The sequence below is a fragment of the Prinia subflava genome, chromosome 7 (assembly GCF_021018805.1).
Source record: "Prinia subflava isolate CZ2003 ecotype Zambia chromosome 7, Cam_Psub_1.2, whole genome shotgun sequence".
NCBI lineage: Eukaryota > Metazoa > Chordata > Aves > Passeriformes > Cisticolidae > Prinia > Prinia subflava.
Window position 1 is genome coordinate 26,637,309 of NC_086253.1, and position 68,522 is coordinate 26,705,830.

General features: G+C 38.3%; 1 protein-coding gene, 1 long non-coding RNA gene and 2 other non-coding genes across 6 annotated transcripts; 3 read left to right on the forward strand and 1 right to left on the reverse strand.

Annotated features, from left to right (window-relative positions):
* Positions 1 to 14,323: 14,323 nt before the first annotated feature.
* Positions 14,324 to 49,515, reverse strand: USP46 (ubiquitin specific peptidase 46). Of its 2 annotated transcripts, XM_063401926.1 has the most exons (10): positions 49,377 to 49,510; positions 48,259 to 48,380; positions 34,981 to 35,061; positions 34,007 to 34,220; positions 31,544 to 31,773; positions 28,076 to 28,152; positions 22,848 to 22,931; positions 22,357 to 22,554; positions 21,631 to 21,709; positions 14,324 to 20,685 (listed from the first exon to the last, which is right to left on the reverse strand). In XM_063401926.1, exons 2-10 carry the CDS (start codon positions 48,337 to 48,339, stop codon positions 20,584 to 20,586), a joined length of 1,146 nt encoding a protein of 381 aa, XP_063257996.1. In that variant the 5' UTR covers positions 48,340 to 48,380; positions 49,377 to 49,510; the 3' UTR covers positions 14,324 to 20,583. The 2 variants fall into 2 exon arrangements, with proteins under 2 accessions (XP_063257996.1, XP_063257997.1); XM_063401927.1 differs by lacking the exon at positions 48,259 to 48,380 and having other exon boundaries at positions 49,377 to 49,515.
* A 7,591-nt stretch (positions 49,516 to 57,106) lies between these two features.
* LOC134552859 (uncharacterized) lies at positions 57,107 to 59,672 on the forward strand. 2 transcript variants are annotated; one of them, XR_010080962.1, is made up of 4 exons: positions 57,107 to 57,142; positions 57,436 to 57,600; positions 58,385 to 58,496; positions 59,394 to 59,672. It is a non-coding gene; the product is annotated as an uncharacterized LOC134552859 (long non-coding RNA). The 2 variants fall into 2 exon arrangements; XR_010080961.1 differs by lacking the exon at positions 57,107 to 57,142 and having other exon boundaries at positions 57,149 to 57,600.
* Positions 57,248 to 57,370, forward strand: LOC134552973 (small nucleolar RNA SNORA26). Its single transcript, XR_010080991.1, has one exon. It is a non-coding gene; the product is annotated as a small nucleolar RNA SNORA26 (small nucleolar RNA).
* LOC134552978 (small nucleolar RNA SNORA26) lies at positions 58,665 to 58,783 on the forward strand. The gene has a single exon (XR_010080996.1). It is a non-coding gene; the product is annotated as a small nucleolar RNA SNORA26 (small nucleolar RNA).
* Positions 59,673 to 68,522: the final 8,850 nt, after the last annotated feature.

Below are 68,522 nucleotides of genomic sequence, written 5' to 3' on the forward strand. Positions count from 1 at the left end.
ACTGCTATGGCTGAGAAAGTCCAAGGAGATGAGCACTATGTTAGTATGGACACTAGTGGTAAGTTAGGTTATTAGTCTACCCAAAAACACATTTTGTGCTTTTCTGACTGCACTACAATCTAGAAAATCTTCAAAAGTTACTTGTCAAGGAATAGGACAATGCCTCCAATTTAAGTTTTCATGGGCTGGAGAAAGCCATTTTGAAGGCAATTCTAATTAGGTGGATGTCACTGTGGCCTTTCCATCATCTCCATCCTGCCATGCCGTGCTGCAGATCCTAGAGAAGGATGAGTCCATTATGCAAGATAATGCATAATCCTGTGTGGGCAAGCACTGTTACTCATGTAACCTGTTTTTCTTGGGACAAGGTCTAAGGCCATGAAGTAGTTGCTTAGTGATGTTATAATGCCAGCTGCCTGAACAACTGTGTGGCACTTTGGAGGGCCACTGCCTTGTGCCCGTGCTTCTCTAAGAGCTTTTTCCTTTTTGATAACCTTCAATCTCATCCTGCACTTTTCTTGCATATTTTATGCCAAACTGTCCTCAGGTCAAATTAATCTCAAAAATTAAATTAGGTTTTAAGAGTGTTCATCTATTCTTCTCTGTTCCTTAATCACTAATAAGATGCAAATCTTGCAGAAGAGAGACAAAACCTACTGTTTTATAGAATAATATGTGTATATTTCTGTGCTTACTAATTTAAAAGGACTGCTCTATCTACCATGAGGAAAGACTTCATTGTGATAAAAGTTTAATATACATGCCCTTTAGAAATCCCAGTTTGAACATCTGACTTCAGAACTACAGTGAATCAGATTCTGTGCCTATTTTATGAGATGATCCTTCAGCTTTGACTTGATTAGACAAGAAACTGCTGGAAGTGCCTTTTAACATATAGGAAAGGCAGTGGAAATGATCTTCTTCTTCAAATGCATCAGCTTCCCCCCTTCTCCCTGAAAAAAAGGGGGGTTGGATAGAGTATTTATCAGTATGAGTAAGACTGAACTGGCTTAAGGCAGGTGTATTTGCTCCTGTGGGCAGCATAGCATTTGAAGTCATTAGCATCACATTAGTTTTACTATTTACTATTTTTAATTCTTTTAAAGTATATTTAAACATAACTGACTTTTTTACAACTTAGTGTATTGTTAATGATATTATAAAATGTAGCCTCAAATTTTAAATAGAGAATAGTCTCTGCTTGAGATGAAAACTAAGTGGAAACCAAGGAAATAAGATGTAATTAGGTGCTAAGAAAAGGAGGAGAATGATTTGTGACATGCATGTTGAGTAGAATTGGTGGTCTAGGGCAGAAATGACAGTGGCATGTGTGAGAAGTTTATTCCCTAGTGGGGGCAGAACAGCAAAGAAATTAAAATCCAAGACTAGTGCAACTCTGGCCCTCCCACAGAGAACCACAGTCCTGCTTTTGATGAATGAGCAGAAATAAAATCCTGTGAAGCACTATGGCAACCATCACCAGGGAGACCATCACAGATCTCAAACATGTTTATCCAGAAGAATTACAAGTCACAGAGTGAGATGATATACTTGGAAATGGTATTTTAAAAGTAAAAACACTGTTACCTGGTAATTGCAGTGGTATGGAAATGTGACTTTATTAAGAACTTTGAGTTCTTATTAAAACAAATCTGGTTTTAAGAGATACTGCAGTGAATATTTCCTAGAAACAGCTTAAGGGTTGTACTTGCAAAATATCCATACAAGAGAGAACTGGTCATTCTGCAAGAATGGAAAGCAGACCAACAATGTCACTACAGTAGATCGGTAAATATCTTTAAACAAAACAGAAGGTAAAAAATAAATGAAACAAATAATAATAATAAAAAAATATGGTCCTATATAAGACAAATGCATACTGATATCCAGAGGTGATCATGTTTGTGGGTGAAACAAATGCCACTGAGTGCAATGTGGTCCTCATGGATAGGGTTCAGATGGACTTAGTTCAAATTTGGCAAAGATGGAAAGCCCAACCAATTGTGTGTTCTGTTTGGTTTTAAAGAGGGAAATGGGAATTGTTGCATTCTGGTCCTGGTTATACCTGGTTATACTGGGCAATTCATTATGAAGATGAGCCAGTTACCATTTATGCAGAGGTTTATGTGTGAAGTATTGGTTTATAAAATACTGTATAACTCAATTTGTTGACATTCTTCACAATTGACCTTTTTTTTTCGTGTCTTGAAAGCTTTTCACCTAGCTGTCCATGAGTCACCTTGTTTCTCCAGGAGATTTTCAATTTCGCATAGTTCTTGTTGTCTCTGTCCACTAACATCTTCTGCAGAGGTATAGAAAAAGACAGTGTTGCCCATCTAATCATGTAAGAACAATATCTAATAGTAGCAGTCTGTGTAAACGTGTTTCTGAACCAGTTTCTTGCTGACAGGCATGGTTTGAATGTGAAGTTGAATTTGCTGATAGTTAGATGGTTCCAGTCTCCTGTCCCATCTCTCTGGGTGTATAAATATCCATAAATCTTTGCAGATGATTCCATTAATAGAAGATAATGTTAAAAAAAACCACATTATCACACAAGCCCCTCAGTCTATACCAGTAATGCCAGCTGGTGCTGCTTAATTACCCCATGGAGGAGGCTGGTGTCCAGGAGCAAGGCTGGGTCACCCTGATATGGCATCTCCATGTCTACTTTCACCCTTTGCCACTTGAGTGAGAAAATAATCAAGAATGAAATCATCATCACTGATTATCCAAGGTGTAAAGCACCCTAAATCAGAAAAGTATTTCTAATGTTTCAGATTTGAAAGAAACAAGTAATGTTTTTGTAGCAGGAGCCTGATTCTGATTTTGAATAACAAAAAACTGTTTCTGAGTGACATGAAGGACAAAAGGAAAAGACAAAGAGAGATTATCAGAAGCATATGCCTTCTTAGTCTCAAAAATACTCTCATCTCTGTATTTCATTGTGCACTTTTTTGATGGTGATATTGTCACTGCAGCATTTACTTCCCAATATGGCATCAAACCATTTCTCAATGCTTACGTCTTGGCTTATGTCTTAAGAAAGGAGCACTTTGTTCTTCTGCATTCTTTAATATTATTCTTCAATATTATTGGTAGAAATATATTACTGTCAGTCGCACCCTGACACAAATTTATTCTTTCAGTGAACGTCTTGCCCCAATTAAATTGATGGGTATGCATTTTATAAAAACATTTCAAGATAAAATGGATGAAGTCAGTCAAATAACCAAGAAGTCCAATGATTCATTACAGCTGATATCTTTAGTTATATTAGTACTGCATCTTTAACTTCTTTTAAAGTCAATTTATTTTTTTGTAGCCCTGATTTTCTTACTGCTAAACACACAGGACTTTATGACTGAATTTTCTTGGAGTGGGGAGCTGTATGACTTTTTTTGCCATCTAACCTTTTGTCCTGTTTTCAAGGGTGGAAGAATAGCTGCTTGGTCTGATGCAGGCTGCAGCCACTGTTTCGGTGACAGAAGCAATCTGGGTGGCACCCACATGCTTCCCACTGGGGAAATTGTTTCCTTTCCACTTGTGTCAGCATTTTGTCTGCATTTGCAAACCAAAGGCCACATCCTTACGGATCATTTTATTCTGAGTGATAACCATTCAGGTGTTTTTTTCCTTTTCATATGAAGACTGAGAAAGATAGCATAGAGTCTCCTAATGATTCAGTATAATATTTTAAAAAGTCAGGGGTTATTTCTAGATGGATGTGGTGATAGTTTTCCCTTGATAGGTGCATATGCTAATTACAACTCGACTGTAGTGCCATATGAATCAGAAGTGTCTATGGAGAAACCTGCTGTTGTGGGAGCTTCAGGCATGCTTTAGTGAAGAGAAGCTGTGACTCTACCCCAAGTGCACTTTGGAAGACGATCTCATGCTCTATTACAAATAGAAAAAACAACTACCTGCACTGGGTACATAGCACAGATACTCCTTGCATTATCTAACCATGAATAAAGGTAAGACAGAATGTTGTTTCACTTGGTAGGAGTTCCTGTGAGGAAATCACAGAGCTATAGTTATAGGCTTGGTTGCAAAAGTGTAGTTTAGATACTTGGATGCTATCTCTTCTTGGCAATTATATAATCCATTTTTATTGCAAAATATATAGGGAGAGGATTGATGAATTTGCCATGATATTATGTATCAAAACTCCTAGGGTTAAGAGTTTCATACAGCAGCTTCCCCACGCCCCCAAGGCTACACGTATGAAATCAGAACCCTTTGGTTGAGAAAAGACAGCAACAGCTAAGGATGGAGGGTGCTTTCCATGTGGTGAGAATCAGTAAGTTTTCACAGCTCTCAGTAGACCTACACTGCAGAGAACTTGTCTCCTTAGATTCCTACATGCCTTTTGTCAAAGATGACTGCTCTTGGAGATGCATGCCAGAGTCAGCAAGCTGCTGGGAAGCCCGAGAGCAGAAGACACAAGACTGAAAAAATCTGGACTCAACACATATTAATACTGGGCAAAAATCTCAGGTTAAGTGCCTTCTTCCTTACTCTAAGACCTGGATAGCACTGATGAAATGCCTATTTTCAAATAGGAATTTCTGAGTGTATTCAGTGTGAGACACTGAATTTAGAGGTTTATAATGGAACATAAGGGACATAAATTGTCCTACCTTTCTGAAATAGGCTTCAAACAGTGCAGTCTACATACAATCTCATAGTGTCTGATTATTTCATCTCATTATTTGGTTTGACATATTTCCTTTATGGTGAGTCTGCCAGCTAAAGTACAATGGGACCCGACTGTTTAAATTAATGGCTTCCACTAGATTATAAGGTCCCACTTGAATGAATGGGGAATTATGAGCTGTTTAATTCATGAAGAGCAGCAGTGAGCAAAGACTGAATTTGAACTACAGAGGGGCCATGAGAACCAAGAAATATTTTTATTAACTTTAAACTGCTGTTAAACTCCTCATGAGATCTATGGTCAGTAAAGAAGTCCAGAATCTGAACATTTTGATTTTCTTTTAACTAAATGCTTATTAATCAGTCTTAACATTCTCAGATTTAGATAAACAGCTATACTGAAACATTGTGTTTGAGTAGAGCAACTTTTGCCTAGCACCTGAAATTCAGCATCATTTTCATTGAAATAAATGGATGTGTAAGACCAAATGAGCATTTTTTTCTGTTTCCCCACCTCCAGCACTGACCAGGTCCATATCTTCAGCTTTATTAATGCAGCCTTAATTCAAAATCTATTGTATTCAAAGGAAATATGTCCCTTTGGATTTCAGAAGAAGCAGAAGCAAGTAATATAAGTGGCAATTATATAATCTGCCTATTTTCAAGCCAAAAATGGGAACAGAATATTTTGAATATCCACAGAATAGTTGGAGTATGCTACATTATTCTAAGTTAAAACCAAAATATCCAAAAGTTGAAAGAATTATAGAAGGGATATTCTCTTTTTGGCCTGTAAAATCATTTTTACTTATTACCATAATATTTGTCTTCCTACTGCTGTGCTTCCCAGGAGTCACTTTGGTGCTGTTAGTGTTGTTAATTAGTGGAACTCCAGCCCTTTTCAGAACCAGGTGGTTTCCTGCTCTTTACTGGAACAAAGGCAGATAGTTTACTGGTGAAACAATCGACCTGGGTAAATATCTCAGGGTCCTACAGACCAGTGGGCATGGGCAAAAGGACAAATTGGGGTGTGGATGGATGCCAAGGGCACCATGAGAAGCCTAGGAAAATGTAGGAATTAAGAGTTCTGGGCTTTATTGCCCACATGTCACTGGCACGTTGTGCTGCTCCAGTCAAGGACTTAATCTGCATGAGCACACATAAAAGGCTTTAGAGACCTGCTCCCTTTCCTGTTCCAAAAGGTATAGCAGCCTTTTTGAAGGGAGAAAAACATAGAGTTAATTAAGCAAATAATGACTGCATATTATGTCAGAATCTGTAAAATGTGTGTTTATAACTTAGGTACACAGTAAAAATTTTTCTTCTTGGTGTGTTGCTATAGCAAATCATAAAAAAATCTTTGTAGGAGAGATTTGAGGCAGCTTAAATGCAAGTGTTTTATGTGAAAAGAATCATAAAATAATTAAAGAGTAGATGTAATTTTCAATTAAACTTGTTTTCTCTGATATCAGAGACTGGAAATTTACTTCCACAGAGGCAAAATACATACTGATCAGTGACTCAGGCAGCAAAGAATCAAAAGAAATGTAGCATGAGACTATTTTTGAACATTTTTTTAAGGTTTTGCATTTGCCTTTTTTGAATTATCTTTGTTACCAACACCAGAGGGAACCCTCTGTCAAAGAGGCTCCTGATCAAACAGCCTAGAAGATGTTTTTATTCAAGCTCCTTGTTTACAAGTTGTTCTTACACAAGTCATCACTTTACCATCAGGGACTAAAGGAGAGGAAAAAATACTGGCCTCCAAACCCTGCTGTTCCATGATGAACCACTCTCCTGGAGCTGATGACTTGTCCAGAAACCCAGCTCTTTTTTGTTTTTTCTGACTCAGTTTTTTTGGGAATTGTCCTAGAAAGCACAGGCAAAACTATCAGAGAGCTTATAACAGCAGGAAATTTGTCATGGGCTGCCGAGGTCCAAGATCCTCACACAGTGTTTGCAAGAAGAGTAACATGCACTTGGTTGAGAGAATTATTATGCACTTTCAATTAACAGACACCTGATTACTGGCTGTCCTAGACAGCTTTCCCACACAACACAATAAAAACTGCTCCAATTGACTTTAGTGAATGCCCCAAAGCACACTGAGTTGTGGCATACAAAAGGCAGGATTTTTTTCCCATCTGCTCTTGGATATCAAATATTGAACAAATGTAATGATGATGATTCATGCCAGTTGGGGTTTATTTGGATAAAGTGCTTTCTTTTGAACTCATCTTTCATCAGACCATGTTCATCAGTGCTAGGGTCCTCTTTGTCCACTGGAAACTGGAGTTTTTCTTGAGATACAGTGGGTTTGCTTTGTTTAGCTTTTTATTAAATTCCAGTCATGGAAGGATGGCAGGTAGGATTTGGGAGGAAGAAAAGCAGTGCTTTTTCACAGGAGGAAAATACAGTTCCAGTGTGAATGATTTTAGTGTCAGAATTCATCTGCTGCTAAGGAAATAAATTTTATTTGAGAAATAAAATCATAGTTTTCTCCTACTGCAACTTCAATATTTGAATTAATATCTGTGCTACTGTCCAGAGGAAACAGTAAAGGGAAGAGAAGTTTCTGTTGCAAAACCATAGTGTTAAGAATAATATTTTTTACCAAGTAACAGTGGGATGATATTTGGTGTTCTCATCAGAATTGCAGGACACCAGGGAGGATAAGGATGCCTATGCCCTGAAGCTCATGCCTGAGGCACTCACCCATCACTTCTCCCATCACTGTCTCAAACAGATTTTCAACATGAGCACACAATGTTCCTTGTGTGTGAAATTGTCTTTGACCAAGAAGCAAGTAAAACGGGGTGATTTGCAAGCTCCTGTGTTACACACTATTATTAGTTATCTAATATATTGTAGTTATTATTTGTTATTTAATCCGCTGTATCACCCAGTAGGAAAGTGGGCACAAGGTATCCAGCCTTCACCCCATGTACATAGATTTGAACCACACAGCTTGTAAAACCAGAACATTCCTACGAGTGAGGCTAGTTGGGTGTGCTGCTTCTAGAACCAAGTATTGCTTATGTTTTCACATCAAATAAAACTTGGAACTGGTTTCAGGTCTGGATTTGACAGATCTTTGGATTTCCCAAAATTTGGGAATGCTGAGGTGATTAGTAGATGGTTAAGTAGAAAGCAAAGAGTAAAGGCAACACTTGGTAAATGCCCCCAAATGAAAGAACTAAGTGGAACAAAACGTTTTTGTTTCATGTAGCTGATATGGCTGAAACCAATGGACAGTGACCTTGTGGTGTAAAGTCCTTGACTTTACTTATTTGTTGTGTGAAGTGTCTCTCAGTTAAGCAGAAAAGCCACCTGTAGGAGGATAGCTTGTATCATAAGGTAGAGCTATCCACACCTGGGCCTCAAACTAGGCCTCAGACCAGGCCTCAGGCCTGGTCTAGCAGGCCTCAGTACGTTCAGCATACGTACTGACAGATAAACTTATCTACTACTAAAGATGTCTTAAGGTAGTAGTGTCACTAACATAGAATAGTTACTGGGATAACACGGTGGCGACCTTAAACTGCAATAGCTTACATACTTCTGTATGTTCACCGCCTATCACAATGCACCTGCTACTGTAAACTATTCGCTCTGTACTTAACCAGCCATCTCACAGAATAAAGCGGATTACGTGCTTAGAACCATATTGGTGTGGACGCACGTTATTCTAGTCCCCGATCTTTAACTGTTCCCAGCTTTCAGCCACCCAGAGACACAGCTTTGTTTACTTGTTAAAGAAGCTGAGAAAGTTTTGTAGAGTCCCTTCCTGGCCATGTGCTGGGTGTGGGGAGAAAGCAAAAGCAAATTATTCTGCTATAGCTGGACAGCATTACTAAATTAACATTCAGCTAAGTGAAAATTTTCCTCTAGAAAAGATCTTATAACTTTTGCCTTTTCTCTGTTAGGTGACCAGTTAAAAAGGGTCTGATAAAAATAGGCATTGGAAATGAGCAACATCTTTTAAACAAGCAGCCCATCCTAGTGACAGCTGAGGATGGTTCATTCTGCATATTGCATATTGTTTGTTCCAGACTCAAAGACTCAAAACGTGGGCTATTTGGAAACCTGATCCATATGAGCTCCAAATGCCCATGTGGGTGGGGAATTGCCCTTTATAAACGGAACACAGCATTTTTTACTCCTCTTCGTGGACATTAACCACTTCCTTCGCAGAATATTGTCATGACTTAGCTGACTTCTCTGCTTTGCAGATACGAAAAATGAGATTAAAATGAAGAGTACAAAACCCAAGAGTAAAATAATTCAAGGACAAAGTTTTGGAAAACAATGTTTCCATAAAAATCCTCACCTTTTTGATATTTAACTTTATAAAGCGATGCTTTTTTTTTTTTTTTTTTTTTTTTTTTTTTTTTTTTTTTTTTTAGTTGTTGTTGTTGTTGCCTTTTTCGGTTGTTTGGTTCTTTGGTTTTTTTGGTATTATCTTATGCTTCTTAGATCAGTTTTGTTGATATTCATGTATCCATGTAATCATTTCTAGGGCCCAAGATAAGTAACAATAAGTAATGCTGAAATAACATGACAGCATCTCATTATCTAAGGCATACATGGAAAACTACTATGGATAACAAAATATTTTAGGGGAAAATTAGCTAAGCAAATACATGAAGAATGAGGCAATACACAGTGCATAACTCATTAACTTAATTCCTGTCTGTAAAAAAAGCAACCATAAACTGAGTAAGCTTGGATAGAAAGTCTTTTCCCTTGTAAACTTTCATTACTTTCTAAGGAAATGAACTTTAATGGGCCATTTATTTCATAAGCTGTCTGCAGTAGAGTTTTCTCCCCTTCCTTTGAAATCACTAGATATAGTCATGGTGAGAGACAGTGAGCTGGACCTGGTTTTTTGCACTGACTGGTTGGGCTTATGAGGGTATATGTTGCTTGGAAATAAAATTCAATAGTACTGACCTTTTAAGACAAACTTGGAGCACATTTGTATCACTGAATTAATTCCTGCCACCTCTGGACATCTGTTTGATGTTTTTGTAAAGATCTTCTGTCAAATAGCAGTTAACTACTCTTTATGTCTATAAATCTCCCTCCTTGCAAGGAGTGGTGCAATTATTAACTGATGACTGCCTGAAAAGGGAAAAAAATAAGTGATAACCAGTTATTGTGCATGTAAGAGTAATTTAGGTCACAACCTTTAGTTTTCTGATCTAAGCTCCATAATTCACTGATATATATAAATATTGGTTTACTCATTTTCTAATTGAGAAAGAGAGAGGTTGCATTATTTGTCCCATGTAATACAATGAGTTCTTAACAGGGATAAGAATGGAAAGCTCAGACTTGCCTATCCAATGTACAGCCCCTGCTGCTTCCCTGAACATACTCTCCTGAAGGAGGAGTCCCATGAACATACCCAATAATACGGGCTAATAAATGGTTCCAAAATTCACTAAAATTGGTGGACTGACATTGCAATCATTTGGAGAAAGAGAAGATAAGTACTCTTCCATTCAAGGAGAGCTAGAATAGTAGTTGATACTGTCAAAATCACAGGAGTGATAGAAAAAATAAAGAAGCCCATACATAATGGTTAATAGGAAAAAACTGCCAACACCCCTATTAAAGGGTACAAAATGTCAGTAGTAGACTGCCACTGGAGGAGGACCTGCATCTTGATTTTTTTTTCATTAAGAAATGGTATAATGATTTAAAATTTAGCACATTTTATGAAAAAAGATTTACCTGAGAGGTATGACTCTAACATATTACAGGGATTTTGAGTAAAATACCTTTGAATAAATAAAGTTCGACTGTATTTAGAGCATGATGAGTGGTTTGTTTTCAGCTCAGTATCTGGAGGTGGGGATTGGTTGCACAAGAGTGAGAGCAAGACATTCTATATTAAGGAAACACATTCTCCAGGTACATTACTTTTACAAGTGTCATGACAACTAAACAGAGACACTAAACAGTGAGCCTTTATTCACAGCTGTTACCACACCAAACACTGGCTGGGCACAGTCTGTGCTCTGCAGCACCACTTATTCTGAGGTAAATTGATTGTCTTTCCTCATCCTCTGTAACTGCATTTGGGAATAAATAAGTATGAATGTGTAACACTGCCATAAAATAAAGCTTTTAGTTAACATGAACCATGTTCTTTAAGTCATGGTAAAAATACAATTTAATATAAATATTGAACACTACTCTGAAGCACGTTAATACAAAAGTTTGGTTGATTCAATGTTGGTTGAAACAACATGACAGGATAGTAATGCAGTACGCCCAGAAATATCCCATAAATGTCAACAGTAGAATTAGTAACCTGTGCTTGAGTATTTAAAAATATCATAGTTGTAAAGGTTAGGGGGAAGAATTCTGTTTACCTTTTGGGCTTTAAGTTGGCATGAAGGCCATATTCTGATGGAAAAGAGAGTGTCATGCTGCTGTCTTAGTCATCACTGATCTCTGCCTGAACCACTTACCTTGCAGAATTAAAACAGTCTCTGATTTCACCTCAGAATACTTTTGTTATCTAAAAATATATATCCAGATTGCAGAAAGAGAAATAAACCATAAACAAATTACATCATCCTTACTTTACCTAATATTTTCTGCAAGTGCGTAATAATTAACCATTACTAAGGGGCAAAAGAAAACCAATCCATTCCTTTGAAAGTGAAATGCTGTAATGACAAACTTCCTGGTAACCTGCCCCAGTGCATTCCAGGCAAGATGAGCTGTATCAGAGAGCAAGGCATCAGATTATACTGAAATGATGTGCTACAAGGTCTGCACTTTGAACTACATCCAGTGATGCCTTAAGTTTTGGCTTTTCCATTCTTCAGATCAGTACTGCTTTGGTGTATAACACTCCATAGCCTGTCAGCTACTTTTCTCCCATTTTATTCAGACAAAACAAGTCCTCTCTAAGCCTGAAACTCAAGGACATCTTACTGTCTCTGGCCCTGAAAAATGTAAACAAAAAGTGAACTGGGGGGAGCAAACTGGGGGAATATGGTTACATTACCTGAAGCTGTAATCGGACAATTAACCTCTGACATGCAAACAGACCAAACTTACATCTGTCTGAAAAACTCGCCATTGCTGTCCATCTTGGGTGCAGTCTCTGTGGGATTCCTGCACTGCCCAAGGTGTACCTTTTAGTAAATCCCTACCTTTGTCTTTTAACTCTGTCTAGCCTCTGTTCTAGGTAGCCTCTCCAGGCATCACCAGGAGTGAAGAGGTCATCAAGATAGCTACTGAGGAGCTGGTGAAAATGTTCCTACAGTTCAACTGTTCTAGCTGAGTGGTGGCCAGATTCAGCTCAAGTGGAAGTTATCTAAAATATATGCAGATTTTGGTACACATTACCCAATTTCCACCAAATTAAGAGTTGGAAAGTTATTTGGTTATCAGGTGAACAACCTTGAGGATGAAAAATGCTTCATAAATGAGTGAGAATTACATGACCAGTGAAAAAATAAAAATTAAAATTTCTGCTCCTGAAACTTGTTTTCAAAGATCAGAGATAATCACATCTTCAGTAGTAGTAGTTCTCCAGTGTTCCACACATTACCATGGCTTTTAGCTGCACAGAAAACACAGCTCTGCACACCAGAATTTTTATGAGGCTGCTATAAAAAACTTTACTTCAGATTCTGTTATTACTAATCCCACTGTAAAGCTGCAAACCTACCTGGAGCTGCTTTACAGCTACAGTGAGGTGACTGATGGTAAAATTTGCTCTCTAAGCATTTGTGATGCCTAGTTTGCAATATTGGGTTACATTTGTATCTTCTGTTTTGACATCTTTGATTCTGCTCCGTACATGACTTGAATGTTTTTTTTCTCATATGTGTGTCAAATGAAATCCAAAGGATGTTTCACTCTTTCTTATTCCAAATTTCATTCAGCATTGCCCTCTTTATTTTACCCTTACAGTGATTTGGAAAAAAGTCTCTATCAGCCTCTACCTCTTGACTTTTCTTTGATCATGGTAGGTCTCTCCATGCATCCTGGGACAACCTGAGAACTCCAGGGTGTTGACTCCTCTACTGTTTCTGTATTCACGGTGAGATGAAATGCACTATTAGCATCAGATGAAATGTTTGTGACTGGTTAAATAAACTCTGCATTGTGCAGTGAGGGTGAGTGAAATTGAACAAGGTGATGCATTGATCTCAAAGTATTTGTGAAAAAATTAATAAGAGGAACTTTTTTTCAGAACAGATAATTAAATATTGTGTTGCCGTATATATATATATATGTGCGTGTGTGCATGTATTGTTCTATTTTTCTTCTTTACTAGAATTTTACTAGATTTTTAAGTTGCACACAAGCATTCAGGGAAATAGATACTTTTGAAATGTGGAACATGGTTTTCCATGTCATGTATTTAGTCATGTCTAACAAACATTGTTTGAAGTCTGGTGAGTACATTTAAATGAGTAACCTTGCAATTTTCTCCTACCATATCTGACTTTTCAATTCAGATTAAATTATATTTTTAGAATTTCTCTGGTTATCTGGTGCACAGAACATAAGCCAGTGTAATGTAAAATGGTCAATCTAATTCATACAAAAGAATAAAGAACAGAGATACAGGCAAACATCATATAGCTTCTAGGAAAGTGCATTTCTGAAGTGAGAGGAATTCTAGTGGAGCCCACGTACAGTGATCATGAATCCTGCCACTGGAAACTTCTTCTTGGTTCCTTTATTTGTACACCATAAATTCTATTTCTTCAAAATGTTTTAAAAGAATGGATTAATCATAAGATTATTTATTTCAGCCATCTTCTGTGTTTTAAATTTCTGTCTCCATCCTGCAGTCAAATGCTTATGTCCTAATAACCCAGAAATAAATTTGAAGGTACTTCAATTATTTTTAATTTGAGAGGAAATATGTTCTGTAAGATATGAAGTGTTCTTTAACCCAGTCCTTTGATGGTCTGACGTGCCATAAATCTTACAGTGTGTTAGCTATAAATATAACATGCAGTTTGACAGCTATGTTTGATTTCAGTTCCCCAAATGATTCTGAAGGAATAAAGAGAATCCATTTAGACAGGAGCAAGAAACTCCAGCCTTTTATCTACCTCACTTTTGGGAATGTAAATTGTATTTGTTAATGAACAACTAAAGGAAAATCAGCAGACAACAGGAACCTTTCAACTCTCTGACAAAATTTTAGAACTCATTAGCAAAATCCTTTCCCAATCCATTAGTCACAGGTAAAATCCTAAAGGCTAAAAGGGTTCATTGTTTCCTGATGTAAAAGGTAGTTCTATTCTGGCTGATTTTTATTCTTGTCAGTTTTAGCTCAAACACTGAAGCTCAGAAACATTGACAAGGTCAGTAGTGTGCTTTAACTGAGTACAGCTCAGTCATGCAAGTGTATGTATATTCTACCAAGACAACTCAAAGTAGTTGCAAAACTTGTTCTCCAAAGACACTTCAGAGGTAGGCAGCACACGTGGTGGAATATACTCTGAAGTCACTTAAAATGTGAGGATCACGTTAAATGAAATAAAAAGCAAACACCAACAGTCTTGTCATCTGTAAGAACTCAGGCGTCTGACATTCAGATGTTGTGTAACAACCAACATCAATACTCAGCCTTAGTATGGCTGCAGATGAAGTCAAAGCAAATAGAATGGAAGCGAGATCAGCTAGGGAGTTTATTTTATGTAAAATATAAACATGTTAACAGGAGAAAATACTGTTTTCTTATGTTACAACCTTAATAACCAACATGATTTTTATCTTACAGTTCTGCAGGTGGCGCAGGGTTCAATTACAAGTACATGATGATTAAAAAGAGCAGATATTCATCTGTACACACACACTGAGTATTGTATGCTGTACTAGAAATCCAGTTGTGTCCCCAGTTGTGTGCCTCATAATTTTGCTACCTCTTAATCCATTTAAAAAACTAGCACAAAATTTAAGTAGTTTTATTATGATTGCATTGACAAGGTAGAGAGAGACTATATATTTACAAACAGATACATGTATTCAAAACCTCTGAGAAAAACCAACCCTTTTCATATTTCATCCTCTTCTCTTTCTTCTTCCTCCTACCCTACATTCATATTCATACAGGACGTGGTGGCTTTACTTCTAAAGCATCATGATAAGTTATGGAGCATGTGTTAGGTCTTTTATCATGAAAGCCACTGAGACTAGAAAATTGTCCCCAGGAAAAGCACTGGCACCTGTAACGTGGCTGCCCTGATGTTGCTCTTGCTGTTAGAGTGAGAGTTGAGAGAGGAGTAGGAAACAATTTACTATATGGCCAGAGTCTGTTGTGGGACATTTCAAACATGAACACCATTGCAAATGCAAAGCTGAGGTTTAAGCTCAGCCTCTTCAAGGAATGTATACCTATTAATGAGATTTTGGGGAGTGGGGACAGAGGGTTGCAAATACTCATTAATTATCTACTGCAGCAAGCAACATGTTTTGGTGAACTGCAAGATGTCTTCACGAAGGACTTAGTCCTGCCACTTTGGAACCCTATAAGAAGGGTCAGGATTATCTGCATGTCAGTCCAGCTTCTCCTACAAACCTACTGTGCTATCACAGAAAAGTTACTTACTCTTTCATATTCTTACATACAGTGAAGTTGCCACCTGCAACAGCCTTCATCAGAAGCATTAGGCTGTTAAATTGACTGCTGTGAATGGTACACACAAGTTAATTTGTTTTACATAGTACAATAGTCCCAGTCTTGATAACCAAATGAAACAGAATTTATTAAAGAATTATAGCAACTCTGAGACCATGAATAAAGGGAGTTATTTGCAGTTTTATATTAAATCAGTCAGGCAAAGCCAGCAAGCAAACCTCCTAGAGGGTTAAGAATCATTAGTATGTAAAATGGTGTGGGTTTAGCCAGATGGTCCCATCAGGTGGGCACATACCTCCTGATAGGTGTTATTTGACCCTGTATGCAAAAGAACTGTGTTATCTGAATAAATCTTGTAGACCAGTTCAAGCAATCTCTTTGAAGTAATGCATATTAACTGGAAAGAAATTGAATAGGTGTCTATTGAGGCTTGCCAAGGGCTATTTACATAGTAAGGACCATGTTAAATTGAGAAGAAACACCTATCTATCAGAACAGATGCAACAGGAAAATGTTCTGGTCTTTTCATTGATCAAAGAAAATACAATATCTAAAGCACTAAGAATAACCCTTGCATTAAGAACACAGAAAGTCAGTGACTTTCTGATAGGGACACCACAGATGCTGTCCTCTAAAAAACATCATTTTACACAAGCACTTATCTTACTTTATTATCTCTTTGCTTTATATCAGCCCAAGCAAAGAGAATAAAGATGCAAAAATTTTCTCTCCTTGTCAGCACACACACAGCAGCCAAGAATGGTTGTGGCTCAACAGATTATTCACAGTTGAGACTGAACAGAGCACTGATAAAATGACAAAGAGAGCAATACCTGTATTATCAGCTGATTGGCAGCTGACTCTGTCTGGTGAAAGAGGATTCTCCTGTAAGAATTGGAACTTTTCTAAATTCTAGTCATTGCTAACTGTGTCCCAGATTGAAGTGTTGCAGCCATCCTCAGATGGGTCAGCTGGCGGAGAACACAAGAGGCTGTGAAATGTGCAAAGTGCAGCTCATCAGGTGCACACTGGTGTGTGCAGCAGACACAAGTAAGTGCTCTGTCCTTTTTATACATGGACAAGCCTGTATGAAAATGCTTGGGTCTTCCAATTTTACAACCCAGCTAGAACTACAAGCCTAAAAATGGAAATTGGGTTGTAACTACAGATATTGGATCACAAGGAAACAGCTGCAAAAGCAGTAAGACAAAAAATATTAAGCTGATTGGAATTTCACAAGATTGACATTGTTGCTTAAAGTGCTTGGGTTGATTACATTAAAAAAACCCACGAAAATACATAAAAATTAAAGCAAAACAAATAGTATTAACCACATAAGTTATTATACAAATAGAGTAACAGACCAACAAAAGAAAAATAAATTAAAACAAACCCTTCTAAAAGACACTAGCAAAGAACAGATACACAGCAAAAACTTATTAAAATGTCTAGTATTCATTCCGCTGTAAGACACTGCTCACAACTATCAGACACATGCAGCAAAAAAGAGATAAAACAAGAAGGGTCTGCTTTGAGAGGCATCAAATCACTGGCAGCTGCAAGCTGTCAGCGTAGGGTGCCAACTACATGATGTTGGAACAGATGAGTGACTGAAATGTAAAGTCTGAAGATAAAAGACAGGTTGTGGTAGCACTTTAGGACCCATGGTGTAAGGTGAATTTCAGTTTAATTTTGCTAGGTCTTTAATATTTTAATTAAACTTGATATGAAGGAAACTCCTACTGCTTTGTTTTCTTTACTCCAACTGCTAAAGGAACAAGACTTTACATACATAATCTAGTACTCTGGGGTAAATAAATTGTTAAAATAAAATTGACAGGAGTAACTTTGGACCTAATTTCCAAAAAGTGTTCTGTTTCATTGGTATGGCTTTTTCATCACTCCACTCTTCTGCCTCCCTCTTCTATGTCCCTAAATTAGAAATTCCATAAAATCCCGACAGCCTGTTCTTGGAAATATCAAAGTTGAGTTCAGAGCTCATCCTCTAAGGTAACTGATTCATCAGCACTGTAGTGGTGTGGAAACACGGCACAAGACATTTTTTTTTTCTAAGTAGAGAACATAGTAATAGTATTTATAAATGGACAATGCATCTCAGCAACAGCATGGGAAATAATTGAAAAACTTTAATTGTTGTTAGGCCTAATATACCTAGAACCTGACACCATAAAATACAGTCATTTTAGGGAAGCACAGAGTAGTATTAGAGATCTGTGCTAGCATTTTGCTTTCTAGCTGCAATCTGAAAAGCTTTTATGTCTTAGGCATTTTTCCATTCCTTCATAAGGGACTGGAAATCTATGCATAAGCATAAAAGAAATGGGATTATGCTTTATTTAATCAACTAAAATACTTTACACCATATGATTGTTCCTGAGGGGATCCCAATCCTGCAAAACTTGAGTGAATGTGCTTAATTTGACAAAGAAGAGCTCCTCTGCCTAGACTGGCAATATTCATACAGCTGTGACAGCTTTTGGACTGAAGTCAAGATGTTCAACACACTGGAGACTGGATCCAATTTATAGAATTGTGACCACAACTTTGTTAATCAAAAGAAAATGCTCCCTAGTTCAGCTAGTGTTAATATGAAGTGTGTATTCCACAGTATTTCAAAGCTGATGTCAGGCTCCTGATGCTGGACTGGCTTGATACTAGTGCTGTGATCTTTTCATGGGCTTTCTCATACTTTATGAAACAGTTTGTTCTAGTAATTTTTCTCTCAATAACTTACTGCAATGATCTGTATGTTTTACAATCTAAAGCTGTCTTGCAGTGGAGAAAAGCAGAGAGTATTACCCTGTTTAGCATTTAAATATTAATTCAAACTATTAACATTTTAAAAGCCTATTTTCACATAAGTCTATTGAAATAAGGAAAATGTTTCCTAAAATTGAACTGATCTAAAAATTATTTTTATGAAAAATTACTTTTCATATAAACATGAGCCCCGAAGATCCAAATTATACCTTAAGAATATCTGTTTTGCTGAATATTTTAAAAGTAAAGGATGCTGTAAGAATGTTCAGTAGTAAACTGCGAAATACAGACCTTTGGACCAGCACTGATTAATGCTGATTTAGAAAGTGATTTTGTTCACAGTGAAGAAATCTTATTCATTTTAAAAGGCCAGTCATTTTTTATACAGAAATTCTGAATGTTTATCAATAAATCAATTAAAGAAAGATTTGCAGGTTTAGCTTTTCAGTGGAAAAGCTTCAGGGTCTTAGTGGGACTTCAAGTCTGCTGCAAGATGTCTGTCTTCTATATTAGAGACAGAACACTTCATTCTAACATCAATAAAAGAATAAGAGCTGCATCCTAATTATGCTTGTCTTGAGCCTGCATACCAGCCTTCATTCATGTGAGTGATCTCTGTAGACACTACTATCATTCACTTAAGTCCTTTAAGGTTACATTCTATGTCTGTTTTCTTGCATCAGTATAATAACATGATAAATCACAAATAATCTTAGCTGAAAAGTCCACTTCTGTTTCTCATTCAGTGTAGAGTGCTACATTGCTTTAGTTTACAAAATGGCCATTGATAAATCCAACTGAACTTTGGATGATATTACAGTAGAAGCTACTTCATTTTCACCAATATTTCACAAAAGATATTTCATGTTCACAGTAGAGTACAAAGAAAAACATTATTATCTTTTCTACAGAAGACTCAAATATGAGATGTAGCTGCACTTTAAAAGCCATTTCTTGAAATGGAGTGTTGGCCATAAAGTGTCAGGCAGGCTTCTTAAAGAAAAGGACAAAAAGCAACATTGTCTGATAAATACATAATGAGTAAATAAAATGTAACAGTAGAAGTATATTTTGTGAGATGAGAATATTTCCTAATAAATACTAGAACCAACTGTCAGTGTCCATGTAGACAAGAAGAGTGTTTTTGCTGTTGATGTCATTGGAATAGGACTTTGGCTACAGAAGTTCAGGAATTGTGTAATGGAGTGAAAGTGTCAAACTGAACAAGGTAGTTACCCAGCATTACCACTGACTCAAGCCACTATCAATCCCTTCTCAAACCCTATTGATACTTTCTTCGACATTTATTGTTTGCCAAATTCAGGTATTCAGGTGAATTCTGAAACTTTATTAGCCAGTGCATGACAAGTGCCAGCCAAATTCACCCAGGAAAATCACAATCTAATCCTTTTGCACTAATTTTGAAATTAAGCACTCCAGATCTCTATCTGTTTCTGTGGTGACAAAACTCTGTCAAATATGACCAAAACATTAAGGATGATATATACATGATAGCATGTACACTAGTGGTTGCTATGTATTCTGTTTCTCAGAAATGGACTCCATCTTGAGAAATTAAAATTAAAACAGATACTTAGAAAATTGCAGGATCAAGATGTGTCTTATGTACAAACAATGCTTATTTAAATGGACTGGATTATTTCAGTCCTGATGGATATGTTACATATAAGCAGTGTTGCAATCTTTGCAAACTCCAAGTAAACCATCTATGGTTTTAACAAAAAGATCAATCTTTACAAAAGCAATTTATCTCTGTACCATATGTGTGATCTTACTCTCTTTATTCCAGTGCTCTCTGAGTACTGAAATCTCACCTCATCTGTACTATCTCATCACAAAGTGACTGAACATATAGAATTACTTAGTTCCAGTGTAATTTAAATCCCTCTATGTGAATTTTAGATCTGTGGTTACACACTGAAAGTTTTGAACAACCAAAATTGAAATTATTTCGGAAGAATATCTTTTCTGCAGCACAGCAATATGTAAAAAAAAAAAAATCCCTATACAACCACAACCCAAATCATCATGAAATTGATTTTTTTTCCTTAGACTTAAAAGGGGTAAGTATATGTCAAGATGTATTTAAAGGAATGCTTTGTAAATCAACACACTCCAAAACCATCTAGAAAGTTTTCAGTAATTTTGCCCTAAATGTAATGAACACTTTCATATAAAATACTACTCTAGCTGGATAGGGTTTAACAGTTGACATCCAAATCTGCAAATGTTAGTCCATATAAATTCCACTAAAATCTGACTTCAATTAGCTCTTCAATCAGGCTTAAAAACTACAAACCACCCCCCACCCCCAAACGAAAGTTCTGCAAGTCAAAAATGGACGGTTATAGCCAGCATCACATAGACCATTGAACAGGAGACAGTTGTTCAACCATCCAAGATGTGGTCTGTGTAAAAGTCACTTCAGGGGAGCCATCACCTTCTTTTGCATGCAGCATCCTTGTGTGTAATTATCACAGTTTGCCAAGTCACTCTCTTGACTGATAGAATAAAATATATCCAGACTCTGAATTTTTTGATATATCAGAGGTCAGACCATAGAATTCTTCAATAGCTTGAGCATCTATTTTCTGCAAAATAAATATTTTTTTTCAATATGCTATTAGACAAAAAAAATAGCAGACACAAATTCAATGACTGTATGAACAGAAAAGACATATTCAGTTATTTGTTTAGAGGTAGCGATTAGCAAATTCTGTTTGCAATTTAAGCAGTGAAAGGGTAAAGATTAGGGGCTGAGCCTTGCTGATCTCACTCATGAAAGTCATAGGCATGTTTCTGTCACTGACCCTAACTGAATTAGGCTTTTTCCAATAACAGAGAGACTCCTTGGAATGCAGTGATGAACACTGTTAAAAACATAAATGTGACCATGTGATCCCATCTTTCTCAAGTTTTCAGAAAACTTCTTCAAGACTTGCCCCATCCAGCATCCCAGGGCTTAATTTCCTTACCTCTTGGGAAATCAGACTTGAAACCTCAGTTTTGCCAGTGTGCCACAATGACATGAAGGGTTTGCATAACAATGAATTTCAGAATGCTTAGACAGAATCTGCAATAGCTGTGGGACAGATTCTACTCTAATCTATATTCAGGAAATCCCAGATCAACAACACAATTCAGACTTTCTTGTAACTTCCCTATTCAAAACTGAAAATTCTACAGCAATGCCAGCTTTACCTAGTTCAATTTTACCAAGTGATAAGGTTTTAGTGAATTAAATTGATTTTATTAGATCTAGAAAACATTCAAAATTAAACTCTTAAAGTCTGGTATTAAAAATATTTGATGTTGCTATGAAATAAAAAACCCTCTGATATTGACATAGCATAGACTATAGGTTTAATAATTTTGTTTACAACCTTTCTTCCTAACAGAGTTGAAATAAACATTACGAACAAACTGTGGCTTTGCAGACTAGTAATCTCTATCCTGTACTGGATCAGAATTTTAACCCCAAGTAGAGAAGCAAAAATTAATACAAAAGTTGTGCTCATGACCTTCAGCCTACTCACCTCTACAATGTCATCATCAAACAAGAGCCAAAATCCATGACTTTTCACAATGGTAATGTAATGCCCCCGGTTCGGTCCACTAGAAAGCAAAACAAAATCCCAAAATATTAGAATAAACTACTGAATCCCTTTTGATAAGTCACATTCCTTTATGAACGCAGAATTATAACTAAATATTATGAAAAACTTGGTAAATCCACCTGTGGTGGTACACTACACATTTAGTCCTTTCACCTTTTTAACTTTTTGCAAAGCTAATCAACTGAAAGCTAAAGGTGTTGTTTTCATCTGTGCCAGGACCATTTAGCAAATTATCCTATAGAACACTTAACACATTGCTCATGGTAAGCATCAAAGACTTTTAAAAACTAAGTATAGGGGGGAAAGTTGACTAAGGTGATCTGTGGTGGGGCCTACATGATGACAGCTTTTGGCCCTCACAGAGTCATGGCTCCCAATGTTTTTAAGGGGTCTTGTGAGGAAGGAGGTAGTTTCATCAATTTAAACCAAACTTGTGACTTTTGGACACCTGAGACATTATTTCTTAAACAAGTATTGATTTACAGTGAAGGAGGTTGACTAAATGGTTCAGCCCAAGACACATGCAAGTCCGTGCAGCATCAGGCTTTAAGCCCTGCTTCCCATTCTCTCCACGTTTTGTCAGGGATAGCTCTGCCCTTGGCAAACAGCTGGCAATAGCTTGTGATACACATGAAAGTGCAGTACCTTCCACAGTGAACAACAACAGCTACCAAGTCGTACATCCGATCTAGGTTGACGGCATCGCCAGAGGTGTTGAAGAGACGCAGCTCCAGAGGAAACACTACCCTGTAAGACAGCTTCGTGTACCTGTGCAGCTGCTCCATGTACTTGAATCTCTTGAGGTGTAAGGCAAGAATCATTGGCAGTTTTTTTACTCTCATCCTGTGAAACCATTAACAAGGCATATGATAAACACCTGACCAGTTCAAAGCCGTTCTCTTCCCTCAATAAGCAAATGTCTGCATTACAAAAGCGCTTTGGAAGTAACAACAGTCAACTAGAAGTAGCTTCTAGACTAAGACACATGCCTTTAAATCTGTCTGCAGGTTCTCTGGTCTACACAGAGAATGCATTTGGGACATAAGGTTTCTAGGTATTTAAACAAAATAAATATTAAGGAGTAAGTTTGCCAGAGCCCAGGGTGGGCATGGTGAAACAGCCGACTCTTAGCTTACCTCTTCTGTGCCTCTTGTTTGCTGCAGCAAGTTTCACAGTAGTATTTCTGTTCACTACATAGCGTCTCTGTGTTACTGAAGTCTCTGTAAACAATCATCAGTTCTGTAAGAATTTGAATACACTTGCCCCACCTAGGCTGATGAACCGGAACCCTAAAGACACACAGGATGAAATCTTCACCCATTCCTGTTTTCCAAAGCATCTGAAGCAGCTGTACTAGGGTTTGCAAATGGAATTAGGGTATCTGGCTGCTATGACAAGTTATATTAGGAGCTGAGGCTCTCTACATGATACCAATGAAAGGTCGGGTGTCTCAAAATGGGACCCATATCTGGTCTCTCATATAAAGGGGCTGCCCAGACTTGGGTATAATCACTCAATCCATTCTGTTTCTTTTTAAATTATTTGCAGAATGAAGCAACTTTAGGCACACTTCTGCCATCCCCAAATATCTCACATTTTATGGTGTTCTTCCATAAGAGAGGTTTGAATCCTCTTACAAAGAAGAAATAAAGTGAACTTAGTTTCCTGCATCCTCTACCTTTAGAACAGTCATCCAGAAGTTTTTAGATAATACTTTTTCATTTTCTAAAAAAGGAAAGAGGCAGCTGGTGTAGAAAATTTTGTAAATCCTGATCAAGTAAATACACTTGAAGACATTTCTGGAGCTGGAGCTTTTGAAGTGACAAAGGCAGTGGAAGGCTGGTTTGATAGCACCTCTCAATTCACAGAAAAGGTTTGCTGGAAGTCACTGTGCTGATACACTTTGGAGCAGAATTTTAGGTACCTAACACCACTTAACTATAAAAAAAAAAAAAAAAAAAGTAATAATTTTGTCACCTCTCATGCTACATTGCAGCTTGAGCAGGTGTTTTGAGAACTGTGAATGCAGATATAAGCACCTATCTTCCATTTTAAACACAGATTTTCCTGTGAATTTGGGTCTTAAATATATATACATATCAGAATTTTAGAAGTGTCTTACTGAGTACCCCAACCTTGTACCCGACAGGCTTCTGAACGCCAGGGAAATTCAGACCCATTCAGAACCAAATAAATTCCCTTCTACCACTGCAATTCACATTCATGAAGGCTGAATTCACACTGTCTGCAGCTTCAGCCTGCTCTCTCATTAGGCAGCACCAGAATTGTCTTAGAAGGCAGAGGGAGGATTCTGGATGATTATTTCTTCCAGACATCATCACTACAGGGGTAGGTGGGAGAGCTGAAGACTATATAGTTTGCTAGGGGATAGATTTTAGAAGTTAATGACTTAACTTCATAAAAGTTTAAGGTTGACAGAGCATGACAAAGAAGCACTTCATATAACCGCATAATATTTTTAATAAGTGAGAATCCTTTTACTGATCTATTTTCTTTATAAGGTCTTAACACTAAGGAGAAAGTGCTGAAAATTAGGAAAAAATATATCTTCTGAAAGATAAGTTACAGGTAAACTTTGATCATAAGTATTATTTTTTATCTAAAAGAAAATAAAGCATTATCACTGGGAAGGATTTGCTTCAGTGGTAAACACTTATGTCAATACCTGATTTCACATTTGAACTTCAATACAAAATTAACCAAATTCAGACAATTCCTCTGTAAAACATGGTAGCCTTTCAGGGAATTGTAAGTGAAGAGTTGAAACTTTAGAAAAAAATTAAAGATGAGTTATATGTGCAGGGAACATAAAACTCAGTAGAATGTGCCTTTGAAAGTTTTAGGCTGGCTGTTAGAGAAAGAACCTGATGTTTATTTTCAAAGCCTACAGTCTCAATTTAAAAAAAAGCAAACAAATTTGAGGAATTTATTAGTTTTCATCCTGTCTCAAAGTGAAGCAAGGAAATAATGTTTATATAACATGAAAAAAACATGTGCAGATGGTAGAAATTTGATAGATATTGGTTTGTTCTATGCCAAGTCTCCCATAAAAGTTAATTAAACTCAAGGAGTTTCTGAATTCCTTTTAAAATGTCCTAGTTATTCTGATGCTATTAATATCTATTATTAGTATTATTTATTATTAGTAGTAATATTTGTTTGTTTATTAGCAGTATTATGGTATCTAATATTAGTAGTACTAGAAAAAAATGTTTCACTGAAAAAATGGTTAGGCACTGAAAAAATTGCAGCTTCAGTAACTCTTTCAGAAACCGAGAATTTTCAGCATGGCACTTCTAACAGATGTTGAACAGTTAAAAACAACAGATCACTGACTGCAGTTCACAAACTCTGCATGTGCAAGAGCCACAGCCTTGCAGAACTCTTCCCTAGACCTGCAAAACTAGTTTCAAGAAAAGTCTTGAACTAGTTTCAAAATGTATTCAAGATTTACTAACTTATCATTGACCTTGTGCTTCTACAGCCTTTCTGCTACAGTGTGAAAGATGCTTTCTCTTGTTTGTATGCATAAATAATATTAATTTTGTGTTTTAAGAGATGGGAGAATAATTAATGTAATATAAATTATTACACAAGTCAGGATCGAACTGGTTGGTAAACTTTGTAACTCCAAATGGAAATAAAAACAATGGATATATACTATATATGTTATTGGACTTTTATTGCTTCAGGCCCAGCTGTCTATCCTGTGGGTTTAGACTATGCCAGAGGCTTGTATTCTTTCTGTTCTTTGGACATCTTATGCACACAAGGACCATCTGCAGTGGTAAAGAGATTCATTATACTTTAATGTTATCTTGCACAGCTTTTCTGTATTTTACCTTTTAAATGCAGCAGCCCTTAAAGCTATTAAGACACAGCAAGACAGTTTTTAAAAAGGAAACAGCAAAGATTGCAAATAGAGGAATAACTTGGATGTTCCTATCAAAAGAAACCACAAAAGCACTTACATTTTGCTTAATAATACATAATACCAGACAGTAATAAGAGGAAATTGATATTCTAACTGAATATGTTGTCTAAACAGAGGTAGAAATGTTGCTAACATAAAACACAATCAGAATAGATGAGAGGTGATAACCCTCCTCCTGTTCAATCTGTAAATAGTGGCCTGTACCTCCTACCCCAAGAAAAGAAAAATTGGGATTTTGCTTTCCTTTATTTCCAAAAGGAGCAGTGGCTAAACTTCAAAATGCATGTCATGCTGTTGGAGTAAAGGCACTACACTGGAATAAAGAGACTTAGGGCATCCACTCTTCTCAGGATTGTATAGATCTCTGTTGGAATATTGTGCCCTGTTCTAGAGAGCAGCACTTGAAGAAAGACAGAGTTCAAGAGAGAGGTCCAATTGGAGAGAAGGCTGAAGAGTAATGAACATATGTAGAGATTCAGAGAAGATAGCCTGAGAAGGAGAAGTTGAATGACCTTAGGCTGTTTAAATGGAACAAAAAGTGATTACATTCTTCTTGTATGTAAAAGGCTACTGTTAAGGGGAATGGGGGACAACCCCTCATTTATGTCTAAAGTACACACGGCAAGTAGAAATAGGCTTGAACTGAAGCCTGAAAGATTCATATTACACAGCAGGAAAAACTTAGTAGTAGTAAAGAACGGGAAGGACTGGGGTAGACAGTCAAGATAATACTGCTAAAAAGATCTTCTGGAACAGCTTGGATAAGCATCCTCTCTGACGTGAAGGTAGGGGCTAACCTCTCTGGAGTCACTTTCCACTCCACCATTCACTTGTTGGTTGCAGTTGTGCAGATGCAGTCCTTCCACATCTTAAGCTACAGCTTAAGATTGTACTGTCTGTTCAGTAGAAGAAGGGCGACTGGTATTTCTTACTGAAGTACTTACTCTGCCTTTGCATAAAATGGCCGTTCCCAACAAAACATTTCCAAGAAGATGAAAGGTCAAGAATGTAAATAAAAAACTGGAGAAAGCTGAAGAACAGATGGTAACTTCTATACAGCAGCAGTTTCTAACACGTTCACCAGACTCAGCTGTAAGATGTCAGAGCTCAGTCTCCAGTACCACAGAACCAAATACCAACCCAGATTAGAAAGGACCTCAAAAGGCACTGCAGCATCCTTGCAGCTCAGTGGGATTTCAAATTGACTTTGAACAACCTAGGGAAAGGCAAGTAATACTGGCAAGTTCAGGGTAGTGGCTACAGTGAAGGACTCAAAAGTGTGCAAACAAAAGCCTGTAGTACCAATAATGATTCAACTACTTGTTACTATGAAGAGGCAAAGACACTACAGGAGAAAAAGAGAATGCACTGCTTTCCAAAGCCGCTCTTCGGTTTGCTCACTTATCACAGGGAGGCTAATTAATGCAGTGTGGACTACTTGAGGGCTAAGAATTGCTACAGTATCCTATGGGAGACTGAGCAGAAGCTGAGAAGGAAAAAACCCCTTAATTTATAACAGAAGTTACTTAGTATAGTTGTCGTATTCACAGAGAAGTCACTGCTTTCTGATTCAGGAAAGAGTTAGTACCTCACATTCTTTCTCTTTCTGTAACTCTCACCTTGGAATGACACACCAGGAAATCCCTCCTAGGAATTCCAGAATAACTGATAAATGCAATTTCAACCTTGATAGCAATTTTGGAGTTTGAAGGAGTTTGACCAATTGATAATCATCACCTTAGAACAGCAACATATTGGTCTTAAATATAAGTAGTGGTTTATTTGACATTGTATTAATGTCAAAACTCTGGATGTTTTAAATCTCTCAGAATAATCACCCATGTAAGACTGAAAATTTTTTTGATGTCTACAATTTTTAAGTTAACAATATACTAGGAGCAGAACAGAAATTTAGAATAAAACACTTCACATAATTTTAGGATGAGACACAGAATAAGAAATTTCTGATAATAAAATAGACTTTTGAAGTATTTTGCCCTTCATGGATTCTAGCACACATTCTGCAAAACACACACTTAACTTTTAATAGGCATATAAATCCTAATCAACAAAGCACTTGTGTAGAAGCTTAAAGATAAGCACATTTAAATCTCTTTGAAGCCAATTATTATTCTGCAGGAATTCTTCCAGACAACGATGCAATCAATTATTTTCCCTGAAAGTTCATTTATTTTCCTCTTTCAAATAAATACATTGAAAGAGAAAGTGAGTAAAGCAAAGTACATTAATGTATATTTTGTCATTAGAGGAAATATCCAGTTTAAAGTCTTTTTCTCGTGCTTAGGGTAAGTTCAAATCCAAATGTTATTCTACTTCTCTTTTCTATACCTACTAGACCTGAAAAATCTAGCAGCTAGATATATCTGCCAAAAAGATGCATTCATTTACCTTAGACAGTGTGTAATCGATGTGTTCTGCTCCACATCAACAGAAAGGTCAAGAAAATCTTCATCTTTGCTACTAACCTGTTGCAAAAAACATACATGTAAAACAGAGATGTCATACATCTAAATGCTATTTATATCTTTAGCAAATGCTAAAGATATTTATTACTGTAGAAATTGCTCTTACATAAAAATATTAATTTCAATGCTTTAATTTTTCTTTTAGTTCAGTGTGACTAATGTTCAATGTGATATTTATTATTAACTCTACAAATTTCATATAATTTAACTTCTGCCTATTCCACTTATGCAACCCCACCAACCATTGGCCATTAATGACAGCCTACTGTTCAGTAGAGGTGAACCATCCTCCCCTATATTATCTGAGATTGGTCCATTACCAATGTTTCCTTGTTATGTAACACAATCTACTTTCTTTTTTAATCAGAAACTTGTTTACCCTTTGTAAACATATTACAATAGACATTTACATTTTATTCTTACAAAATTATTTCCATTATTAAGGATGCAATGAAGATAATTCCCAAATACATTTCTGACACAAAAGTCATACTTAACCATGTTATCCTTTCTCTCTAGTGAGTATTGAAAAGGGTGGGTTTACACTTCTGGTTGACACAGCCACATTTCCCCATTGGATATTGTTCCTGGTCAATATTTTGATTAAAAAAATTAAAAGATTAAAGGTAAAAATGGCTCAGTGATAATATTTTGCAAAATCATTTTGGTATTGCCAGTCTTTTTTTTAGATGGAACAAGAGGAGAAAAAATTATAATGAAGAGTTTTTATTTTAAAAAATTAAGTCCAAATATCTTCAGAATGACAGACCCTGATTTTTGCATTCAAAATTATTTTTCACTAAGTGTTTAATCTCAGTGGTGAAGTAATATTAACAAAAAAATCAACCAAATGGCTAATTCTTGTAATACTTCAGCTGAGTCAAAAGACTGCAGAATTATCTACTGCATATGAATTCAGTCATATTCATAACAATTGTTTTATAAAATGTTGCATGAACATCCCACATTTTGCCTCCTATGACTGCATTTCCTTAGAATAACTAAATCAGATGGGAGAATAGTGAAATCCAAGTCGAGAACTTCTGTGAGGGGATGAATTCATTGTTCTCATAGAAGTCCCTCATGCTCAGATTTTTGCAGTTCTGTGGATGTGATAGTTATGTACCACCTTGAGATCATATTTGTGTTATGTCAGGGATCCTATAAGCTTGGTGAATGCAGCCTATATCAGACCTGAATGCAGAGAAACATCTTTGGCTGGATTAATTTTGATATTATCGAAGATGTACAGAGGCATAATGCACACTCAACTGAAATGAACAGCAGCTCTTCAAACAAAAATCCTGTTTGAGACATGATTTGACTCACAGAGGACAGGAAACCACAAAACTGGCAGTAATTGACTGCAGTATAAATATACAGCTAAAATTTGAAAGATAAAGCAACAAAGCTTCAGAGAACATTGTGTCTCTACAGCTGGAACCAGAGCTCTGTCAGACACACTGAGTATCATGAGAACTTGAACACTTGAAAAAGTACTTGGCAAGTACAGTGCTTCTTCTGGATGCCTCAAAGAAGCTAGGAATTCTGTTATTGATTTCTGCACATCAAATATTTACTGGAAGGGAAGATGAGCTACTTAGAGCAAGAATAACTAAAGGTAGCTGGAAAACCAGATTCAAACTGTAGTCTCTGCAAAAATAAGAACTGCTGAAATCTGAATGATTCTTCATGCACTACTTATGAATATTTTAGCAAAGGAATAACTTCTAATCTGTTTCACTGTTTTCCTAAGATTTCAAGTTACACTAATCCAAGGAAAACAAACTGGAAAAATATCCTGAGTAGGACACCGTATTTCTGTATTCAAAAGAAGCTACAGACAAGTTACATTTTCCATAAAGCTTCATCACTTTGAATTACAAGTAGGAAATTGTGCAGTTATGCTGTTACCCAAGGACACATCCTCACTTCACCACGGTTTCTCTGAGTAAACACTAGATATTGATCAAGAATTAGGCCACAACTTCTTAGAGAAGCTTGTCAGTTAAAAAATAATTCTAACCTTTCACTTATTTTAACTTGCTATTACCCAAGGTTTTATAACTGAAATAGATTAAATAATTAATTTACAGTATCTCTCTCATGTGTTCACTTATACAAGCCTGTTCCAAACTTGCTCCAACATCTTTTTTCATGTTGACTATCATGGTACCTCTTCTCTTCACCATCCTCCTCTGACCAAGTCCCTGGAAAAGCCATATATATTCTCTTGGAATACAGAGCTATTCTTTATTTAGATTAGAAAATACCAGACCATGTCCTTTTATACAGCTGGTAGGACCTGGGTAGAGTTTATCTCACCAAACTTCAGTTGTCTAAACCTCAGCTTGCTGTCTGAAGATACCTTCTCTGGGCACTTTCTCCCATCTTAATGCAGCTAATCTAAAGTTGTGTTTTCTCTGTGGAAGCCCATAGTAGCAGCACTGATCTGAGTAAAAGTACATCGTTCTTAGACCAGATCAGTTTGTTAGGCCAGTTCTCAGCATTGCTGCACCAACAATTGCAACAGCTTAGTAACCACATGGAGCCAGGATGAGCTGTATGGAACAAAACACTGGATACTGCTAAAAACTTTATTTTATGAAACAGCCTAGAGACAGATGGAGAGAGTTTCCTGCACAATCTCCATCACCTGCAGTTGAGAAAACTAGTTCATCCTTGACGCCTATCAACTTTGCTTTAGCAAGCAAAGGTTAGGTGACGTTAATTCCAGTCTTTGTGGAAGGTCAGTGTCACTGTTGTCCCCAAGGGAGATTTTTTTCCTGGCTGTATTACTCTTTCATACAACCTCACAGGAACCATTTTAAAAAATTATTTCTTTTCTCTTTCAATAGGAGCATGTGTTTGAAAAAGACAGTAATCAATAGGAGACTTGCAATCAGGTTTCCCAATTAAAATTAGTTTTTACTTATAGGTCAAACATAACAGATTTCAAACTGACATCAGCCTCTAGAAAATACTAGAGAGATAAAGGAAAACAGTTTGTTAATAATGTTCGAACCCTCTGTACACCTGTCAGACTCTTAAGATGGAATTAACATAAATTCATCTTAACATTTCACTTATTATATGAATATGATATGAATACCTTCTCTCACAATTTCAGTGATAAGGAAAGGTATTGATTCACTAGCAAGGATTTTAACTATAGAGATATGTATCAGGACAGCAAAACCTGGCAGAGATTAGCCAAGTAATGCTTAGAAAAATAAATTTTTAGAAAAGAATATACTCACTTCAAGAAGTAAATTCTACAGGAATATCCACAATTCTCAGATGTCTGAAAAGATTCATATATTTATATATACAAAAGGTATCTACCTATTAATGGGCAACAACAACAACAACAATCTACTCCAATGCTTACGGTTTCACAGTTCAAACATCTAGTTTCATTAGTCAGTGTTCCCTGAAAAATCTCATGCACCCAGGTGAGTTCTTGTTTATTGTTCTCTTCAGCTTCATTCATGTTGCCATTTTTCAGTTTCCCATTTTGTTTTTCCTGTTTCTTCTCCTCCTGCAAAATGTCTGCAATGGTGTTCAGCAGGTAATTTAAAAACTCATGTGCGTCCTGCTGCATGTAGTTGTCAAAGAGATCTGTGAAGAAGAGAGTCAAGATTTGTACAACTGAATCTCCTTTCCTGCAAGAAAGAAAATTATTTTTTTCCAAATACTTGCACTGGCCCTTGCTCAGCAAAGTATTTGGAATCATCCCAAAGAACAGTTTTGCAGCCAGTCCCCTTAGCTTCAGTGAAGCCATTTTGGGAGAAAGCTTCATCTCAAGTAACTTTAGCTGTCCAGAAAGTTACACTCACTGGAGTTGGTTGTGTAGGCTCCCATTACAGTCAATGAAGAAAGCAAGAGTGTGACTCACCCTAAATTATTTCCTTATACTAGACACTGCCTAACTTTAGTCAGCACTGACTTCCACCCACATATTTCAAGTCCACTCAAACACTTAGGAACATCACAGAGTTTTGACAGTAATCCACATGGCTGGGAAAACTGAAGCCATTGGATGCTGACACATACTTGCGTACTGTGTCTGGGATGGAGCTACCTTCCCTCACCGTTGCCCACAGGGGGCTGTGCTTTGTAGGTGTGACTAAAATGGTGGTGATGATGTACCAGTGTTTCAGGTGATGCTGAGCGGCACTCACACAGCACCAAGGCTGTCCCTCCAACCCTCATCCTGCCCAAAGGCTGGTAGGATGGGTGTGAAAGAGGCTGGGAAGGGGACATAGGTGAGGCAGCTGACCCAAACTGGCCAAGTCATATTTTATGCCATGTGACTTCATGTTCATCACTAAAATCTAAGAGAAAGATGGACAGGTTTTCATTATCAAGACATATCTCTTCCAAACAAACTCCTATGCATGCCAAACCCTATGTCCCAGGTAGTAGCTGAAAATCATGTGTTGATGGGTAGTAGATAATAAATCTCCTTTGGTTTTCCTTTGTTTTTGCATATAAATTTTGGCTTTTTTTTTTTTAAATTAAACTACTTTGATATCAACTCATGAGGTTTTTTCCTCCTATCTTCTCCCCCTGCCCTGGTGAGACGAGGAATGAGACAGACTTGGTGCGCACCTGGCAGCCAGTCAAGGTTAACTCACTTCAGGCAGTAATAACAACATCACCTATCAAAGCTAATTTTTTGCACATAAGTCTGATGAGAAAATACTTGTCCTGTTCAATACTAAATGCTTGCAGGAAGAGGGAAAAATATCTCAATGAAGATTTAGTACAGACTTCACCAGTAAAGGCTTAACTTGCCCACCACATCAAAGAAAAAAAGGATGTGTGTTCTGAAAATGTGTATTTTTATCCCCCTGCCCCTGAAAATGTTCAAGTGGATTTCCTCAGAAAATATTGTACAGAAGCCTTGGTTTTGTAGTGTCTAGCCTGGACATATAAGGAGGGCAATACACACTGACTCTGGCCCTAATTTAAAAAAAGCTGAAAACATAAGATCCAGTCTTTACAAGTGATCCCCAACAGTGTAGGGGCATTTATCACTAGATGACTCAGAGTTAACTTCTTCATGATTTCAAATCTCTGCTCTGAAATGAAGAGTCTGCCCATTTATATGCTGTCACCAGGAAGCAATTTCTTCCAGGTGTTTGACTCATACTTTGTCTCTTCATTCAAAGCCTCTTTGTTTCTAAGCATACCATCCACATCAATATGAATCCAGGCCAGAATGGAGCTGTGACAGGCTTCTCTATCTCAAGGTGTTCCTCATATCCCTTAGACAGAACTACTACAAGATTAGGTACATGCTTTTGGCAACCCAATGCTCAAAAGAGGTCTGATGCTTCACGAAGTAAAACTGAGACCACCACTTCCAAGAACCAGAGCAGCAGCTGATGTGTAGTCGACTGACCACCCCACATGTACCCAGTTCCTTACCCTCCAGGGCGTTCTGGAGTTGGTGGTGCCTGCAGCCTTCCTAGGTCACACGGTTTCTATACTGCCAGCTGCCCTCAATGTTTCTCTCTGCCATACTCCCCAAAAAAGCAATTCAAAAATTACAGCAGTGTCACCCTATTCCCAGCCCTAGCTCACTCTACAGTAAGGTCTGCCCCACAATGGTGTGAAAACATCACTAATTCACACACCTCTGGGAGCCTACAAAATCTGGTATGGTTATATCAAGCATAATATTGTATACACAGATACTAAAAAAATAATACAGCCCACAAAGTACTAAAAGCAATTTACAAATCTAACCTGTATTTCTGATTAATATGATCACATTGCTCAATATTTATTTATACTTTTTTGATCGATGCATGAATACCTTAGAGGACTTCAGTTTTACACTTACCATTCTCTTTTCGTAACCGTGATATGAACTTCTTCGGTGGAATAACTCCAACTTTTTTCTTCTGAGTAGCAATACTGTGGAAAAGATCTGCCAGGCAAGTCAAGAGGTTTTCCTTCTTTTTCTGTTGGGCCTTGTATGATAATACATTTTCCCGAAATGGCCGGCAAAAGTACAATGCCTGCAGCACGGAGTTACAGTAGCAGGTGTTCCCAAACTGCCATGCAAAATTAAAAACAAGCTTAATCCCTGTGCATCACAACAAAACTAGCTGTTCATTCAAATTCTGACTCCTGTCACTGTCACAAACCAGCCATTTTGCCATGTAGTTGCAGTTGAAATATATTTCCACACCCACCATGACACTTCATGGAAAAAGAACTGTGGTGTTCTAAATTAACTAGAGTGCAAAGGAAAGGTTTCCACTTGTAAGGAAAATATTTATTGTAGGGGATTTCATTAAGTTTATTTCCATATCTGGGCTCTATCTTACTGCTCAGTAACAGAATGACTAATGTTTTCAATGGAAAAAATTACTATATCTATATCATTTCTATGGGAACAAACAAGTGATTAAATACCCTTCTCACTCATTTTCTCCTTGGTCAAATAAAAAAGCTCCTCCTAAGAGTCACCAATGCAGAATGCTGTATCTAAACTTGTACATAATTTCTTCACTTTCTCCCTCCTATTTCATAGCTAAAATAGACTTAATTTTATTTAAGTGTATGTTCTAATCTCTGGAAATATTCATAGAACTGTTCTCTCTGGGGGCGTATGAAGGCATCTTCAAACATCTGATACAGTTCTGCAACCCCCTTTGCCTAAAATTGCAACATGAGCAGCACTTAAAAAGAAGACAATCCTACATTAGAATAAGATTGATAAGAGTAGGAGAGAGTAAAAAAAAACAAAAAAACAACAAAACCAAACCAAGGAACAAAGCAGATTTCAAGTAACATCAAAATGGTACTTACATTGACCAATCCAAAGTAGTGTTCATTGATTGGAAACTGCTCTGGGCCAATGTCTTTTTCCAGAGCAGAGGCATTGGTGCCCTATACAAAAAAAAAAAAAAAAAGGAAAAAAACCATCAAAACCTAAACCAAACAAAAAAAAATTAAGAAGGAAGAAATCATTTAGAATATTAAGATTCTTAGGTAAAATTATGGACAGTATCAAGATAGAAAATAATGCTTTCCTTTTAGCTATGATTAGCCAAGCTAACTGTCTCACTGATAGGCAAGCACAACAGTCTCAGAGACACTAAAAATATTTGCAAATATGGATAGTGGAGCTGGCCTGGCATGGACCCTCTAGTAACGAATGACTAGAAGTGAACAGGTCACAACAGTGGTTCTTCCCACGCCCACCTCCCCCTTATTCTTACTGTGTACATGGTCATCTGGATCCCATTACTCTCGTCTCATAAAGACAGTAGTTGATCTTAAGCACAAGCCTAAAAACCAGTTCCTAGATGGAAGGCAGGTTTTCTAAGCACTACTGAAATTCTACTGAATCCCTCTTAATTAATCATCAGCCTGTAACAATACTTGGGCTTCAGATTGCACACAGTTCTAATCACATCACAGATGCTGAAAGCAAGTGTAATATACCTGTCTAACATTAAAGAGCACATAAATCCAAGCACTGTCAGGTCTCTTAGTCACTGCTCTAGTGTGGCAGGTCATGTTCAGCTATATCTTCACTCCAACACCGAAGTTGTTTAGGTAACTGCTGGTCTGTAAGTACAACCACTTATTTGGTATATTACCTGTCATTTGCTATAATAAAATGCCCATTTTTGAACAAGCTTAAATTACTAAGCAAGTAAAGTAGATTGCTGCCAAAGCAAATGTCATCACTCCTATACACATTATAAGCTTGGCTTCATCCTCTGACACCCTCACTTCAGATACTTATAGACATTGATGAGTTCCCTCTCAGTCATCTCTTCTCCAGGCTGAACAGGCCCAGCTCCCTCAGCCTTTCCCCACAACAGAGATGCTCCAATCCCTTACTCATCTTCGTTGCCCTCCACTGGACCTGCTCTAGGAGCTCCCTGTCTCTCTTGTCCTGAGGAGCCCAGAGCTGACACAGCACTGCTGATGTGCCTCACCAGGGCTGAGCAGAGGGGCAGGATCACTCCCTCAGCCTGCTGGCAATGCTCTTCCTGGTGCAGCCCAGGACACCATTGCCCTTCTCATCCACACGGGCACACTGCTGGCCATGGACAGCTTGTTGTCCACCAGGACCCCGAGGTCCTTCCCTGTGCAGCTGCTTTCCAGCAGCTCAATCCCCAGCCTGTGCTGGTTACTCACGCGGTTACTCCTCCCCAGGTGCAGGACCCTGCACTTGCCTTCATTGAATTTCCTTTCTGCTCATCTCTCCAGCCTGTCAAGGCCCTTTTGCAGGGCTGCACAGCACTCTGGGGTATTGGCTGCTCCTCCCAGCTTTGTGTCATCAGCAAACTTGCTGAGGATGTCTCTGCCCCTTCATCCAAGTCATTGATGAATAAATTAAGCAATTCCCAATATTGAATTGTGGGGGGCACCACCAGTGTCAGGCCTCCAAACAGATCCCATGTCACTGATAGTGACTCTCTGGGGTCAGCCAGTTCTCAATCCATCCCACTGGTCACTCATCCAGTCCACACTTCTTGAATTTGCCTATGAGGACATTGTGAGAGACAGTGTCAAAACCCTTGGTAAAGTCAAGGTAAATATTTGCTCAGACTTCATCAATTCTCAAAGTAACTGGTATTCAGATTTAGAATTCTCATGTCCCTTTCCCATCTTCTCCCACAGCCTGATTTCTGTTTTCTCACTGCACCTATCATCACCACTGCTTGCCAAATTAGATTATTATTTCATGCCAATTCAATAAAAGAAGATTTAGTCAACAGAATTAGCAGTGTGAAACTCAGGACAGGTGCTCTTTGAGAATTTGCAAGCCTTGAAAGTAAGAGATTTTCTTTAAGTTGGCAGGTTCCAGAAAAGCTCCAAAGATTTCATATTTCACATCCCCTTGTCAGATCTTTTTCTATTTTCACACTGTCTCTCCCATACACAGAGTTCATTGTTCAGACCAAGTGTATGTTACTTCCCAGAAAATCCCTTTGAGACTGAAGTACTTTAAAAGCACAAGTTTTCATGAGAAGCATAAGGGATACATGTTCTCACCAGACTCTGCTATGCTTTGGTGAGAAATTTAGAAAAAAAGATTGATTGATACAAAGCAATTATTGGCTATCATTCAACAGAGATGACAGTGTGATGATTATGTAGGTCTCATACAAAGATTAGTTTCCTTGCTTGGAAAGTCAGCCTTGCCAAAGATGCATGTATTCAGCAAAGCATTCCAAGAGGGAAGAAACTGATAAATATTTGCCCATCTGATATTAGCAGTGAAGCAAACAGCCACTGGTGTCTTCAAAACCTTGTCTGATACAAGAGAAATATGACTACAGAAGATTAATGTAGCTTCTGAGGAAAAACATCTTCATATTAATACATATCACTGTATAGCATTTGGATCAAGGCAAAGGTTTTCTTTAAATACACTTTTAACATTACAATCAAGTTCCCTAAAATAAAAATGAAATGGGTGTGTTTCCAGTTTTGTAGGAAACACTGAAATCCACACTGAAATAAATTCTCCCCCTACAGTTTGTGAAAAATTCTATCTCTAAAAAGTAACCTCCTACTCTTTCATAAACAACAGGTTAGTGTATTCTGTTAGACAAGCACAATGCAAGTGCTCTGCTAACTAGTTGCTCCTACATTACTCATTTGCATTTCCTCCAGGGCCGGGGTTTCTTACTTCAGAGGATACCAGATGGTTAGACAAGCCCTTTCTCGTCCTTAAATTTTCTTGTAAATGTTGTGAGAAAGAGCAAAAATCAGGATTTACCAAATAAAATTATCACAGGAAAATCAAACAAATTCATTATGTATACTAGCCAATATTCACATAAAAACTCTACATTGCATGGAAATTTCCAAAATACCTGCTGTTGAAAAAAACGTGCTTAGTAACATCTCATTATGAAGCTTTTTTACCTCTACAAAACCAGGCCTTGACTGTTGCAATATAAAATAAAGTAGAGTGTGCCAGTGATGCAACAAAACTGAGGCTAAATTCAATCTTTGAGTAAACAGACATAACCCACTTGGACTTCATTGGGAGTAGGGCCTTCTTGTATCAAAGGCAATTTCAGTCTGATTTATTCTGAGGTCCCCAAAAAGATACTGTTAAATCCATTGAAAAACAAGTCTAGGAACATGGGTAAGAAGCACAGAGACCTGATGCTTCAAAGAAGGATATATTCCTTATATGTAGAAAAAAAATGTAGACAGGCTACTTATTAAAACTTAAACCATATCACATTGCATATAAATTACTTGTTTTGCATAAGAAGTCTCCTCAATAAGCAGTTGACATGAGGACAGAAGAAGGAAAGTTTTCCAAGAAAGTATACCAGAAGCTGTACACCAATCCAGGTTTAAACTGGAAAAAATACATTATTGGGGATGTGTTAAAGATGGTTCAGAATACAGTTTCAATCAACCATATCAAATGGAAAACATATTAGTTAGTCTACTGCTGTTAATCTACAGCAAATGTCATCCATGACTATTTAATATGGTTTTCAGCATGTTTGTGTTTGTTCTTATTCCCAGCAAATCATTTTGATTACTTCTACAGTGAAAACCTGGTCAGACACTTTAATGCAACCACTCTCTATGGTTTTATAAATTCTTCAACTAGAAGAAATATCCTATCACAGCTGAATCTACTGTAGCTTCATAAAAATAAGCAGGAGCAGCAGTGTAGCTACAGAGCCTGAAATGAACAGAGACTGCATAAGTCCAGGAAGTGGGATTTGGGAGTATTAAATAAAGTCAGTAAAGGGAACTGGCTCCTTCTTAAAAGAATACACTAGTGAGGGAAATGCAGTGAAGGGACTGTGGTATCCAGACCTTATGAGAGTGAGAACTAGGTCAATGTGGAAACTCCTGCTATGTATTCTGTGGTGTTGGAACCTTGATTTCTCAGTTTTACCACTTAATTCAACAATCAGTATTCAGCCCTCGAAAAATGGCAAAGACATACAGCTGGAGACACAGCCAAGCACAGGTCAGCTCCGGCCAAGATCTTTGCCACAGCATGGCTCCAAAAACATTTGGGCCATATGACCTGTATTTTTCCTCTTGTTATTTTGCCCTAGACCTTCCAAAGAATAAGACTGATGGTTTCCTTTTCAGTTGAAGTTCCTGATAATTTTGCTAAGAATTTAATTTGTATTTTGCATCACATGAAACAGATTAGGTAAATTAAAAAAAAACCCCTGCTCTTCCTTTACACTTTAGCATACATTAAAAAAAAAGTTTCATGAGAAAAAAGAAGTCATCATATTAGTTCATTAAATCACATGTAGCAATCTAAATACAATTCTACGGAGAATAAGAAATGGACAAGAGCTAATATGAAAGATAGTGTCAACAGAAGACAGCGAATCAGACTAAACTTTGTACTGCGACAGAGCTATAAAAATGGCACTTACTTTCTAGAAATATGCACGTGTTTAATTTAAAGTAAATGAATACAGTAAAGAAATTAGGGCTTTTCATTAGCCACCTTTTAAGTGGTCATCACTAAATAAACAGAAACACGGTATGAAAAACATAAAATTAATTAATTTTTTCTTTGTACAGAAAAATACATCTGTACAAAGACAAAAAAAGAAATAAGAAATATGTTGTTCATAAGAAAATCTCAAAAATATAAGGGAAAAACACATAAAAACTGAGTAATTAAAACAGAAATTTAACAAATACACAAAGAGCAAGAGATCAATGAAGGAAGATGGCTGGTCCATGGATCATACACATCTATAGACTAGATTTCTTTTTTTCTTAGTATTCAGGGAAAGTGAGAGTGACACTATAGTTTCCTGAAGGGAGAAACTGAAGACCTAAGACAAACTAACATTGCTGTTTGGTCTGGTAGAGGAGAAATTAGAGTAAAAATAGAAATGGCTTCAGGGCTAGGCAGCCTGAGTTTAAGGATTTTGGAAGGCACAGCACATGGAAGGGAAGGAAAAAAGAAGATAAAGAAAGATGGAGGAGGCCTCCTGGCCAACAAATGGCAGTGATGGATAACTCAAGAGAGGAGGCAACTGTAAATAAAACCTGAAATTAGCTCCCAGAAGCAACACAAAGAATCAAGAGTGAAAGGAGTGTTAGCAATAGCACAGCATGCAGCATTCATGCAGCTGCTTTCAACAGATGCATCACCTGTCCCCAGTGCTGGACTTTGGCTATCCTCAGGAACAATCTCAACTTCCAGAGAGATATTGTGAGTAACTGAACTAGCCAAACCAGCCTTCTTAGAAACTCATAGATATTAAATACTAAACCTGGAACATTTCTGTAATTTTTTAATGTGTAAGTTCCAGAAGATGGCTGAATTTAACCAGATTATCTCTCTCTTCATTCTGTGAAGAAATGCTTTTTATTCCTACAGCAAAGCTATTTTGGGTTTTTTTTTCACCACAGGAAGAAGAAAGAGACGATTCTATGCAAACACAGAGGGGATCATAGTAAACAGCAAAAGAACCTTGACTGACTGAAAAAACACTGTGTATTCCAATTTTTTAAAGAAAGATGATTTATCAAAATGTATCTAAATAAATTATTTTTGTGAGTTTTTTTCCAAGGAACCTTCTGATCATTAAGGCAAATTATAAGAGCTTGAAAGGAGAGGCCTAACCTTTTTTCTAACTGGCTACACTAAACTATCTCTATTTACAGATCTAAGTATAGCATATACCACTAATAACTCCAGCCCTTGACTGTGTGGTTTCCAAGAAACAGATAAAAATTGCAAGACCTGAAATCCTGAACCACTTAAAACCCTGGACAAAGTTTTTAAGGTACTCAGTCTTACATAGCTGATAAACTTGGTTTTCTCAAAGCACAAAGCAATCAAGTACTGCAAGTGAGGTTCTAGTGAAGTGCTGCAAGTCCAGTGTCTATATCCATAAGTGATTTTAAAAAAAAATGACCTTTAAACTTTCTAGGATTAGACAGCATTTACCAAACTGGATCTCAATATTCTCTTATGAGTCTCTATTCCCAAGTTAACTGTTCTTGGATTAGTGGCACCCAGACTTTTGCTGGAAGAAGTACAAGCCCATTGGTTTTGGCCAGTTTCCTTCTTCAGAACATATAGCATCAAGATGGTCTCATGAACAAAAATGAAACTAAGATTTGCTTACAAAATATTTACTTTTTCAGTAGCATTTTTGTCTAGACCACCTAGACTGCATATGTGGTGCCTCAGAGCATTTTAAAAGCAAGGCACCTTCTAAACTTCAGCACAGTTGCACCAGCTGGAACGCTCTGATAACCTGGAGCCAGAAGTAGGCCAGAATATGTTCCTTAAATCTCCATACCAGGTGGGTAATGAGGGCTGCAGCTATGTTGCAGGACAGGTTTAGAATTAAAAATCTTTTTGGCAGTATTTTTCTTATAGAAAAATCCTCTAAGGAGCTGAGACATGTTCAAGATTCTGCACATGAAGAGAAGAATCACTGTGTACAAAATGGGAAACAGTGTTTTAGAAAAAAAAGTAAAGAGAGAAGTCTCTGTGTAGTAAGATGAGCAAGCCACAGGTATGCAGTGTTATTTAAAAAAATCCCCAGAACCACAACAACAAATGTTGACAACATAATGAATTCTTGCAGGTGGTAGTCTATAAAGATCTTAAAATAACTTTCCTGTTTAACTTGTCAGTAGTAACACATCCTACATCCAGGTTTGGGTGCCTGGTTTCAAGGAAGATAAATGTAACTGGAAAGAATCCAAAAGAAGCCAGTCAAAATGGAAGACTCAACTCTAGAGAAAAGTGACCTATAAAAAAGGGTTGAATGGGGTTGTGTTGCATAAGAAAGAAAAGGCTGCATAATGCAGGAAAGGGCATGACAATATTTTCAGCGCTACAGTTTCTTACAGAAAGGAACTAGTTTGTTCTTGATCTCAGCGATGGACAAGATGAGAAGTACCAAGCTCAAATCACTGTAATGTAGATTCCAGTAAGACATTAGGAAATGTGATGTAGTTCCTATCATTGGAAATCTCCAACTTTGGCTGACCTACATCAGAAATAACACAGGTTTATCACATTTAGTAGACAGTTAGAGACCTTATTGTCCTAGGATACTTTATATACAGCTGTTACAAGGCCTTTAATTGTGAAATCAAAAAATCAAATTAAAAACTGAAACATGCAATATCCAGTAACAGCTGGTTTGAAACCCTCAGCACAAACAGCTTTTTCTGCAAGGGCTGAGCATACCCAAGAACACACTTACAGTGGGGTCCTGACAGTGGGGATGCTTCTTCCCCAGAAGCACCGATATCCTGGGGTGTTAAGTACGTAATGTACGTAATTGTATGTAAGTGTATCTATAAAACAGCCAACCAAGAACTGTTTCCGAGGCTAAGGGAAGATCAGCAGAAGAGAATTGGCTGACTGCTTCTCTGACTGGCCAGGACTTAGACTCCAGAGACTGGCTCTTCAAATCCATCAGAACCTTGCCTCCTGTGTGGCACTTACCCACCACACACAGTTAATCAGGGTCCAGAGTCTGCTTTTAATGTCACCTCTTCTACAATTCAGATTTACTCAGCCTTGCTGAGCTATAACTAAGAAGTCCCTTTATTGAGGTGTTTAGTATAACCACTGGTTTCCTCTTAATTCAGCAACATGAAGCCAAAGACTACATCTAAAAGAAACACACTGTACACTACACATTGTGTTCATGAATTGTCCTTTTGTGCTTGCTTTCTAAACAGCTAGTAAGTACATAACCACTTTAGCCATTAAAACGTGTTCATGCAAGACAAGCCTCAGCCATTACTTGAGATTATACTTTGAGAATGATACATTAGGATGTTTCTCATTTTTTATATGCTCCTCTATCCAATAAAAAATATCTTTTGTGGACTTCCATTCATCTTTTGATGACATGCACAGTTTCTATCTGTTAGTCCAGTACCCATTTGTGAGCTGTACTCTCAAGTTTCTCATTACTTCAGAAAGTTATTCCAATGATTAGACTTCATATTCTTGATACTTTTCATGTTTTTGTTTCTATATTTTATATGTAATACTGAAGTTTTGCAGTCTTGAGACTTCTAAAACTGCATTGCTTGAACTCTCTAATCTTATCAGATGTAAAAATTATTTTCCTTTATCAATCTAAATATGCCTTCAGATAACTGTTTTTATTGTCTGGCATGTATTATTTTGCCTTTATCTGTGTTTATGGAAAGATATATAAGATATGCAGAAATATACACTGCAGGTTGTCCAAATGAATAAATCCAGTTGAAAATCATAGTGATCAGTTCTGTAACTGAATAATATTCTTATTATTCCTGTATGAAACAGGATTTTAGTATTTTCATAGCATTAAAATTGTAGGGTTTTCTTTGTATAAAGATATACAATATCAAAAATATCTTTGTATATTTTCCAAATCTGTTTGTAGTTTGAGTCTTCATTCTGCTAATGCCGCATTGTCATGGGTTGGCACTGGCCAGATGTTAATGCACCCATGAATATATGTTTTTTCTCTAACAACTACTGTGGGATGTGATCAGGAACAGAGCAGAGCAGGCTTAAATCTTGAAAACAAAAAAAACCACCAAAACTTTATTACATTACATAAGAACAGAGACAGAAAAACCCTTAAACACACACAGAGACAGAAATAAAAACCTCTCAGAACATTTCTTCTCCCAGTTTCCACTCCCCACACATTACTCTTCACAGACTAAACCTTTGGGTTTTAGATCAAACAACCACCACTCAAAAACAAACCAATCTTCAATTCAGCAAGGGAGAGAGGAGTCTCTCTCGCACTACAGACTGTTCTTCAGAAAACATGGGTCCACCCCTTATGTGTTTCTATGTCACTTGTGGCACCGCCTAGAGAAGTCTGCCAGGGTGACACTCTCTTTTTCTTATGTCTAGCGCTCTCACTGCTGTCCATAGGCTGAAAGCTGCATACAGGGCTCTTTTAAGGATACTTGCATGCCGAGCTCTCCCCCTTTTTACCCAGGGGCCGGAGTTCTAGGAGCAGGTCTCCCCTGAGGGCAGAGGGCGCCACCTCACTCTCCCCCTCTCTTCTCTGCTCGCTCTACTCTTCAAGTGCCAGTCACTGTAGCAAAAGCAGGGGCAGCTGTATCCACCCAAAATGCAGTTTATGTTCAAAAGAGACTTAAGTTCAGTCTATGGCTGACATTATGCAAGAAAAGTCCAGCTCAGAAGGCTACTCTTCTCATTCTTTGCCCATCGGGTTCTTTCTAATCGTGCTTTATCATCTCGGTCTCAGGCCGTTTCCCTCTCTCCTCTGAAACCACCAGTCATGAGAATCAATGTCTAAGAAAAGTTTCTTTCTGCTAAGCAAGGGTTAACAGTTTCTATCTCTCGGCAGGTGGCTGGGCACCTTCTCCCGGAGTTTGGGGGGAAGAGGGGGTGAGCACACACAGAAGGCACTTCCACAGTTTTCCACCCCTCCATCCTAGACGGGGCAGCTCAGTTCCAGTCCTGTCTACTCTCTTCTCCCCCCCCGGGGCTCCGGCTTACCTGAGCCCGACCACGTGTTTCCCCTCCCCCACCCAGCCTCGTGGCTGGGCAGGAGAAGGAGGCCTAAGACGTCTCTCCGCTTGAACCAGAATCTAAAAAGAGGCCGAACCCCCCTGGACTCCTGCTTTTAACTCTTTGTGTCCTCAGAGGCGTGTCTAAACTTCTGAGTGACTAATCCAGGTGCCAGCAGAAAAGCTGATCACTGATTGGCCTGCTCACCTCCCCCTAGAAAAATTGACTTCCCCCCGCAACCACGACACGCATATACAAACAAATCCTGCAATGAGTCTCTAAAATCATGCTATTAAATAAACAAAAAAATTTCCAACATTTATTCTTATCTGTTTCCTGAATGTAGAGACTCCTAGACTTGTATGGCTTTTCTCTACAACCAGTTTCTAGGATGGTTAGAAAAAAACCCCACAACTCTGTTTGTTTTAAAAAGAAATTCACAGGTATTCACATAATTCCTGATGAATTGTGTGAATGTTTTCAAGCAGAAAACCAGCTGTTTTTCTGAAACTCATAACTATGAGACTATAAGAAGAAAGAGTAACATGAAACTCCAAAATTAATCCAAGGAACTACAACTTTTTTTCCAAAGGATATCTATACTACAGTTACCAGGAGTAACTGTGAGGTATCTCAGATGATACCTTGTATTAGAGAAATCTGAATGTGTTTAGATTATTCTGTTTATTGGTTGTCAGAACACTATGAAGTTCTAATTGGAATATTTCAAATACTATTACAAAATTATGAAAGGGGGGGAATTAATACCTGTTCTCAAAAGAATTGTAAAAAGAGAGAAATATGGTCCACAGAGCTTGTTAGCCAGATCAGCACAAATGTATGTCAATACATTCTGAAATGGTTAGATGTCCTTCACTGCACATAACAGTAATATCCCCAGGCCTCAGCTGCAGCATGAGCTTAACTCAGAACCCAAGGCTGTACCTAAAGCTCATCAACAGAGAAACATACTGCAGAGGATTTCAGTAAGCATGAAATGCCAGCATGCCTGTCTACCTTTGAACTAGCATTTGATACTTGAGCCATTGGGTTATTGCACAGAAACAATAACTAGAGAGAATTACAACATTGTAGGGGCTACATCACATCCCTAGTTGGTGCCTGCCTTCTACAAGTGTTACAAGGCACTGGTTGTTGGTATTCCCTCAAACAGAGTTTTTGTATGCAGCAATACATCTATTGTACCTGTCCTACATCAAAGACGACAACTGCCTATTGTATACATCCCTCAGCGGTGAACATGGTGTGCAGGGTGAATGAGCTTTTACAGGGGCTGAAGGGCAGGTTAGCTGAACATCCTGGGGACTAGACCTCCCTTCTCAGTGAACATGGCCAGTGTGTCCATGTAAGAGTCCCACCGATCCCTTCAGGCACAGGTGCCTTCATCCCCTCCACCCATTTAGAACAAGTTTTAGCTCCAAGTTGTAATTAAGTAAAATCAGTGAATAATAACGAGAACTATTGCTATTATTATAACTTAGGGGACAAAATCTGTAAAAGACAATACAGGATTTTTTTTTTTAATTCTAGAAAATTGTGCATTTAAATATTTACTACCAGTAAATGTGCCAAGTGGAAACTTCCCCTGCCAAATATTTTTCTCTTACTGGCTAGCTCCTACTGTGTCTGTCTCAGCATGTGAGATTTTATCCAGTGAATATATAGCACTAAGTATCATTTGCAAGTGAGTTAAATACTGTCCCTGTCTTTCTTGCTTCACTACACTTGTTTTGATCCTTCCTGAAAAGACTAACCATCTCTACCATCTTTAGGAGATCAAAATTACAACCCAAGATACCAAACATCAGGCAGCCAACTTAATAGCAAACATCCAAAAATGTTGGCTAGCCAGGTTTTTAAATTAATTCAGCTAAATTTCAATCATTTTTGCCCCCTCAGGACATGAAAGCAAACACTTGACACACAAAAAAACTTTGTCAAGAAAGAACTACCATTGAAAACATAATCTTAGTTGCATTCAGGAAGGGACAAGTATTTCAGGACCAATTGCTGCCTCTGTCTCTGTTCCCCTACTCTGCTCGCCACCCCTGAAAATCAACCAGACATAACTGTTTGGATTTTGGGGGCATTATTTTCAAAAATCAAAACCCCTCTGTGAACATTCTCAAGTGGAATGGGTAAAAGTAAATATCAGAACACTTTTTAAATTACTGAGTTCAACCAGGTTAAAAAACTTAGAAACCTACTGCTATGTAGCATTATATAGAAAAACATATTAGATTACCTAAGAACTACACAGCTTTTTCTTAGTCCACAAATTGTCTGTAGCTCAGTTTTCAAGCACTATAGTGCAGGAACAAGGTCTGGGAATCAGCATCTCAGCATCTTTCCAGATAGATTTCTACAGATGTCCTAAATCAAACTAGCACTGCAAATATTTGGGTTTTAAAAAGGCAATAGGTTTACTTTTATACCTCTAGCCTTCTGGAGGGTTGTCATAGCTTCTTCTACAGATTGCTGAGATCAAATCCATCACCTCATCAGAGCGGACACATTTTTGGAGGAGCCATAATGCAATGTTGCCAATACTTACAAGAATTTGTATTTCTCTTACAGCCCCAAATTCTTGTAGCTGTCTGAAAACTCCATTGTTTTGCCTAAAAGAACTTCCAGTCCCTGAGGGTTATCCAGAGAAAACTAAATGTGACCAAAACAACATAGCATATCTAAAAGCTAAGTACAAAGACCTCAAGGAATATGTAGCTTTGAAATATAATTAACATTAGATCGACTGCACCTTCTGTCACAGTACCATGAGCTAGAATTGCCTTGAAGTATGAATCCTTGTATGCCTTTTCTGCTTGGGGCTCTCCTTCTTCCCTTCGGTCTCTCCATCTCTCAGATGATACTTTTGCAGGATGTGCTGGCAGCGACAGCGGAGCAGCACACCATTACAACCTCATCAGCTCTGCTGTGAATCTGCCCAGTCTTTGGGAGAAGTGTGCTGCATACAAGTGCATCTGTCTGAAGCACATGAAAAATCAGCATTCCTAGTACTTTATGCCAAGGTCTTACATCCACCTATGAGTCTCCAGCTCCCCTTCATGCGGTACTCTTTATACAGTTTGCAAGGCATCACCATTAATCAGCAGTAAAAACTGGAGCCTGCCTCAGAGAAAAGGTAAGTGCACCTAGGTTTTCTCCTCAGTCTTGTACCGTTTCCTGAACCTCTCTTTGCAGTAATTGTGGCTCACTGGACTGGAAATCATTAAGAACAGTGAGATTTCAGAAAGCTAATTACTGTTGGTGAAGTAAGATGAGCACCCAGGTTATTATACCTCAAATCTGGATTTGGTAGTAATTCTTTTAACCCCAGAAACAATTCACCCTCTCTGCATTTCAGAGCAGGCATTTCAAAAGGAGGAGTGACATACAAATCAAAACTATGCATGGGATTTCCCAGGCATCTCATTTGCAACAAAAGAGCAATCCCACTGAAGTGGAAGTGTGGACACGTGGAAGGGGAGCAGGCTTGCCCTGTGCACAGCCCTCTCTCAGACCCTGCAGGAACCAGGCCTCTGGGGCTGAGCCCGTTGCCTTACCCTAGAGTCAGGCTCCATTCTCCAGGGCAGATGAATGCAAAGTGTGGCATCAGCAGCACAAGGCATGCTGGGGCACCACATGGAGGGAAGCTGGCAACTGTGTGCAGCTGCTCTTGAAGAACCTGGAAATAAGGGTGAAAAATACAGAAAAAACCCCAAAAACAAAAAACCAAGAAAACAACTAAACCCCAAACAACAAACAACCAAAAGGAACAAAAATAGGATTCTCTTCTGTTTGCATTGGGATGTTTAGCATACAACCATTTCTTTGGCAATTTTGCTACAGTCTCACTGTATTAAAAAGTCTTTGAGAAAGTTTGAGCTTTTCCTCCTCTCGCAAAGAAGTTTAAAAAAACTAAACCAAATTAGGTGCTCCAAATTTGTTAGAATTAAAATTAAACCCAAACATAATGCAGAAAGCATTGTTTCAGTTGTTCCATGGGGAGAAAAGTAGCAAATTGAACATAACAAACAAAAATATAAATATTTCTTTATTCTCTCTTAATTGCCTAGTCTGGTTTAGAGAAAGCCAAGTGATTCAAGAGTACTTTCACCAGTCCTCTTCGAGCAGCATGCAGTGCAAGTTAAACCCTGTTAGCTCTAAAGCACAGACTTCCTAGAACAGGCAACTAGCATCGGGATCCAATAGTGTTATTAGGCATCTTAACATCCTCCTTTTCTGTGTAATCTGGGGAGCTCCTGGCCCTAGGAGACCACAGGGTGCCTGCCTGAGGGGGTTAAATAGGGTTACTCTTTTAATGTGCATTCAGAACCTAACTTGGGTCCTTGCGCAGTATTATTAGGGCACGAGGAAGGACAGGCGGAGGAAGGGCGGGCCACGGCTTCGTCTGCAAAGCGCCTCGGCCGGGGTCAGACCCGCTCCGGGGGGCCTCGGACCGGTTCTGCATCTCCGTCCCTCCCCGGCCCACGCCCCTGCTGCTCCAGGAAAACTCCTCGGGACATCGTCACTCTCGTCGGCCAACTCCATCCCAGGCACTTCCCGGCGTAGCCCGCCCGGCTCCCCGCCGCCGGGGCAAGGGACGGAGTCGCGGTTGGGCTGCGCCCCCGGCCGGGCCCCGCAGGGGCTGCTGTGCAGCCCGCCCCCCGCCAGCACTCACCATATTACAGATGGAGGCGATGTTTCTGACAGTCATTAGTCTAAAGGTTGCAGCGATCCCACACCGCCATCTTTATAAGGTGAAAACAGCCCCGCTCATGGTGGGAAGAGCGCAGGAAGGGATAGGGGGCGGCGGCGGCTCCTGCTCCGGGGCAAGAGGAGGGGACTGCTCGGGCACCCTTTGCGCCCGCAGAGCAGCGAGAAGGACGGACCTTCCCGGCCTCCCTCCTCGCAGCGAGTGACCGGGAGCCTCAGCAGCGCGGGGAGAGCGGCCGCATCTCCGCTCCTTCCGCCCGTGCCTCTCGCACGGTCCGCAGGGCCCCGGGCTCCCGCTGGAGCGCTCAGCCGCGCCTCTGCGCCAGCCGGCACCGCGCTAATCTCTCCCTTCCTCCTCCTCCTCTTCCTCCTCGCCCGGCCGCTGCCGCTCGCCGCTCCATCGCAGAGCCGCGCCCGCTGATCCGCTCTGACAGCGCCGGGGAAGGGAAGGGAAGGGAAGGGAAGGGAAGGGAAGGGAAGGGAAGGGAAGGGAAGGGAAGGGAAGGGAAGGGAAGGGAAGGGAAGGGAAGGGAAGGTCAGAGGCAGTGCCCGGCACGGGGCACCCCGGCGGGCCCGCCGCCGCCGCAGCCAATGCGCGGGGGGGCTGTGCCCGCTGCCCCTCGAACGGGACCTCCGAGAGGGACCGTGGTGCTTCAGTCGCCGAGCCTGGAATGGCCACGGGGCTGAGAAAGCCGGCCTCAGTGCGTACACAGCCACACCGGCACGCAGCAGGGTGAAGGGCAGGAAGGCAGAGTGCGGCAGGAGGACGTGGGTCTGTAGCAGTGACGGCGGCACTGTGCTTTGGGACATGCTCACCCCACCTAATTAGAGGTACACAGGAGCCAGGCACTTGCAAAATCCAGAACAGTAGGCTGGAATGTAATTTACTGCCCACAGTTGGTGCTTTGTATTACCATTCATGCAGATAACATTTATCTTCACAAATGCTGTTTTGGGACTGTGTCCACGCCACGTGTGCAAGTGCTCACTCACAAATTCACAACAAGTGGCTTTATACAACACAGTTAATGTAATAGTCTCGGTTTCTCTTCAAACACAAGCAAGTTGAGCCCCATGCCTTTCTCCAAGGTAGAGCAGTGTGAGTATATTAAATTTACACACGTGGTAATAGGCACAAGGTTGTTAAATAGCTACCTTGAGGTCACATAGCAAATCTCGGAGAGAAGCAAGAACAGAGTTCAGCTAGGATAGCCCACATCTTAGAATTCCCCTTTCCTTAGAGCATGTTGCTTTTTTTCAGGAGCTTACGGCCTGTTTGTTGTTCCTCTGATATGCTCAGGAATTCCTTCAAGTGAAGAGAGAACTACTAACATTTCTACAGACATCTCTGTTCCTATCAGCACCTGAAGTGTGGCATGATCATACTTGGCTATGCCTTTCATTTCATGATGCTAGAATAAAATAATTGCAGCCTATAGAGCCTGGATCCACAGGCTCCACTTACAGGAAACTTCCTGAAGTCAGTATTTTTTTTTAATTATCATTTCAAAAGAAGATCTATGATTACTAGTAAAAATCTGGCATCAGTAGTAACATCTAAACATAAATTCCTGCCCTGAGAATACTGTTAGGTAAGTAGTCTTAATCCAGCTCACTGTGGACAAGTGCCCACGTTATAAAAATGGTATCAAATTTGGCATTAGTTAGTATCCTGTTGACAGTTTCAGCAAAGAAACTCAGTATCAAGTTGTCACAGAGACAGAATCTTCCATAAGTTGAATTAGTTATATTAAATCATTGCAGACATTCAAAATACAGGATGGAGAAAGATTTTTGGACACAATGGAGTGAAATCAATATGCAAAAGAGCCATCACATAACATCACTGAGAAAAAAAAAATTGATATAATTCTATTAAGTTCATGGTCTTACATTATGTGTGAATTTGATCCCAAGTGTTTAATTTGCTTAAACTCAGAGGACTGGATTATACGTAATATGACAGGTTTTCTCAACATAACCATGGAAAATGGGAGTTAAGCTGATGTGTCAGGACTGAAGCAATCCAGGTCTGATTAGTTTCCAGTGCATTTCTAAGTAGCCTACAGAGACTGGACAGTGCTGCACTGTACCTGGTTTTTAAACTCTGATGCCTGTTATTGCACAACCCTAATCAGGTATTCATTGCTGCAGCCTGCTTATTCCAGTTTACTGTAGACACTCATACTTGCTGTCAGTGAAAAGTTATGGAGCAAAAAAAATGGGTTTGAAAGGTGATTAAAAATTTGAATGAAACAAAATGCAGTATCTAACATTATTTCTATAATACAAACCTCAGAGAAATCATAGAAAGTGTGAAAAAAAAAAAGAAAAAAGTGGTATTTTTATAATTCTGGTTTTTTCAAATGCCAATTACTTGACTTCAGGATAAGTTTTCAGTTGTTTCTATTTATTAAACTTCTTTTTTTTTTTCTTGGACACAAAATTAAATTGCTACTGATTAAGCACTTATTGGTTGTTCAAGGAAATATTTGTAAACATGCATACACATCATTCTGTGAGTAATTCAGTATCATATCCATTAATGCTAATATAAATACTTTCATTTAAAGGTGGACACATTTCATGTCTTGTTTCTGAAGATTAATAATAAAAATAGGGAATAATATACAAGTGTTTATGTATCAGTTTGACAATAGTCTAGCACTGTCTTTTTTGCTCTTAAGACATATCAAAACAGCAAAGAAGAAAGAACCTTTCATGCTGGAAGTGGACTGGTGTCTGTTTTTGTTTTCTTCTGCTGTTGACATTTTCAGGAATAGAAACTTTATTTCTGTAGCTGTTTGAAGATTAAAAAGTGCTAAGCAATGCAACAAATACTAGTTACAAACTTTATAGGAATTGTGTAAATAAAGAACAGTGCACCATTGTTTCCACTCTAAAGCATTGCCCTATCTCCTTACAACAAACAACCAACCCTGTGTTTCTTCTGATTGTTAGACAAAGAGAAGGAAAACAAAGGACTATTTATAACCTAAGAGTGCTTATATAATTTCTGTTGAAAGGTCAAAAAATACCTCCTGCATTTAATTTTAGATCCTTCTTGGTTGCATCTGGTTTTATACTTGAACATTTCTATTTCACGACATAAAATATGGACCTATTGTAAATATCCTCCTTGGCTAGCACGGACATGGACTTCCATGACATTTTCCATCTGTCTTTTTCAGATTATTTTGCAAGCATCCACTCAGAGTTGTCAAATTATTGTGTGGCAAGTTAATATTAGCTTCTTCCACAGGGCAAGAAAATTGCCATCAGAAATTTAGTGACTTGTCCAAAGTTACAAAGGAAAGTTGGTCACAAATTTGAGACTAGAATATCTGCTCATTCTGTGCTACAAAGAGGATATGGCATTTCCTCTCCAGAAATCTTGGAAAATTCCACAGCGGCTTCATTTATGTTTTTCTTGTAAGAAACTTGTGTCCAGAAGTGGGTAATCATCAGTCAGTTTTGTTGAACAAATGTTTGGAACAGATCAAATTTAGGATATATTTCCAACCAATTAAAAGGTCATTCTAATGGAAAAGGGAGTTAAAACAATACTAAGGTTTTCTGGAAGCATGGAAAATATATAAAAATTATAAGAGAATTCAGGTATCTGAAATACTTGCAGTGCTGACAATGTAGGTTTAGAATTTTACATTTTTTAAAATATGTTTTGTATCTAATATTAAATTATGTTCTACCAAAAAATAGCAAAATATCTTTAACAAAATGGCAAATGTGTAGACACAGGAATGAGAAATCAGGATTTTCCATGAAGCTTGGCCTCATTTCAGAACAGACTGGTGGCTTTGCTACCATACCAAATGCCAGCTTGCAGTCTATGGACTGAATCTATGGCATATGACTCATATGTGAGCAGGTCCATGGAAACCATCTGCAACTGAAATTCTAATGGTGAGAGCGAGTTGTAGTCCATGAAAAATTCATAGAAATCCATAGAAAATGTGGAGAGTCTAAAACCAAAAAAATCAACCCAACTTTGGAATTACTATTCTTTTTTAAGACTGTCATCTTCAAAGCAATCCCTAACCAGCATTTTAAAATTATCTGAGAAAATATTTCTCTTGATTCAAAATACTGTAAAACTTCATGTTTTGGTGCCAGTATGACTTGTCAGGATTCTAAAGATAAAGTATGAAAAATAAATGGGTCCCCAGATCTTGCCTACCTTTTGCTAGTTTAAGCATTTTACTTGCTGGCAAGTAAAGAATACCATCCCTTCATTTTTCTCAGAAGTTGCTACTTTACAGAAGAAAACAAAACACATTTACAGCATCTGACATCATCTCTTCTTTGGCCAGACATCAGATCTGAAAACTCAAAGACAGCAGAATAAGACAGATGCAAATACATTGATGTCAGTGTACCAAAAGCTGACTGAGTAGATACAAGGGGTCTTATAGCTCTCTAGTGAAAGCCATTAAATTCTATTCTGTGTAGAGGTTGTTGATACTGGCCTAGAGCTATGATCATCTCATAATACCTTGCTCCTGTGCTTTTCCTTCTGCTTGAGTTTCAAATACACTGTGTTAAGAGCTTGGAACAGTGACAATTAAAGAACTTCAGTGTATTGCTTCATCAGTTTAAATAGTACTAACCTTCCCCACACTCACTACTCAAGTAAAAATATTCCCAACTTTCCAGAAGGAAGAATCTTGAAGAATGGCCTCTTCCTCAGGTATATTATTCAGCAAGGGAGCTCACTAGCAAACTTTGCTGGCATTTTTCTTGCCTATATAAAATGTGCTTTCAGGTGGAAAAATACTATTTAAATTCTAATCATGTATATTGACTGCAAAGAGATAACCAAAAATTTTAACCATGGAACTAATTTATCTAACAAAAAGAGACTCGCTGAGAGAAAAGAACAGAAAAGGGAACTTTCTAACAGAAATATAGTGCTATTTCTGCTCTAGAAAGGAAATAATGATTCTGTCTTGCCTTCCTCTTCTCCAAAGATTTTGTTTATTATTTTTATTCTATTTTACAGGCTCCAATTTTAACTCACAAACATTCTGAGGACAAAAAAAAAAACCCCAAAAGACAGATAAGTTGTAAGTGGCATTTAGTCTATTTTCAGCATGAATTTAAGGTAGCCTTTACATTTTATTAATTTGTGCATAAATTAATTAAATTACACTTTTATTACATTAACATCTCAAAGTTTTAACCAAATTACACACACGCACATATATAAATAAAAGGCTATTACATTCTAAGATTCCAGACCTGATAATTATTTAATGCCACTGAGTACTGTAACCCACCTGTAAAGACTGACGGTCACAAAGAGATTGTACTCGATTGATTTTCCTTCGTATCAGTGTGAAGAAAGGCAGTAAACTTGAAATGAAACATTTATGACCATTGCACATTGTGGTAAACTCACTATGTTGTCAAACAAGTTGTTTTCAAGAATCTTTTTTCTGTGAGAAGCATCAAAGCAGCGACTTTAAGACTTAATTCTTGCATCTGACAAAGAGAGGCTTGGCTAAAGATTTAACAAGTTAGTTCAGCTTATCCAGCTCCTTAAAAAGCTCAACACTAATCTACAAAATAACCAAGACACCCTCATGATAACTGGATTTCCTACAAATTCTGCTCATGACCAGGCCTGTATTTCTCCCAGTAAGTGATCTGGGTAATCTCAAAATGAACCTGTACCCAGATCCACCAATATTATGGTCTTTCCATCAAGTCCCCAAAGTACCCAGGCTGTAGGCAGACTCAGTGCCCAGCTGAGTTCATTCACCTAAAAGTTGCATCCCACACACATTGAAACAGCAGATCTGCCTGCAGCCTCGTAGGTAGCTAGTTAGTGGTTACAACATTTTTCCAGGAAATGAGAGAACAAACCTTCAACTAAAGAGGCTCAAATCCACATCTGACACTTTCAGTAACTTATTAAAGGACAGTTATTCTATAGGGAGGGTTTGGAAAAGGACAGACAGGTCAGGTAGACTCTGCATTCCTTCTTTTGAAGTTGTGCCACTATCAGACACAAAAGTTAATTTCATGGAGCCAGGGAAACGGCAAACAATGCAAACTTTGTATGGGGAAAACAGAAGAAAGCTTGTAAGGGGCAAGAAAAAGGTGTAGGATTGTGTGAATGATTAAAATGCTTGCCTGGGATGGATCCTGATCACTGGTTTGCTGTGGTTTGCTGGTTTTCTGTGTAACAAAAGTGCCCGTTTACATTCTGTACTGGAAAAGAAGAAACCAAACTTGACATAAATCCCACTGACACAAGTGCTAAAAATTTAAAGGTTGAATGCCACTTCACCTTTTTGACTACATTACAGAAAAGGACTGATCTGACTTAGGTGTCTGTAGAAAATAATCAGTGTAAAGGAGCTCACTTGAAATAACTTAAAACATGTCTCACAAATGTATCTACCTTAAAACTACATGTCTCACAAATTTATCTCCAGAGACTGATTTACCTAGAGGGCTGGGACAGGTTTTGAATCTTCTTGTATGGAACAATAAACTGGCACAGGGTGAATCTGCAACAATGTTTTGAGCGTCAAGAATTAGACAAAAGAGGTAACTAGAAGTGGGAGGAAACAATTTCTAGAGCCATCCCTTGATTGCAACTATGTGACTACTTGTTTCAGGCTGCATCAGATTGGTTTAGCTCTGTTGAGAGTCATTTGAATGCAGTGTTCAGACTAGGGGTAGTGGATCAACTCGTTAGTTTCTTTCCACACACTCTACAAGTGCTGTGCCGGTAGTAACTCAGCATGAGCCAAAACATACAGTTTCTCACTGAGACAGGATGGTATGAATTATCAGCAATACACACACCTATTTGAGAAGCAGGGACTTCCATTCGATTCAGTTTGGACAATGCTCTCAGGCACAGGGTGTGATTCTTGGGCTGTCCTGGGCAGGACCAAGGGTTGCACTCGAAGATCCTGGTGTGTCCCTTCCAACTCAGTATATTATATGATATGTTGCTATTCCTACTGCCCAGCTTTGCTGGGCAACATACAAAGTCTCTGTGCTATAAACTACTAATTCCCTGTTTATGCTAATCTGCTCATACTCGCTCCAAAACCTCTTAGTAGCATCCCGAGACAGGCAGCCCATTCTATCTGGGGCAGCCCAGCGGCAGCGCTCTGCGCCCGTGCTGAGCGCGGGCTCGCGGGACAGGCCGGTGCCACCGTGTCACCGCCGGCACGCGCCCAGCGCAGCGGCATGTGCTGTCCATCAGGGCATTAGCCACGCTCGGGGCTTCACCTCACATCCTCACAGACAGCTCCTAAGCCTCCTAAGCAGGGCTTAGACAGGAGTTTAGACAGATCAGCGGTATTTAGCGCCTCAAAACCGCTACACAGCTGCTACTTTGCGCAGAAGACACATTTGTTTCCCGGTGTTAAACATCTCCGGGCACACAGAACTCGACCTGGGCAGGAGTGGAGAGCACGCCCCCACGAAAGCCTTGATCTGACCCATTGGGGTCGCCGCAGGAAGCACAGCGGAGCAACCAGGCCGACCCCTGAGAGGCGGCCGTGGCCCGGCTCTGGAGCGGCTCCAGGGCCCTCTGCCCCAGCGGCGCTCGGCCACCCCGTCACGCGCGCTGGTCTGGCCAATAGACAGCTGCGGCTGGAGTCGCGTGGGGTCTCGCGGGAGCGCGGGGCGCTATTTAAGGCCCGGTGAGGCCCTGTTCTCTCTCTCTGTCCGTCGGTTGTGGGCATGGTAAGGCGGCTGCGGCCGCTCTCAGGAGGGCCCGCCCGCTCTCCGTGCGGACGGGCAGTGGGCTTGGCTTTGGGGGTAGAACCTACGTTGCTTTCCCTTCACATTGTGCCCTCTCGGAGCTTGACAGTGCTCCGGGGAGTCAACACAGGGGGATAGAGCAGTTCACCCTCACTAAAACCCAGTGTGGAGTCCTCCCCTCCGCCCTGCATCCTGTCGTGAGGCACAAATGGTCCGTCCCTCTATTCCCCCCGCACGGTCCCCTGGCTGCCTCTGATGTTTCTCTCCCTCCGCAGTGCGTCCCGAGGGATCGGCAAGCCCTCCAAATGCTCCCGATGGGCCCGATGCCAAGCGCGGCAGGCCTGGGCAGGGGGAAGCGCTGGCGATCTGCGCTCACGCCTCCAGACGCCTGTGGGTGAGCGGCACCCCGAGCTCATCACTCGTCTTACAGCCTGGGGCTGGTGAGAAAAGGCTTCGGGCTTCAGAAGTGGAGGGCTTTGAATCCCGAGACTTTTTAAAGACAGATATGTGGGGGTGGTGCCCTGTGTCTCTGAGCCAAAATGGCTGTCTACATTTGCACGCTTCCGTTGTTTCAATCGCAGCTATTGAGCTGTACAAACTTTAAATCTGAATTACCGCATTAATTTAGGTTTTTTATAGGCCACATCAAAATTGCAGTTATAACCTGCAAAGTTTAGGCTGTTGGCAGTTAGGACTTGGGCTGAAATGAAAGAAAAAACTCAGGTCTTGGGCTTTAACTGCAGTCTTGTAGTCCACCTGTAACAGTTTCTTTTGATGTCTCTTGGTTGAGTGCTGCATAATTTGTAACAAGGGGTGTGTGTATACCTATATATACATCTGTAAGTAAACACAGGGTAGCAGTGAATAGTTCGGCAAAGATTCGGTCAAATCTGGTTTTTAGCTTGGTAGTGTCAGCACTAAAAAAAAATTAGGCTTAATAAGCTTTCCATCGTTTATGATTAAAAGTATATTTTAAAATAAGATGTTAAAAATATGTTTTGTGTAGTTTAACTGGGCTAATGAACACACCTTTTTGACAGATCAAACCACTACCTTTTGCTCTAAGTTTTGATTTGATTATGAGATGGTAAATGACTTCTGTATCTCCACGGAAAATTACTTTTAAAATGTTTAGCAACATAGTAGCAACTGTAGAATATGGCTTTGAGAAGGCTTGTAGTTGAACATTATTAATTATAATTTTACAATTTTTTGTGTGTTTAGAGGCCTCACATAGCAGCCTCGTGCTTGAAATGTTTTAGACACGGGTAATCACACCTAAATGTGAAGCAATGCTGAAGACTTCTTAGAAATAAATAATGCCTTCTACTGGAAGGTAAGTGCTCTCATCTAATGACAGTTGCTGATGATTTTTAATATTACTCTTCAATCATTTACAAATTTCAAGCAAATTGTAGTATCTTTTGAGCAAATAGTAAGTTCAGGTCATCTTAGTCGATAAGAAAACAATATAATGTACTAAAATCTAGTCCCCTTTTATGCTTTGCCCTCTTAAGTCTGGCAGTGTCTTAAGTGGCCAATACAGAGGGGTATAAAAGTTCTCTTGCAAACCCAGAGGTGAGGCTGAAACTCTTCTTTGGATCATGCTTTGGAGGAACACATTTATATAACTGCTGAACTTCTGGAAGCTGCTGAATCAACTTTATTAATAGCTTGTAGGAAGACTATGAATTGTTATTTTGTTATGATAGCTGAATCATTTTTCAAATATTTGTGATTTGTGAACCTGTGTGATAAATGTCTTGAGTGAAGAGTTTCTTGTACATTGTTGGTCTCCAGGTATGTAATTGTGAAAAGAATTATCAGATAATAGTGGATGCATGGTCTTCTATTACTGAAGGAATTTAATTTATTCCTTGCTGGAAAACATAGCAAAATAGCTTTGGTGAAAAACTTGTGTGGTAACTGTTAAAACTTTATATAGATTTTGCCAAAAATAAAATAGCAAAAAAAAAAAAAACAAAAACCAAGGGAAAGCCAATGATAGTTACTGGGTCTGCTTATTCTAAATTACTGGTCCTCTGGAATGGAATCCATACTAATGGTATGGGACAAGAAAATCCCATCCTGTACAAAGTAATTTCTTTAGAGAAATGGCTCTGGCCTAAGGGTTAGTGTAGTGTAGAAGATTCCTGTAGCTCAGCCTTAGAGCAGTTACCTGTTTTGTGTGTGCATGATGCTGACTGCAAGTAAAATAGAACTTCTTTTACAGGGATGAAAACAACACCAGGAGCTGGCATTGAACATCAGTATGACTTCCTGAGTGGTTGGTTTCTGACTTAATACAAGAAGATTCCAGTTGTCACCTCTAAGATTGTCTTGGAATAGAATTGAGACAAACACTAGCTAAAATTATGTCTTGGATGATCATGTTGAAACAGGCATCTCACCATTTGCTGAAACAGGTTTCCTAACAAAAACTGCTGTAATTTTTTTGTGGATTAATTGAAATACACTAAGTATTAATTGAAATAAAATATGAGCAAAAGTTTGTGTTGTGAGGGTTTCTTGTTATGGTGCTTTCTGTATGAAGACTTTGTTTCATGAATGTGAACACTTTTGTGCTGTCACACAGAAACATTCTCTTGCTATGTCCAGACTTGGTAAATTAATCTTCAATTTTCAAATCCATTCAAAATCCCTTCTTAGTCTTCTGTTCTTGGTATCTGAGTATTCTGAAGTATTTTGCAATGCAAAAACACTGATCAAACAGCTAACTCCTAATTTATTAGATTGTGTGTTTGCATGTTCTCTAGAAAAGGATTGTCTCAAACTATAAAGATCAAGTTAGAAAAAAACCCATTCCTTGCCTATTTTAATTAACAAGGAAAGTGTTGCAATATTCCATGTAAAGCACTGTCAGTGGGAAGGTCCTTGAAGAGCAAGATCATTGTTACACAATTAAAAGCTTGTATATGCTTTTCAGTAGCTTATGTCTTAATATTAAAAGCATTTTTCTTAATGGTAGGTCTTAAAGTGAAGTAATTGTGCATCCTATTGCCAGTGCTTTAGAATGCACAAGCAAGGATACAAAATAGTCAGAAGTGGCTGTCAAGTGCTTGCCCCTGCCTAGACAGGAGTGAGTTGGTGTGGATTTAGGAACAAATATGTATTTACACACATGGTCATATTTAACCCCCACCTAGCCAGGAAGTGTTTGTTTTACCTTTGCTTAAATGTACAGTACAAGGGATGAGCAGTGATCTGCTTTGGCCTTCTAGAATCACCTAAGTTGCATTTTTAATAAGAGACAAAACTAAGTTTGAAGGGTATACAGAAGTGCTTCCTCTTTACCATATTAGATTTGACAGGTGTCCATTTCCTCTTGTGAGAAACAATAAATCATGTCGTATAAGTCCTGTCAGTTCTATAGACTTTTGCCTTCTGTAGCCATGCTTAAGGATTAGGTTTTAGTTTATTCACTCTTGCATTACAGGGTTGTGATTTTATGTCTGCCCTGTGCAAGATTTCTAATTTGCGTCTCTCCAGTTCAATGTTAACTGATGGTATTCAGTGTAGACTGCCTTCTGAATGTTTACTCCTGTTCTCCTTAACCAGTAAGCTTGTTTACATTTGATAGTTTGGCATAATGTTTTCAGTGAGCTGTCTAGACTTGAAGAATTTCTGAAGGAATCAGAAGCTATCTTAGAATAAGTGTTGGAGTTTCACCAATCTTGTTCTTCAAGTAACTAGGCAAACAATATTTACATAATGCATTATTCTTTACAAACTGATCTGGTTTAATGCAAAATCAAAGCAGAGATTGTATTTTCAACTAAAGAAGTATCAAATTATTTCATGTATTTATAAGTATTATAATTTTTACATTTAGCTAGTTGTTATCATTAAGTTGGGGCCATTGCTCTATGCTGAAAGCTTGTTGTGAAGAAACTGGTTGGGATGATAAGTCACTTGAGTGTACTTTGTTCTGTGACTTCTCATGAGTATTTATAAGAAATCTCTCCTCAGTTAACTTTGGCTTGCTCCTATTCCATCCACAGGTTTTTGGAAAATAAATATGTCAGTTAAGGCATCACTCACCTAACTACATTTATGATATATCACATTAAAGCAAAACAAAGGGATTAGTATTAGTCTAGGTATATGAAGTGGGTCTAAATCCAGTAACCTCACTGGTGCAAATGAGCTCATTCACCCTGACCACCACCCTGGGGGACTGTGTGCCTGGGCTGTGCAGTTCACCCAGAAACTTGGCTGGTTTGATGAATGCTATGCTCTAAATGGAGTGGTAACATTACAATTCTCCATTTTGTTGCTCATTGGAAAAGGCAAAACTAATGGAAGAAAAATAGCCAGGTTTGCTTGAGAATACGGAGTTGGTTTACAGCCCTGTTATAGGTTAAATGACGTGGAATTATACTCTGTTATTTTATAAATTTTTCTATGTATGCTTTGTTCTACGGGGGTTATATGAGATTTTGGGAAAATAAAGAAGAGGGAAAGATACAATATAGTTTTTAATCTGTATACTTCTCTTAATTCTGGCTACTGATAGCAAATGTAGGAATGCTACTTAGGGTTTTCTTTGACCAAATCTGCAAGAAGGTTAATCTGTTCATCAAGACTGAAGACTGTCAAACAGAAGGGGGAATATTTACATATCTATGTATTTATTCCTGTTCTTGCAGATGATTGAAAAGCATGATATTTCCTATTTCACTTCCTTTTAGTAAGTAGTTACAATTGATGAGACACAGTATCAAAGGAATAAAAAAACCAAACTGAAGAAAGTAAGTATGGAATAATGTGCTTAGCCCTGAACAGTTTTCTAGATACATGTCTACATGAAGCAACATTTTGTTACGTTCTGTGCAAGGGTCTAGCAAGGTATAAAAATGATGCTCCTTTTATTTTTTTTTCCATCAGTAAGAATTGTTGGGAGATCACCTTGAAAGTCTGGTAGTCTGCAAGAATTTTAGTTCTGAGGAGCTTATCAATATCAGAGCTTATGTGACTTCTGCTTAGTAACAGAGATTTGTGATCTCGGGTTTGTGATGTATTGTTTTTAATAAAGTGAAGTTTGGATGCAGGCATTCATGCTAGAATAAGCTTTGTGAGTCTTTGTGGCCTTACATTAACAAATCAGCCTAACTGATGTTCAGTGGGAAGCTTGGAGGTAATACTCAAGCAATAATGGCTACTTGTCCTAGCTATTCTGAGTTGATGGTTAGTTGACTGCATCTTCCTCTTCTTCATGCTTTCTCATAATGTTACAGTTGTATCCAAGATCCTTCAGACCATGTAAAGAGGGTGAGAATGTTGACTGAGTGCACTTGAACTGAAGAAACAATGTGAGTGCATCCCGTGCATTCTGGTTTGGATCAATGCAGGCAGACATTTCTTACTGCACTAGAGTTTATGACATGGAAAAATCCTGTTTATGGTTGTTACATCTTGGATCTGTATAAACTACATTTTCTTAAAGCCTTTTTCTTTTGGTTTCAGATGCAAGTCTCATTGGATTTTTCCACTCATCAATACGTTTGTTTACCTCAGTAAAGGTGGCCTGACATTTGTTGCTGCAGAGAGGACATTTTCAGTTCAGTGGATTTTCATGTAAAACTCAGAGATTTCCTCCTATGCCTTGAAAATTCTACAGCTTTGACTCAATGCATAAATAATGAATGCTGTAAAATTGAAAATACTCATACTTTTTTCAGTTTAGAAAAGTATAGAAGCTGTCAACAACAACTTGCCATCTTCAGATTGTACTCTATGTTTATTGTAAGACAAGAAGTTATTTAATTGACCATACATTCTAATACATGTATTTCAACAAATATACTTTATTAAATGTATGAGCAGGAGTAAATGGAAATAGGCAGAGGTCTAGACAGAGCAGTGTGCATAAAACCAGGGAAGGAAAAAATGCTGGGAGTTCCTGCTTTTAGCACAGCCTGGGTTTGGAGACAATAGGTCATGCAGATCTCTAATTTATTTAACATGGTAGCAAGTGAGGTCATTTTATTTTCTTCTCAGTGGTATATTGCACACTAAAGCAGAAGTGGTATGTGGCCTATGATTCAGCATGCTTTTCAGACTTTCTACTTCTAAGTGAAGACTTACACAGTTTGAAAAAGGAAAGAAAATTGATAGCTCTGCAGAAAAAAAATCTTAGCAAGCTACTCAAAAAGATTGCCAACTGTAATGTTCTTAGGATTTTAGCAATGGATCCTATTAGGCTCATCACTTCAGGATTTTGTTCCTCTGAATTGTAAACATAAAATACATACAACATACTTTACTGGTAAACTGACTAGAAGGAATAAAGCTAGTACAGCATAGAGAAGGATGCAGTTTTTTTCCAGAAAGAATATATTCTCTTCCACATACCCAGACTGAAGGTACTGATTTCAGGTCAAGTATGGCACAAGCTTTTCAGAGTTGCTGGTATGCCCTGACATACCATGATTTTTTTCCTCATACTTATGTAATTAAATTGGCTTATGCACTAAATACTGTGTAGTCCACAGTTTTATAAACTCTTTTCTTGAATTTCTTGTTAATTTTCTTTGGAAGTTGCTAGGGAAAAGAAGGCATGCCAAGAATTCATCATAAAGCCTTGAGAATTTGAGTATGTGTATTTATGCTGTTAGAGAGGGGCTGATAGTCTTCCTTTATGATTAGAATTATGACAACTGAGTGCAGATTTAGTTATCAGATGAGAGCTCTCTCTCCATATTTGGATGTAGTGTTCAGGTATAAAACAAAACAGTGAATCTATTATACACCCTCGTGAATGTACCGCATATCTCAAACTGCTTCACAACACTCAATTATTGTGCTGCTGTCACTTCAGGAACTGTAAGCAGAACCAGCAGTTGTTATGAAGTTAGTAACAGCTCTCATGTGACCCTTGGACAGGACCTGATTTATGAAGAAGAAAATATAGATTAGGGACCACCATTGTTTAATAGTGTGGGTTTTTAAGAAAATTGTTGCATTTTCTTATTAAATGAAGATGTCATTCCATGTAAACTGTAGCATGATGGAAGAGCTGCTCTCTCAGTTCTCTCTGGTTTTAGACCTATCAATTATAATTTGAAAAGGCTGCTAGAATCTAGCTTTAAATCTTAAAATTCAAGGTGTGCACACTTAGTTGGAGGTCACTAGGACCTGTAAGAGAACACAAATGTAGAGCAGCTCTTTAGTCAGTTTGATCAAAATTCAATTAAACCCTGCTTGTTTACCTCAGCAAAGAGTCAGACCACCTCTCCTCTCTACAAACCTTGTTTATCTTTCTGATGTTTTTGTAACCTAATTAGATTAGAGGTTCTGTCCTCAGTCTTGCTTTTTTCTTGTCTCAGAAGCTCACCTCACCATTCCTGCCTGCTCAGTGCTGTGCTGCCAGGTGCCCAGATCTGGAGTTACATAAAGTCAGGTTATTTATGCCATTTCTCACTAATTTTCATGCTGTTAACCTGAACTCATATTTGATCTTGTTCAGCAGAGAGTCAGAAGTTTCTAGCTTGACTCATGCAGTTTCTCATGTATTAACTTAGCGTTTCACTTTAAAAATTACAATCTTTATTCTTCCATGTAGTTGATCCATCCTTCCATTATGACTTCTGCACTTCAGTTGTGAATTATTTCCATTTCACCAGTTTTTGTTCGGAGTAATTGTATTATTAGTGAGTCTACCTTAAGGAGGTTATTGAATGTCTTATATGTTTGTGTGAGCACAGAAAGAAAAAAATGCCTTGCAATTTGTAATCAGATTCATTAAAGTAGTTATAGACTGTGATTTAAGTGTCTTTGTTTTTATTCAGTTGGATTTTTCATAGTTTATATATGTTTTTATTGGCTTGAGATTTGAGAACAAGTTGGACTGCCTGAGAGGGTCTTGCATAAAATTCAGGAGTACAAAATGCTGTTGCCATTTTCTTGTGGAAAAATAAATGAGAACTGAATATTTCATGCATTGAAAAAGGGGTGGAGAGAAATTGTTTTTCCTTCCAAGTAAATTATTTCCAGTTGCAAGATTGCAAAGCTCCAAGTAAGACTCATATGGATCATCTGTTTTCTTATATCCCCAGCTGCCTTTCAGATCCACACTGGCAGAATTTCTTGTGGTATATTCTATAAATTGCATGTTTTGAAGTAATTTAAAACAAAGATTTTTGGGATAGGGTTTTTCAGAAGTATTTAGAACTGGATTCTCTCCAGTCTTTCTGAAGAGTTTTACTGTTGATATCAATAGAACAAAATTTGGCTTGTATTGAATAGTTTGAAAAACCTTCTGCTGGTTACTAAAACAAAAATCTTTGGTATTCCCTAATCTCTGCAATTGGCAGGGTGTGTTTGCTTCAGCCAGGTAATTTGGATTGGCCACACAGAAACTCTTGTAATTAATTCCATACTTTTATCATGAAGCCTACAGGAAAAAACAATTTATTACCCTGTCAGCACTGAAGAAAATACAGATGTGAACACACAGATGTGGTTGTAGACTGTCTTTCTAGAAGTGTTCGTTCATGCCCTAGATACTGTCAAATATGTTAGAAAATATAAATGGTCTTGTATATATGAACTATTTTAAAAGGCAGAAGCTTGATTTGAGAAAATTTTATTACTCATAATGAAGTTTGTTAAGAACTTGAGCTGGTCTTATGTAATATTTAACTGTTTGATTGAATTTTGTTTCCTAAAATACAGTTCTAGAGGTAGAGTTTTTGTTGACAGCTCACACCCATGGTCTGTAACACACTACAGTACCAACCTGTAAATCAAAGCATCCACAGAGATGAAGATTTCTAGGGAAAAAACAGATTCATACAGAGAATGGTATGGAAGGCTCAATCTGGAACACAAGGACAGTCTCAGAATGTAGTGTGCATACCTAAGTGTCATCATCACGGCATCACAGGGTAAAAGAAAATCCTACTTAAACAATATGTACTTAATTGTAATTAAAAGCTAGATAGAACACAGAGTTACAATTATGAAAGAAATCTACTTAGATTATGATAGCTTGAGGAAGCACCATGCGATGAGAGAAAGAGCATTTATAGCCATCCTATACAGTGCTGTTTAATTCTAATTTTACTTTGAAACTGGAAAGCTACCACAAATTTCATTTAAGTTTTTTAGGCTTGGACTGAAGAAAGGTGTAGATATGGTTGTGTGAATGCTTAAAAAAAAACAAAACCAAAAACAAACAAACAAACAAACAAACCCCAAAAAAACCCAAAAAAACAAGGGGAGAAAACAAAAATTCAATTAGTAACAGCTCCCATGTGACCCTTGGACAGGACCTGATTTATGAGGAAGAAAATATAGATTTTATAGGTTTGTGTTTTGTATATTGTTCAGGAACATTGAGAATTCTCTCGTTTAGAATACTTCAATGAACACTATTAGCTGAGTATCTCTTAGTGTGGGAATTGTATTTTGTCAGTCTCTTAAAAACATTAACTGAAGAGGAAAAAAATCAAAGTGCCTGCTGAAGAGATGTTAAATATTTTTTGTGACAACATAAGTCTAATGATCTGTTCCACCCATAAACTGTTGATATAAAGTGACTTACAAAATCCAAGTTAAACTGAGAATTAGTTGGTTCAAAGCTCATCTAGAGCTGATATAAATTTGGCAAAAACAGAACAAAACACAAACAAAATGCAGACATTTTGTGAAACTGAGTATGTCTAGTGTGCCTTTATGCTAAATTATCTTTTCTTCTTGTTCAATAGTTTGTATAGCAAAAAAACCAGATATATTTTACACACCTCTCACATTTCTGGTCTATAACATTTGCAAGAAGTGGGATATTCAATACAAGACTTTCATTATCAGTGTCTGTAGATTTGTTGTTTAGGGGTCTGAAATACGCTTTGCTCATAATCATAATCTACTAAAATTATGAAAAAAGCACAACCTATATGATTAAATACATTACATAAAAACACAGTAATGTTGCTCTAAAAGTTCAATCTGGTATAATTTCCCCTATCTCCCATTCCCCCTTCCCCCACCCCCCCAAACCAAACCAAACCAAACCAAACCAAACCAAACCAAACCAAACCAAACCAAACCAAACCAAACCAAACCAAACCAAACCTGTTTGCAGGCAGCTTGTCCAGATAATGAATTGGAAATGGATGGGGCCTCACTATAATGGTGTACCTACGACAGTATCCTCTCAGACGTTTTTAGAACAGGAGAAGGGTAAAATTTCCTCACTCAGGAGTTCATTCCCTGTTCTCTCCATGGAGCTGCAAATCTACCAAGGGATGTGATCAATGCAGTGTGAAAAAAACTCCACTGTAATTTATATAGAATCAGCCCTTGTTATGGTAGCAGAGAGGAACATGGTAAACAAAGCTGTAGGGAACACCATAAAGCTGCAGCCTTCTTGTAGTATGCAAATTAATCTGTTTAGACCTATTTTTGTGGGGGAGTTTGTGCCTTGGAATTTGGATAAATTGTAGGAGACCTGGTTCTCTATAGTGGTGAGCATTTAGCAGCAGTGCAGGATGTATAGTATCAATTATTTTATCACAAATATAATTTTGGTCTCCTGCAACTTTTTCATAGCTGGAATTATGTGTAAAATAATAGGAGCAAATATGTCTCCTTATAATTATACTTCTATAAATAGCTGGTTTTACTGCACTGAGAAAATTAATTCCTTCTGGCATTATGCATTACCTCACTGTACCCTCTGCACCATGGCCAGACACCTTGGCTACCCGACAAAAAAGGACAAAGTGTGGTTTTGTTTAAAGATGTGCTTCTGCCTCATTTTTTCAGGCATTGTAATGGTTAGGTTTACTGCATATGGCAGCAGAGATGCTTTTTTCCAAGTGATAGTTTTTTAGCAGGTTTGCCCTGACTTACAGCAACTTGAAAGAAGCTTTCCAAAATCCCAGAGAGGGTAAAAGTCTAATGAAATGTTACTATAGGCTTTTGAAATCTAATGAATTGTAACAGACAGGCTTTTTGTCCTGTGAGGCAAATGTTAGTGTATCAAATGCAGGATATTTTGTATAGGGTCAATGTCTTGGTCATTTTCAATGCTTAAATCCCTTAAATTGTGGGTTGGCTGGAAAGAATGGAATCCTGGAACAAAACAAGTGACAAAGTGCTGAACCATACTAATGAAAAGCAAAACTACTGCAGTTGTATCATCAACAAAATGGACTCCCCTCCCTGCCTCTGCCCTCATTACTCTAAATTATTATGAAATGACTTTTTGTAATCTAGGTTTAATTTTTATTCAGTTTTAAAAATCTCAAACTTACACGAAGCAAGGGAACAAGGCAAGAAAATTATCCAGACATTTGCATCAAGGTTTGCATGAGCCTGTGTAGGGTCCAGATCC

Coding starts and splice junctions, on each gene's coding strand:
- USP46 (XM_063401926.1), bottom strand. CDS start 48,339: ATGTGGTGCCCCAGCATGCCTTGTGCTGCTGATGCCACACTTTGCATT. Junction 34,221..34,980: donor ACTACTTTGGATTGGTCAAT/GTAAGTACCATT, acceptor TTTGCATGGCAG/TTTGGGAACACCTGCTACTG. Junction 31,774..34,006: donor ACGGTTACGAAAAGAGAATG/GTAAGTGTAAAA, acceptor TCTTCTTCACAG/ATCTCTTTGACAACTACATG.